The following is a 72,089-nucleotide window of genomic DNA, read 5'->3' as shown; positions in this document are numbered from 1 at the left end:
AATAAACAGTCCATATTTTGAATATTTTTCATGAGAGTTTTGATTATTCTTGGCTGGCTTTGATCTGAATAGAACATCATTGTTTTTAACCTTGTGACAAGCTAGCTGTTCAAGAGATGGGGAGAGTCAACGCAATTGTTTTCTTGTGCTTCCTCTATCAGTATTTTCTTGAGTCTGTGGTTTTGTTATGGCAGGGGATGGGGGTAGTGGTTTAAGCCATGTGCCTGCTTAGTGATGGTTAGCCTCACTAACCCTAGATAATGTATCTGCATATCTCCTTTGGGGGGGCACATAGCTGTAATATGGGCAACATACCCCACCGATGGTGCCACTGCCAGTCACTGTTCTTGGTCTGAGCTTTCTGATTGTCACTGTCTGACGCAGGCATTTCAAGTGAGGGTGCCAGCATCCATACATATATTGCGTTGATTCCCCACTTTGACGACTAAAGACGATACGCAGGAGTTCTCGGATTTCCTGTCCCTATGCCGAATCATTTTATGTGGTCTGTAGAGTGAGTGGACTCTACTTTGAAGACTGCTTTTCCAGGATATGGAGGCCTCTTAAGAACTCTCATCTCCATTGCATGCCCTGGGAAGGGCTGCCTTGGGGAAAAGCATCCTTGGCTTTTCAGGAATTTCAGCACTCTGGAGAAGCCCAAGGGATCTGCAGATAGTAGTGCTGACCAAGTTCATGGTAGCTGTCCTGATAACTTACTATGCGAACCTCTTGAAAGCCTGAATAACATGGAATTATGGGTAGAGGGGGGGACTCCTTAGAGAAACTGGTGAAAGCTATGGCTTCTTGCTTGAGAAAAATGCACAAACAAAATTTCCACTCAACTCCCAAGGGGTCCAGGGACCCCCTGAAACTCATGATGAAGAACCTGTTTAGAAGTGAAAAAGGCAAATCAGGTTTGGAGGGCCTGCTTTACCTCAAACATTCCCTTTCTTGCAGCCTCCTTGAGTTTCAGACTCTGCTTACAGCACAGAGTGAGGAAGGAGGCTGAACTCCGATTTCAGAGACAGTCAGTTTTGTATGTCAGTCCCTGCATTGATGTGCCAGGTGAACTTGAACAGTTTTTTAGCTCCATAAAATGGGTAGGTTTTCCTCACCTTAAATGCTCCCTTCCTTATTGGCTATCTTCCAGCTTCATTGGCCTTTTGGCTTATACCTCAACTATCTGAACTCTTTCCTGCCCCAGGGCCTTTGTACTTGCTGTTCCCTCTGCCGGGAAGGTTCTTTCCATCATCTTTACATGACTTACTCCTTCTTACCGTTCAGGGCTCAGCTCAAATGTCAACTCCTCAGGAAAGCTTTTCCTGATCACCTTGTGTGTGTGTGTGTCTCTCAGTTTATTTAGAATTTTAGAAAAGTGTACAATTCATTGATTTTTGGCATATTCACAAAGTTGAGCAACTATCACTACTATCTGATTCCAGAACATTTTCATGGTTGAAAGTTTGTATACATTCCAGAGCCACTCCCCAGTCCTCCCTGTCTCCAGCCCCTGGCCACCACTGGTCTACTTTGTATCTCTGTGGATTAGCCTATTCTGAACACTCGATGGAAATAGAATCACATACCCCGTGGCTTTTGGGTCCTTTGCAGGAGCCTCAAGTTTCCAGGTTCTATCCATGTTGTAGCGGGTATCAATGCTTCCTTCCTTATCATGGCCAAATCATACTCCACTGCATATCACACATTCTGTGTGTCCATTCATTAGCTGATTTGGGTTGTTTCCACTTTTGGGCTGTTGCAAATAAGGCTGCTATGTGCCGGTGTCGCTTGATCATGTTACACTTTTTCAAATTTATTTAATATGCATATATTTTTTTATCTTGTCCCCTAGAATACAAGCTCCAGGAAGACAGTGATCTTGTGCATCTTGCACACTGGCTGTGTTCCCAGAGCTTTGACTAGTGCCTGGCACATAGTAGGCAATGAATGTTTGTTGAGTGAATGAATGAATGATTGGGAGCTGTTGTTATTCTCTTGTGTCTTGGCACACTCCTCTAATTCTTGCGGGACTCTTGCTGTGTTATCTGTATTTCACATCTGACACTTTTCACCAGCTGTGGTTTTTGGGCCGTTGTCTCATTGCCCCCTGAGCAACCACTCAGTCCCCAAGCTTGGGGCTTCTGTGAGCATAGCACAGGCTCAGACTTGAACGTGCACTTGAAAGCACAGGTAGCTAACTCCGGAGTTTCTGAATCAGTAGGTCTGGGTGGATGTGAAAATTTGCTTTTTAACGTGCTCCCAGGTGATGCTATTGCCGTGGGTTGGGAGACATTATTTGAGAATTGGTGCTATTGGGGGGGTAAATTGCAGCAGGCAGGGTGACCTCACTCAGACAGCTCCCCTTCCTTCTCTGTCTCCCTTGATGCGGAGTCAGAGGGTTCTGGTTTGTTAAGAGCATCTGGATGTATCCTAAACCATGGCAGTATCACTTGTGAGTGTGTACCCTGAGAAGCTCTCCCTGGTCCAAGAGGAAGCATGGATGAGGACGCCTATTGCTGTGTTGTGTTCAGAGGCAGGGAGGCGGTGACCATCTAGGTGTCCATAATTGGGGAACTGGATAAGCAGGGCTGATATTCTTCCACCTCACCATGAAACCACTGGGTAAAGGAGATTCACACTTAGAACTTTGGCTAGCTCTCATGTCGTGCAAAGAGGAAGAAACAGAATGAGGTTTGTGGTCAAAACACTACTCGTGTCAAAGATACACACTATGCAATTATACCTACAATAGTATATATCGTTCAAGGATAATCCTGTCTCGGTAAAGACATGGTGGAGCATAGGTGAAGGGAAAGAAATGGGGTGGTGAGGTCTGACCTTAGATGTGATATATGCTTGACACTTACCTGTGTTCTGCTCTCTGTGCAAACACTGAGCTGCTTTACTAAGGTTACATCTAATTGTGAAGGTCACTGTTCTGGGTGAATTGTGTACCCCCGCCCCATAACAAAAATTTTTTTAAAGTCCTGGTCTTTTTTAGTGATCCTCAGAAAGTGGTCCTCAGAATGTGATGTTGTTTAGAAATAGGATTTTGCAGATGTAATGACTTGAGATGAGGTTATCCTGGAGGAGGGTGCAACCCTAACCCAGTATGACTCGTGTCCTTAAAAGCAGGTCTTCATGGGAAGACAGAGCCTCCAGGAGACACATCAGGTGAAGATGGAGGAAGAGCCTGGGGTGAGGCAGCTGTGAGCTACCAAATGCCAGAGATTTCCACCAGAAATCCACCAGAAGCCAGGAAGAGGGGAGGGAGGAGTCCCCTAACATCTTGGTTTTGGACTTCTGGCCTCCGGAACTGTGAGACAGTGCATTTCCATGGTTTGAAGCCACTTAGTTTGGGGTACTTTGTTACAGCAGCTGGGAGAAACTAATACAGTCACTTAACACCTCTCAACTTATTTTCTTGTCAAATAATAGTAAAAAGAATATTGACCCTTGGATGAATGTCAAGGAGATGAAACATGATGATAAAACACAGTTGGTGACTCAGGTTGTAACCTTGCCCTCCATCCCAGCTACTGATTAAGAGGGGCACCAACCTGGGGGGGGGGGGGTGGATGGATCCAAATCCTCCCTAACTACAGGAAACCCAATGCACTCAGTGTACAGAGCTGTGAAAACAGACTCTTGTTCAAAGCCCTGTACAACTGGCTGTGTGACTTTGAGCAGGTTAATTCACCTCTCTGAGCCTTGGTCTGCTCATCTGCAAAGAAGGAGTAATAAACCTCATAAAGTGTTTGTAAACTACTTAGTTGAATTAAGGCTTGTAATGTGATCGGCATGGTGCCCCGCTTATGGTAAGCACTCCATGAATGTTATTTGTGGTTAATGGTGGGCCATTGCTGTACATGGAGTGTGGTATCAGGCGTTAGCTATGAGGGGGGACTGAGTTTATGGGGTGCAGACACATTACGTATATTTGTCATTAAATCTTCTCCACAGCTCTGCAGGGTGGGTGATACTGCTAATTACACATCTATTGTGAGGAAAGTGTGGACTGTTTTGCATGAAGTCCTTATGTAATCTGTAATTGCAGTGATCTTTGGTAACTTCCTGCTGTCTTTTTCTCCCTCCCACCTCTAACAAGCATGCAACTCCGTGGAGTAAGGGGCCTTGTCCTCATAAGCACAGTGCTTAGAACACAACAGGTACCAGTTATTGTGTTTGGAATGAACAGATTTAAATTCTTTCTCCTTTCAGGGCTCTTGCAGATGAAATGAGGCCACAGGGGCCACTGCAACACTGATCCCATGGAGAGGGACCTCAACGTTGTGGTTCATGTCCAGCCTTATGAAAACATGGATACCAGAACTCCCATAAATAATCTTCGTAAGTATAGCAGTGCAGTCCGTTTCCAGCCCCACTTGGTGACCCAGGCAGTGGTCACGTGTCCAGATTTCATGGGGTGTGTTTGGGTTCATTAAGAGCTTTTCTGTTTGTTGACTAGTTAGAAGTTTTCTTTCATCTCTCCGGGATGTTTGGCATCATCAGATTTCACTTGGTTGGTGTCTCTGTTAAAGATTGATCCATTTGGTTGGCTTCTTATGGTTGGTTCTTCTGTTAACTAATGGCCCTCTTGGTTGGTTCATCATGGGTACTTAGTTAACCAATGGGTTACTTGGTCGTTTCATTTCACGTAGTTAATCTATTTGGCAATAACCCATTTTGTTGGTTCATCTTAATCGGGAAATTGGTTAACCAACGGTCCATTTGCTTATTTGTCTGCTTCCTGAGGTGGACCAGTTATGACCTTTGATCTTCATGCTGTTGTCAATGAACAGATAGTAGTTCAGAAGAATTTGATCTCTTTTTCATAAAAATAGAGTTTCATAAAAATAATCCCAAACTACTCTGTGTGAGTATGCACGCATGCACATACACATGCGTTTGTGTGTGGGGTGTTGAGTTGTGGTTATGATGGTTTGGGGTGCTTATTCCTTGCTATTATGTTTTCAGGTTACCCCCACATTAAAGTAATGTGGAGGGCTTCATTTAAAATAACACAAGCCAGACAGTTTAAAGGATGCATTTAGTTGTGGCTGGAGGTTCTTAAAAACATGGTACATTTTATAATCTGGGTGCCCTTTGCTGAAGCCCCATTACAAGAGCTGCATTGGTATCTTATTTGCTGAATCATCGTTTTGGACTGTTTGGCTGCAAATTTTTATGCTTGCTGGGTAGAGGAATAAATAGGCAGTATTAGACACAGGTGATGTGGATTCTCCGATTCTGCACTGTGATAATTTTTCATAGCCTTGGAAATGTTGCCACATAAGTATCAAGTCAATGTTTACATGGTTTGGAAATGGGCTACTAAATAGAATGTCCTAAGTTTCATTGTATTCAGTGATTTGGCATTATTTATTTATGAATCGGGCCATAGAACGGCATGAGGAATGGCCACATCTTAGAGCAAAATACGTCAGCAATTGGAAGTTTTATGACCAAATCTCATAGCCCTGAAAGATACAGTAAATTGCACCAATTCACAAATGGCAATCACTGAGTCCCATTCTGGCTCTGATAGAAATGAGCACATTCCATTTCAGATGTCACTGGGAAGTAAGCAGAACCTAGTTGTATGTGGGTCCCAGGCTCACACATGAGAGAATATGATTGTGAAATAGACAAAGGTGAAATGGTGTGGAGTCTGTGGCTATCCAGGGGGACTGTTAACAAGTTTCTCATGTGAAGTTATAAGCTTTAAGATGGTTTTTGAGTCAACACTCAAAGGAAATAACAAACTCATTGAACTCATTTTTATCAGGCCAAGGGGCAAGGCACATTAATGAATCTTGTTTAAGTAAGGGACTTCTGTTTAAAGTTGTACTGAAAACAAATTACTCCTCAGAGATGAGTGTCTAGGCACTGAGGAATTCAGAAGTCTCTTGTGACAGAGTAACTTGATTTATTTATGATTCTTGCTTTTGGTCTATGTCTGAGTCTCAGTAATCAGAGATATTTATACCAATTAAAAAATGTCTTGTAATATTCTACTGGGTAGGTGTATGCCAGAGCATTGCTGGTGGACTACAGAAGAGAATGCCAAGTGTACACAAACATTTACTGCATTCTTACAAGATGTTAATTTCCTACACTGCTGCTGGGTTAATCCAGTTCTTATTTCCTAGAATTTTTGGGAAGATCTGGAAAGATAAGAAGCATATAGCTCTTCCACCGATTTACATTAATCAGTTTAATTTTATTCAAAAACTTTTAAAATTAATTTATTTATTTTTGAGAGAGAGACCGAGTGAGCAGGGGAGGGGCAGAGAGAGAGAGATAGAGAATCCCAAGCAGGCTTCACATCGTCAGTACAGAGCCTGATGGGGGGCTTGAACTCACAAACTGTGAGATCATGACTTGAGCCGAAACCAATAGTCAGACGCTTAACCAATTGAGCTACTGAGGGGCCCCTTAATCAATTTAATTTTTACAATTAATTTAGTAGTTGGTAGTAAAGATAGCCTTCCTTGGAGTGATTTTATCTTTTTATTGATTGACAAGAGCTATTTACATATTGTAGACACAGGGAAAATTTACATGTTCAGAAGAGGGAATGATTTTGGGAGTTCATTGAGAGGATAGGCCTAAATGACTGATATTTGTCAATTATTAGGGGTTCAAGAGGCCAGGCAGTCACCAGAGCCATTTTGACCTATAGAGAACTAGGAGAGAAGGAATTCATTCCAAGTGAGAAGTTAGACCAGCTCTTGGTGCCAGAATTAGAGTGCACCTATTGAATTGAACTCTTCTCTGGACACTGTGAGCAACGAAGATTTACCATTACCAAAAATGGAAAGAAAGATGCATCCATTTGTGATATACCAAGAGGGGGCACATCATGCCATTGTTGCTGTATTCTTCACTAAACATTCAAGTTATCAGATCTGACTGGGAATTCGATAACCCAGACTTGAATGTCATTTTCATCTCTATTCAGTGACCCATTCAACATAGCTTTCAGAGGATACTCATCTCCATCTATTTCTCTTTCCTCATCGTTTTTTTTAGTATTTATTTTTGAGAGAGACAGAGTGCGAGCGAGGGAGGGGCAGAGAGAGAGGGAGATACAGAATCTGAAGCAGGCTGCAGGTTCTGAGCTGTCAGCACAGAGCCTGACGCGGGGCTCAAACCCACAAACCATGAACCTGAGCTGAAGTCAGACACTTAACCGACTGAGCCACCCAGGCGCCCCTCTTTTCTCATCTTAATACTAATGCCAGACTCCTTTCTGATCTTTCCATTATGCCTTAATCAAGCTAAGAGAATCAAAAGTCTGCAGAAATCTGGATATTTGGAAGGAAGGAAGTAGAGGACTAAGGTAAAGGCAAATTGGGGTGGGGGGGTGGAGAAAGCTTCATTGTAGGGAAATGTGGTCAACTTCCCTTTATAAATTTCCTAGGGTTGATTTTTCCTGTGATATGCAAGACTTGCCTTTTTATCTGAAGATGAATTTTTCTTCAGCTGATAGTGTTCATGTTCTTTCCAAGCATTCAGTGATATTGCCTAAAAATATTTAGTCTGATAATCAAAAGGGCCTCGACCTCTATCAAAGAGGTAGAGGAGGGTCAGAGAGAGAGGGAGACAGAATCTGAAGCAGGCTCCAGTGAGCTGTCCACGCAGAGGCCGACGCGGGGTTCACTCTCACGGACTGCAAGATCATCATCTGAGCTGAAGTCGGATGCTCAACTGACTGACTGAGCCACCCAGGCGCCCCTAACAGCACACTTTTTAAAACATATATATAATTTTAATTTTATATTTACGGAGAAGTTGCAGAGGTAATACCCACAGTTGTATATACTCCTCACCCATACTTCCCCCTAATGTTAACATCTTTCATTACTGTGGTATACCTGTCAAAACTAAGACATCAACATTAGTACATTATTTTTAGCTAAACTGTGGATAGTGTTTGGATTTCACTAGTTCCCTTTCTTAAGTCCCTTTTCTGTTCCAGGATCCACTCCAGCATACTACATTGCATTTCGTACAGGCAGCTTGATAATAGAATTTTGGCTGTGTGGTATTGTTTAGTGATGTGGAAAAGACTGAAAACGACACCAAATAAGTCAGCGGCAATTACAGAGCCTTTATAGCCACGGTATAAAAAGTGTCTCCCAGTGTCTATAAAAGCATCCACATAAAATTATTCACCTGGTCAGTGTTGGAATAGAATCAGTTCATGTTTTGACTATGCTCTCATATAGGCTCATGGGACAGAGTCCCCCTGAGTGTTCTACCTAAACATGCAACCCCTCTTTTGAATTGGGTTGATGTTACAATGTTACTTAGCAGGTGAGATCTCACACCAAACTGAGGAGAAATACTGGCTTGATATTTCCTGACACAGAAACCATCTGAAAGACCAGGCTCCCGTTCCAGCCTCAGCTCTCCCCTGACCACTCCCCTGTTCACCTCCAGAACCATTTCCCAGTGGGTTTACAAAGAACCAGATGAAAAGCAGATTCATGATTTAGCTTCTGAAGATGTTGTGCACCTCATATCTAGGGCCAGATGGATTTCCATTCATTTCCCATATTTACCAAGACACCCAAATGTCCTATACTTGACTTTTGGAGACACTGGCAGGGATATTGCCAAATATCTTTTAAAAATTGGGGGAATTTCCTAATCAGGGGAGGTGTATAAAATTAAAAAAAAATATGTAAGATAGTGAAATATTAACAGTAACTTATATAGGCAGTATTATAACCCCTCCCTCCACATTGAATGTTCAAAACCTTATTAGGTTGGTTCTGTTATTTCCACCATCATAAAGGTGGGGAAACTGGAGCTCAGAGAGGTTAAATGACTTATCCAAAGTTCATACAACTACTAAATGGTGGAGCTGGGATTTAAACCAGGCCAGTCAGACCCCAAGGTCTATGTTTTAACCACTATACTACGTGACCTCTCCTTTGGGTACAGGTGTTTGCAAAAGGGGGAAGTCTTCCCCCCTAGGAGTTGAAAGTGGTTGAAGGATATGTGAAGTGAACCAAAAGATCCATTGGCATTGTAGGAAAGAGCTATTTCCAAAACACATTCCAGTGTAGGTCTTGTGATGAGTCCTTCTTTAGGAGGAACAGGAACTAACATTTACTGAGCACTTGCTGTGTGCCAGGCATTGTGTTAAAGCTCTGGATGCATTAGCTCATTTTGTACTGAAAACAACCCTCGAACAGCCTTGCTCATCCCTGCCCCAAGGATCTTTGCACTTGCTGTGCTCCCTGCCTACAGGACCCTGCTCCCAGGCCTCTACCCTTTTACATCGTATGCACAAAGCTGCCTCATTGGAGAGGACTTCCTTGTCTCCCTTGGGCCCCCAAGTTATCTACTGTTCCTCTTTCCCCCATGATTTTCTTCATGACTTTTGTTCTTTCTGAAATTGTCTTCCTCCTTATTTATGCCTCTTCCACTACAATGTAAACTTCATGAGAGCACATACTTTGTATTGTCACAGCGGCATCCCATACCATGGGAACCGGGCTGGCTCATGGCAGCAGCCCCATCCATTTCTGTCCAGTGAATGAAAAAGACTATGGAAGGGGTATCATTATTCCTGTCTCATGGAGGAGAAAACAGATTCATAGAAACTAAGGAACTCACCTAACATGATGACTGAGATTTACTTTAAAAATTGCCAGGAAAATATAAAATTGTGGGGGCAGGTGCAACAGAAGGGGGGAAATATCATTGCATACTACTACTAACAAATATTTTTATTATTATTATCTGGTGGCCAAATGCATGGGAGTCCATTCTATCTTTGTGTGTATTTGAAGATATCCACAATAAAATTAATAGCGAAAAAACTTTTCCACGGTGTCATAGTTAATAGCAGAACAAGGATTTGTCCCCAGGTCTGTCTGACTACATAGCCTGAACTTCATTGGATACACATGGGGTATCTTCTGGTGACTATCCAGGCTCAGGAAGGGTAGGAATCAGGGCTACCTTCAGGACTTTAGTAGGTGGAGTGAGTAAAGCATCAGTTTTGTCTTTAATGCACTTAACTGCTGTGTCTTTTAGTTCATATTCTGCAGAGAGAGAAAATATGATGAGCTTTTTTTTTTTTAATTTTTTTTCCAACGTTTTTATTTATTTTTGGGACAGAGAGAGACAGAGAATGAACGGGGGAGGGGCAGAGAGAGAGGGAGACACAGAATTGGAAACAGGCTCCAGGCTCCCAGAGCCTGACGCGGGGCTCGAACTCACGACCGCGAGATCGTGACCTGGCTGAAGCCGGACGCTTAACCGACTGCGCCACCCAGGCGCCCCAGAAAGTATGATGAGCTTTTGACCAGCCAGTGGTCTGGCTTCCCCTGGATCAGCTGTCTGACCCTGGTTCAGTCAGTTGAGTCGGGTGGAGAGTATCTCAGCCTCTCTCATGGCTGTGGTGGAGCCGGTTCTCCAAGAAGGCCAGGCTTGAGAAGTGGGGAGGAGATTGCTGATTTAAGCTTTGTTGGGGAGGGGGCAAGGGTTGTGTTTGTTTTATTCACCCCTGTATCTCCAGTGAAATGGCGCAGTGTTCAATAGGTGTTTGTTGAATGAACGAACAACTACACGGGTGAATGAATCTCTAGCCAATGGAACCCGTTAGCAGGACCCTTAGGATTTTGACTTTTGAGGGAACATGGCCAATTCCAACTCTTGTGAGGCTCTCTTTTGAACGAAGCCATAGCTACCAACACTCTTGTTTCTGAAATGTGAGCATTCTTTTCCCCATTCGGGCAGACTAAAATTGCTCCATCTGAAGATCTATGACTGTTATGGTTTTGGCACATGGGTCAGTAAGTGATGACGTTAGTAAGAGTTAGGGGTTGGATCTGTAGTGGATTACCAAACACATTTGTAGGTTCAGTGCAATGGCTTGAATCACTTTTGTATGCTTTTAAATCAAAAGTTCTGTTTTTCTCTTGAACTATTCAGTGTTATGGAAGGGTCTCTCACATGTGGTTGATGCCCACTAAATATGTCCAGTATGTCTTTGAGATAGTGCAGCGAGGCAGTGGGGCATATGGACTTGGGAGGTAGATATAACTGGGTATCTGCTCTGTCACCTATTGGGTATGCAATCTTGGGAAAATTAATTTCATTTTCTGAACCTCAGTTTCCCATTCTACAAAAGGAGCAAAATACAAGACTGATTGGGAGGATTAAATATATTAACACATATAGTGAACCTAGCATAGTGGCTGGTAACCTAAATGTTGGCCTTTACTCTTATCATTTGTGGAAAGAGTGAACATTCATGCTAATGTGGTCCATTAATGAGGGGGCAATGATGCACAACACACAAATTCATTGTGCAGTTGATATTTCAAGTGAAAATGTTTGCCCTCTGATGTGTCAGTTGGTGACACAGTCTGTGTGTGTGTGTGTGAGTGTTACTACTAATGTGTTTGATGCCAATGAGAACTAAAGGGTCTGTCAATTTCTTCCCAAGGAAATAGTTCTGATGGAGAAGCTGTCCTATTCTTAACCATTTGTTCCTGTCTTATGTTTTTTTTCTATTCCCATTGAAACACATGATCTTTTGTTCTGTTAGGAATATTGGTTTTAATATTTTATTTACAATGGCAGACCAGGCCCATAGGAATCTGTATGGTCTCAAAAACGTCTTGTATTTTCACCCAGAAAAATGAGATTGTGTATTCATGAGTGTGTGTGTGTGTGTGTGTGTGTGTGTGCGTGTGCATGCGTGTGCATGTGCGAGCAACACAGAAACAGAGCACTTAACAGGGAAAAAAAAGCCCTACCACTTTCTTTCTTTTTTTTTTTAATATGAAATTTATTGTCAAATTGGTTTCCAAACAACACCCAGTGCTCATCCCAACAGGTGCCCTCCTCAATACCCATCATCCACCTTCCACTCCCTCCCACCCCCCATCACCCTCAGTTTATTCTCAGTTTTTAAGAGTCTCTTATGGTTTGCCTCCTTCCCTTCCCTCTCCAACTTTTTTTTCCCCTTCCCCTCCCCCATGGTCTTCTGTTAAGTTGCTCAGGATCCACATAAGAGTGAAAACATACGGTATCTGTCTTTCTCTGTATGACTTATTTCACTTAGCATAACACTCTCCAGTTCCCTCCATGTTGCTACAAAAGGCCATACTTCATTCTTTCTCATTGCCAAGTAGTATTCCATTGTGTATATAAACCACAGTTTCTTTTCAACGTTTATTTATTTTTGGGACAGAGAGAGACAGAGCATGAACGGGGGAGGGGCAGAGAGAGAGGGAGACACAGAATCAGAAACAGGTTCCAGGCTCTGAGCCATCAGCCCAGAGCCTGACGTGGGGCTCGAACTCCCGGACCGAGAGATTGTGACCTGGCTGAAGTCGGACGCTCAACCGACTGCGCCACCCAGGCGCCCCATAAACCACAGTTTCTTTATCCATTCATCAGTTGATGGACATTTAGGTTGTTTCCATAATTTGGCTATTATTGAAAGTGCTGCTGTAAACATTGGGTTACTAGGATCATAGCAAAAGGACTCAAGAGTCAACTTTAACCAGGCTCCACTGGTCAAAGATGAAACAATTTGAGGATAAAATAAGGACATTAACTTGAATGGATGGATATTCATCACATATAAATAAATCCATGAATTCAAAATGACATCAGAGGGGGAAAGAACCCTAACTGCTCACCATTGAAGGATGCTAGGGAACCAACTCATAATTATGAACACTAAAGAAAGAATCAAATACTAAATTTGTCTTTCCTATACAAACTGTACCACAGAGTAACCAAATAGTAGATAATGGGAAATGTATATTTAGAGAAGTATCCAGTTATTAAGTGAAGATAACATTGATGTCTTGGATATCCAGTTATTAAGTGAAGATAACAATGATAACATTGGAATGACACCATGATAGAACCACTAATCAATGAGTGGATCTTGACATTGAACGTGAGTGGCTGCTAATATCACAAAAAAAGAAGAAACCACGCATGATGTGCCTCCTGACCAAAGAATACATCTCCACCTTTGAGGTAGTTTTGCCAATGGATGAAACTTGCATCTCAACAAACCTCTAGAAGCAGCCGCCAATTTATAGGAAATGCAGAAGACAGAGGATCACATCAGGAGACATCACGGAATGAAGATGGCAAATCCAGACTGGGAAGCTCAAGATAAATGAGCTTGTTTCTTCAACACATAAATGATAAGAACGAGAAGAAGATGAAGAGAGGAAACTATGAATTGAAAGAAAGTTTAGAAATGTTCAACCAGCCATAATGTATGGATCTTGTCTTCATTTTGAGTCCATAAACAAACCATATGTTTCAATTAGAAATTTGAACACTGACTAAATATTTGATATTAAAGAATTATTTTTTTATTTTTTTTTCAATATATGAAGTTTATTGTCAAATTGGTTTCCATACAACACCCAGTGCTCATCCCAAAAGGTGCCCTCCTCAGTACCCATCACCAACCCTCCCCTCCCTCCCACCCCCCATCAACCCTCAGTTTGTTCTCAGTTTTTAAGAGTCTCTTATGCTTTGGCTCTCTTCCACTCTACCCTCTTTTCTTTTTTTCCTTCCCCTCCCCCTTGGGTTTCTATTAAGTTTCTCAGGATCCACATAAGAGTTAAAACATATGGTACCTGTCTTTGTCTGTATGGCTTATTTCACTCAGCATAACACTCTCCAGTTCCATCCATGTTGCTACAAACGGCCATATTTCATTCTTTCTCATTGCCATGTAGTACTCCATTGTGTATATAAACCACAATTTCTTTATCCATTCATCAGTTGATGGACATTTAGGCTCTTTTCATAATTTGGCTATTGTTGAGAGTGCTGCTATGAACATTGGGGTACAAGTGCCCCTATGCATCCGTACTCCTGTATCCTTTGGGTAAATTCCTAGCAGTGCTATTGCTGGATAGGGTAGGTCTATTTTTAATTTTTTGAGGAACCTCCACACTGTTTTCCAGAGTGGCTGCACCAATTTGCATTCCCACCAACAGTGCAAGAGGGTTCCCGTTTCTCCACATCCTCGCTAACATCTATAGTCTCCTGATTTGTTCATTTTGGCCACTCTGACTGGTGTGAGGTGATATCTGAGTGTGGTTTTGATTTGTATTTCCCTGATGAGGAGCGATGTTGAGCATCTTTTCATGTGCCTGTTGGCCATCTGGATGTCTTCTTTAGAGAAGTGTCTATTCATGTTTTCTGCCCATTTCTTCACTGGGTTATTTGTTTTTCGGGTGTGGAGTTAGGTGAGCTCTTTATAGATTTTGGATACTAGCCCTTTGTCCGATATGTCATTTGCAAATATCTTTTCCCATTCCGTTGGTTGGTTTTTAGTTTTGTTGGTTGTTTCATTTGCTGTGCAGAAGCTTCTTATCTTCATAAGGTCCCAGTAGTTCATTTTTGCTTTTAATTCCCTTGCCTTTGGGGATGTGTCAAGTAAGAAATTGCTACGGCTGAGGTCAGAGAGGTCTTTTCCTGCTTTCTCCTCTAGGGTTTTGATGGTTTCCTGTCTCACATTCAGGTCCTTTATCCATTTTGAGTTTATTTTTGTGAATGGTGTGAGAAAGTGGTCTAGTTTCAGTCTTCTGCATGTTGCTGTCCAGTTCTCCCAGCACCATTTGTTAAAGAGACTGTCTTTTTTCCATTGGATGTTCTTTCCTGCCTTGTCAAAGATGAGTTGGCCATACGTTTGTGGGTCTAGTTCTGGGGTTTCTATTCTATTCCATTGGTCTGTGTGTCTGTTTTTGTGCCAATACCATGCTGTCTTGATGATTACAGCTTTGTAGTAGAGGCTAAAGTATGGGATTGTGATGCCTCCTGCTTTTGTCTTCTTCTTCAGAATTACTTTGGCTTTTCGGGGCCTTTTGTGGTTCCATATGAATTTTAGGATTGCTTGTTCTAGTTTCGAGAAGAATGCTGGTGCAATTTTGATTGGGATTGCATTGAATGTGTAGATAGCTTTGGGTAGTATTGACATTTTGACAATATTTATTCTTCCAATCCATGAGCATGGAATGTTTTTCCATTTCCTTATATCTTCTTCAGTTTCCTTCATAAGCTTTCTATAGTTTTCAGCATACAGATCTTTTATATCTTTGGTTAGATTTATGAGAACTATTAAGTTTTTAGGTGTGATTTGATACTATATTTTAAAAAATCCTTTAGAGACACTTACTGAAATATTTATAGACGATATGATGTCTGAGATTTGTTTTAAAGTGATGCAGGGCAGAGAGTTAGCTGAGGATAGAGATGTAATAGGGCTAGTTCTGAGTCAAACATTGTTGAATAATGAGTTCATGTGGTTTATTATACTGTTCTCTCTCTACTTTTTTAGACTTTGTATGACTGATGTCCATTATAAAACAAAATTAAAAATGACTATCTTGGTAAAAAGAACAGTGGTTGCTCAAGTAGTTCTTGCAATGGCAGATAGAGGTGACTTATAACTATATCATTCATTGCAAAACTTGTTTTTGTGAACCTATACCTATATATAAATAAATAATATTTCCCCCTGCTTTATCCTGTAGGGTTTTGATGGTTTCCTGTCTCACATTCAGGTCCTTTATCCATGTTGAGTTTATTTTTGTGAATGGTGTAAGAAAGTGGTCTAGTTTCATTCTTCTGCATGTTGCTGTCCATCTCCAAGTACCGTTTATTAAAGAGACTGTCTTGTTTCCATCGGATATTCTTTCCTACTTTGTCAAAGATTAGTTGGACATACTTTTGTGGGTCCAATTCTGGAGTCTCTATTCTATTCCATTGGTCTGTGTGTCTGTTTTTGTGCCAATACCATGCTGCCTTGATGATTACAGCTCTGTAGTAGATGCTGAAGTCGGATTGTGATGCCTCCCGCTTTGGCCTTCTTCTTCAACATTACTTTGGCTACTCGGGGTCTTTTGTGGTTCCATACAAATTTTAGGATTGCTTGTTCTAGATTCAAGAAGAAAGCTGGTGCAATTTTGATTGGGATTGCATTGAATGTGTAGATTGCTTTGGGTAGTATTGACATTATAACAATATTTATTCTTTCAATCCATGAACACAGAATGTTTTTCCATTTCTTTGTATCTTCTTCAATTTCCTTCATAAGCTTTCTATAGTTTTCAGCATACAGATCTTTTAAATCTTTGTTTAGGTTTATTCCTAGGTATTTTATGATTCTTGGTGCAGTTGTTAATGGGATCAGTTTCGTTATTTGTCTTTATGTTGTTTCATTATTAGTGTATAAGAATGCAACTGATTTCTGTACATTAATTTTGTGTCCTGCGACTTTGCTTAATTCATGTATCAGTTCTAGCAGACTTTTGGTGGAGTCTTTCGGGTTTTCCATGTGTAATATCATGTCATCTGCAAAAAGTGAAAGCTTAACTTCGTCATTGCCATTTTGATGCCTTTGATTTCCTTTTGTTGTCTGATTGCTGATGTTAGAACTTCCAAGACTATGTTAAACAACAGCAGTGAGAGTGGACATCCCTGTTGTGTTCCTGATCTCAGGGGGAAAGCTCTCAGTTTTTCCCCATTGATGATATTAGCTGTGGACTTTTCATAAATGGCTTTTATGATGTTTAAGTATGTTCCTTCTATCCTGACTTTCTTGAGGGTTTTTATTAAGAAAGATGCTGAATTTTGTCAAATGCTTTTTCTGCATCGATTGACAGGATCATATGGTTCTTTTCTTTTATTAATGTGATGTATCACATTGATTGATTTGAGAATGTTGAACCAGGCCTGCAGCCCAGGAATGAATCCCACTTGATCATGGTAAATAATTCTTTTTATATGCTGTTGAATTCGATTTGCTAGTATCTTGTTGAGAATTTTTGCATCCAGATTCATCAGTTCCATTCATCAGGCCAAATTGGCATTTGTATCCGTATTCATCAGGCCATATTGGCCTGTGGTTCTCTTTTTTTTTTGCTGGGTCTCTGTCTGGTTTGGGAATCAAAGTAATGCTGGCTTCATTGAATGAGTCTGGAAGTTTTCCTTCCCTTTCTATTTTTTGGAACAGCTTGAGAAGGATAGGTATTATCTCTGCTTTAAATGTCTGGTATAATTCCCCAGGGAAGACATGTGGTCCTGGACTCTTATTTGTTGGGAGATTTTTGATAACTGATTCAATTTCTTTGCTGGTTATGGGAGTGTTCAAGTTTTCTATTTCTTCCTGTTTGAGTTTTGGAAGTGTGTGGTGCTTAGGAATTTGTCCATTTCTTCCAGATTGTCCAGTTTGTTGGCATATAATTTTTCATAGTATTCCCTGATAATCGCTTGTATTTCTGAGGGATTAGTTGTAATAATTCCATTTTCATTCCTGATTTTATCTGTTTGGGTCATCTCCCTTTCCTTTTTGAGAAGACTGGCTAGAGGTTTATCAATTTTGTTTATTTAAAAAAAAAAAAAACAACTCTTGGTTTCATTGATCTGCTCTACAGTTTTTTTAGATTCTATAGTGTTTATTTCTGCTCTGATCTTTATTATTTCTCTTCTTCTGCTGGGTTTGGGGTGTCTGTGCTGTTCTGCTTCTATTTCCTTTAGGTGTGCTGTTAGATTTTGTATTTGGGATCTTTCTTGTTTCTTGAGATAGGCCTGGATTGCAATGTATTTTCCTCTGAGGACTGCCTTCGCTGCATCCCAAAGCATTTGGATTGTTGTATTTTCATTTTCATTTGTTTCCGTATACATTTAATTTCTTCTCTAATTGCCTTGTTGACCCATTCATTCTTTAGTAGGGTGTTCTTTAACCTCCATGCTTTTGGAGGTTTTCCAGACTTTTTCCTGTGGTTGATTTCAAGTTTCATAGCACTGTGGTCTGAAAGTGTGCATGGTATGATCTCAATTCTTTTATACTTATGGAGGGCTGTTTTGTGACCCAGTATGTGATCTGTCTTGGAGAATGTCCCATGTGCACTCAAGAAGAAAGTATATTCTGTTGATTTGGGATGCAGAGTTCTAAATATATCTGTCAAGTCCATCTGATCCCATGTATCATTCAGGGCCCTTGTTTCTTTATTGATACTGTGTCTAGATGATCTATCCATTGCTATAAGTGGGGTATTAAAGTCCCCTGCAATTATCACATTCTTATCAGTAAGGTTGCGTATGTTTGTGATTAATTGCTTTATATCTTTGGGGGCTCCCATATTAGGTGAGTAGACATTTATAATTGTTAGCTCTTCCTGATGGATAGACCCTGTAATTATTATATAATGTCCTTCTTCATCTCTTGTTACAGCCTTTAATTTAAAGTCTAGTTTGCGGGGCGCCTGGGTGGCGCAGTCGGTTAAGCGTCCGACTTCAGCCAGGTCACGATCTCGCGGTCTGCGAGTTCGAGCCCCGCGTCGGACTCTGGGCTGATGATGGCTCAGAGCCTGGAGCCTGTTTCCGATTCTGTGTCTCCCTCTCTCTCTGCCCCTCCCCCGTTCATGCTCTGTCTCTCTCTGTCCCAAAAATAAATAAACGTTGGAATAAAAAATAAAATAAAGTCTAGTTTGTCTGATATAAGTATGGGTACTCCAGCTTTCTTTTGACTTCCAGTAGCATGATAGATAGTTGTCTATCCCCTCACTTTCAGTCTGAAGGTGCCCTCAGGTCTAAAATGAGTCTCTTGTAGACAGCCAATAGTGAAAGAAATCAGAAAATCTTCATGTACTGATTTTCCTCACCTTTTATTGAGGGAAGATCTATCAGTCTTAGAATATAGGTCTTTCTTGCAGGGTTGATTAGTTTTATACAGATTATCTAATGGAGAAGGGGATTTTCTTTGGTTAGGGTCACACTCCTTTTGGTAGAAAATGAAAATGCCACATCTGACATGGAAGGACTGAAATTTCAGGATTAGCTGTCAGGAGTTGAGTACAGATCCTTTTCAAAGTACTGTTTTCAGTTCAATCAGCTCACTGTTCTTCAAGATTCGTGTTGAATTTTTTTCTTCTTTTAAAAATAACAGCCAATATAAAATTGAGCAACATAGTTTAATATCATAATACATATATTAAAATAATTTATAATAAGGTTTTAGGAAGCTTCCTGAAAACCCCGATAAGAATTCTCAGTAAAGTTAATTACAAGTTGAAAGGGAAACCCCATCACATCATTCTGAGAATGCAGTTGATGAAACTAAATGTAATCATATTCTGAATATTTTATTCAATGGAGACTTAAACTCATTAATTTAGGTATTAGGCCTGGAGTTGTGTGCTCACATGAAGACTGCCATGCTCAAAGCAGAGCCTGCACTGTCTTCTACTAATTTAAATCCAGCCCATTGGTTCCCCAAGATGGGCCCCACATCTGGAGATCTGTCCATGGTGCTGAATCACTCACCGATGCTGTTATATAGTTCAAAGTACCCAGCAAGAAAAGTTTATCTCCTAGAATGCTGGAGCTTGAGAGAACGTCAGGAATCATTCTTGCCTTTGGTTCACCACACTACTTGTTTCAGAGATGATTAAAAATTTTAAAGAAACTTATGAACTGGGGGATCAACATAGTGTGCTAACTTCCAATTTTGCCAAGAAAGGAAATTTTATAAAAAGTAGTTATAAAATACTATCACCATCATTTCACAAATGATATGGGCATTTTAACAGTAGATGTGTATTTTCTCAAAACAAAATACAATTCCTAAATCAAATGCAGTGTTAGTTTTGTGAAAAATTCATTCCACTGTCCTCATTCTCTGTCTCTGTCTCTGTCTCTGTCTCTTTCTCTTTCTCTCTGCCTCCAATAAGTTGAGAATGAGAACATGGATTTGCAGTTTGAGGAATAATTGATTATTCCTTAAATGCTTTGTTCACTGAATGAGTCTTTATTGACTTTATTGGGGCTTGGTGCTAGGGATACAGAGATTGGCTCTGTGTGTGTATATGTGTGTGTGTATGTAGGTATATATGCATATATCCCTTCCTAGACATTATACTCAGTCCATTCTTTGCATTTTACGAATAATGAAACTGACAACCAGGGAAATGTGTGGGTTTTCTTAAAGTTACACAACAATGAAACTCATGAGATTAATATTGTCTTAAAAATATTATTGAATATTTAGGACATAATAACTGATCACAAATACACATTTACTTGACAGTTCTCTGAAATGGACTTAAAGATGTTAAGGGTAGGAGTAGACTATGGCTATTGGTACAGTACTAGTTTAGTTTGATGCCTTACCTCTAATCCAAAAGACCTCTTTGAAATATTCAGATATTCTTAACATTTTTAACAAAATATTGACTTGTCAAAAGCCCACTAATTGGAAGTTGTATAAGGGCAGCATGTGGTATTTGTCTTTGTTTATTGAGTAGTAACAAGGAACGGAGAAAGCACCTCATTCTTCAGAGGCATTACTTAAAAATTTTTAGCACATGTATTCAAAGTCAAAGAAGGTCATCAAACAATTCTTTGGTAATAGCCAACAAAGACATTGCACAAACATGTTTTTAAAAATTGTTCCTTGTGAACATTTTTCTTCTCTAATCAGCTTAGAGGTGGCTAGATTCAGATTCTGGTATGTTTCTTTAAAACATGTATTTATTGTTTTCTTGTTTTGTTTTGTTTTACTTACGACTGTTACATACATACATATAATTATAGAAATTTTCATCTAATGTGGTACTGAAAATTCTTGCTTCTGTCCTTAATAGCTCCTTTATAACAGGATCTTGGGGCACCCTGGTGGCTCAGTTAGGCGACTGACTTCAGCTCAGGTCATGATCTCGCAGTTTGTGGGTTCGAGCTCCATGTCAGGCTCTATGCTGACAGCTCAGAGCCTGGAGCCTGCTTCGGATTCTGTGTCTCCCTTTCCTCCTCATGCTCTGTCTCTCTCTCTCTCTCAAAAGTAAATAAACGTTAAAAAAAATTAAAAACAAAACAAAACAGGATCTTAAGCCATATAATTATCAATTCTATGTAAACTAGAATATTCATTTTATTTCAACATGTAACTACCATGTATGATGTACATTCTTAAATTTCATCTACTTTGTTCAGTGTTCTGTCTTCAGTGCCTGTAATAAGGTCTGCCACATAGTATGTGCTCAATGAGTAATGCTAGATGAGTGAATGAATTTATAGAATTTTGGTACTAGAAGTAAATTCAGAGATTAGTTACCTGGTCACCTCAATTTAATTACAGTACTGAATAATCACCTATAATTTTACCTGCTTAAAATTGCCTCATTTTTGGGCAACAACAGCAACCTGATTTTTCTGTTGGGTGAACCATTTCTCATCTGCATTTTGGGTGGAGCTCATCTCATCCTACTATTCCAAGGATGAGGTGTTGACTCTGTCATAAGCCAACAAATGTATTCTTTTCCCACCGTGTACTCTAAATTTTGGAATAATGTAATGTTGGTCATACAACTTTGTTATTTTTCATCATAGTTGTTTTGAGCACAGCGATGGATGTCAAGACTGGGCAGTTGACCCAGTAAGAACTGGGTTCACAACTTTGTTTCTGTACTGGAGAGAAAAATAACTTACTGATAGGGTTGTAAGGAAGATAGGATGTACTCCTGGAGTTGATGGAAGCCATCTTGTCACCGCAAGGCAGAAAACCTTCCATGAAATAAAGCTATTGTGTAGGAAGGCAGAATGGAGAGAGTGAGTTTAGTTCTGATGATATTGGTTGAGTTCCTGGATCCAGCCACCCCCGAAGTAAGATTTTTAGTGACCTAAGAGAATGAATTTCTTTCAAACTTAATCAGCTTGAGCTTGATTTCTGTCTCTTTCAATGGAAAGAGTGCTGATTTCTGTAAGCAAAAGCTACCTTTTATTAATTAGTCACAGTTTTCAAAGCATATATCTCATTTAACTCTTACAAGAATCACCTGGGACTACAGCCTACTAGCCAGGAATATCCAAATATATGCATAAATGTGCTAATTCTGTTGTGATTTTATCCTACTAGACTGTGAGCTCTTTGAGGTCTGGGATTAGGTCCCAGCATTTGGACCTGAACACACAGTAGGCAATTAGTAAATGTTTGGTAAAGAAACTATTGAAGCCCTGCCACTTAACTTGTCATGACTGGTCGAAGCTAAGGGACAGAACAAGGACTCAAACTCCAGTCTGGCGCTTTGATTGCCCACCTTGCCTTTGAGGCCTGGCCACTTTTGGGGTATAGTGATATGTGGGTTTTCACCTTAACTTCATTACATCACGAATTCCATTACCTGCTTAACACTAACCAGTTGAGCTTTCCATTGCTTGTTTCCATTGCAGTAAAAACAAAATATCAAACTCCTCACATGCCCACAAGGTCCTAAGTAACCTACTTGAGCTCTTGCCCTTCTACTCTTCATCTTACTCGACCAGGGCAAGCTCTCTTTTTTCTACTTTGAACATGTCAGGATTGCTGCCATCTTAGGAGCTTCACTTTTGCTCGTCCGTCTGCCTGTGACACTTTTCCCCAGATCTTTGCAAGTGGATGCTCTTTCCTGCCATTCAGGGCTTGGCTAAACTGCTATCTCTTTGGGGAAGCCTTCCTTATAGAAGGTAGCCCACCCTATATAAAGAATCCTACCACCATCCCTCTCTATTAGGTCACCATTTTCTTTTCTTTTTTAGTGTTTATTTATTTGAGAGAGAGAGCATGTGCACACATGTGTGCAGGCAAACAGGGGAGATGGCAGAAGAGAGAGGGAGAGAGAGAATCCCAAGCAGGCTCCATACCATCAGTGCAGAGCTTGACACGGATCTCGATCCCACGAACTGTGAGATCATGACCTGAGCCAAAATCAACAGTTGGATGCTTAACCAACTGAGCCACCCAGGTGCCCAGCCATTTTATTATCATCATAGCACATTCATTACCTAAAATTATCTTGTTTACTTGTTTTCTTTGCTTCTTCCCCACCAAAGTGTCAGGTCCGTGATATCAGGGACCCTGTCTGTCTTGCTCCCCACTTGTATCCCCACTTGTATGCCTAGCGTAGCACCTGGCACATGGTGAGTGCTCTACAAAAACTACTCAAATGAATGCTGTCAAAATACAAGACTGGGCACATTTTCAAGTACTTGCTAATCTTACTTCTTTGTCAGTTCATTGGGGTTTTATTTCTTGTGGACTAAATCTTTAGTGTTGTTATCAGTTTAGCTTAGCAGATGCCAACTTACATGCCAAGAGAGGTTGCATCATTTAAAAGATCGTGGATAAAATATTCCAGCATTGCCTGGAAATTATGAAATGTCACACAGAGACAGTGCTTTCAGAATCCAGTCCACCAATTTAATCACAATTGATTTTTGTCATTAGCATTTCCCCCAGTTTGTTTCTTTCAGCCTCTTTGGGTCATAGATGGCCATGTAATGTCCTATCCATGCTGACTCTCAATTTCATCAGCCCAAAAGCAAACTAAGGAAGGAGTTGGGTGTGTTTAATTGTTATACAATTGCTATGGTGTGTTGATATGGATAATAAAAAAAAGACTGGTGGTGCAGAGTAACCTTAATCATATCCTGCTTAGGATCACAATATTAATTTAAATGTATTGCCAAGCAGAGTATTATATCTCCAGCAGCTATGTTCCACATTTAATTATTATATTTAAAAGGAAGTCTTGGGGTGCCTGGGTGGCTCAGTCAGTTAAGCATCCGACTTCAGCTCAGGTCATGATCTTACAGTCCGTGAGTTCAAGCCCCACATCGGGCTGTGTGCTGACAGGTCAGAGCCTGGAGCCTGCTTCAGATTCTGTGTCTCCCTCTCTCTCTGCCCCTCCCCTGCTCATGCTCTGTCTCTCTGTCTCAAAAATAAATAAAAACATTAAAAAAATTGTAAAGGAAGTCTTAACAACCCAGAGGGAGGAAGTAGTGGGTATGAGAGGGGAGAAAAGGTCACCACAGATCCACAGATTCATTTCATATCCTGTAATTGGGCACTCATCCAATGGCAGGCCCTAAGCCCTGGCTTATCCATGGGTTCGATCAAGTATTTACCCACCATTTGACTCTGAGTCCCCAAATGCCCCAAATATGCCACCAGATCTTATAATCCTCCCCTCTGGAGCAAAATCAGGTCAAGCTAAGAAAAGCACTTAAGAACAAAAGATGCAGCCTTAGGATTTTCAATCACGAACTCTCTGAGCATCTCCTATCACCCAGGATACTTGTTAGTAAATGTCTGGAAAGAAAATAAGATAGAATGTGTTGTATGGAGAGAGGAAGTTTTTTTTTTTTTTTTTTTTTTTTTGGTTCCCTTTTCTTGGTTTTCATTCTTTGTGACCCATTGTGCTTGCTTCAGGAAGGTTTCTGTTCATGCCAGCCCATCTTATTAAGCCATCACTGTATGTGAAACACTTATGAGGCTTACTTGGGGGAAAACTAATAGCACCGAAAGCATTTATTGGATACCTGTTGTGTGCCAGATATTTCAAATATATTATTTAATTCTCTTACCAAAGAGAAAGTGGGTAGGATTATCTATATCTGACAGAGTAACCAGGTACAGATTATCCTTCTGATAGATGGATTCAAATGCAGTGTGGTCTGGGACACCTGGGTGGCTCAGTCTGTTGAGCATCCGACTTTGGCTCGGGTCATGATCTCGCTGTCCGTGAGTTCAAGCCCCACATTGGGCTCTGTGCTGACAGCTCGGAGCCTGGAGCCTGTTTCAGATTCTGTGTGTCCCTCTCTCTCTGTCCCTCCCTCACTCATGCTTGTGCTCTCTCTCTCTCTCTGTCTCTCTCTTTCTCTCTCTCTCTCTGTCAAAAATAAACATTAAAAACAAAAACAAATGCAATGTAGTCTGACTGCAAAGCCGGGGCTCTTTCTTCCACCCAGAATAAGCAGCCCTAGGGTTCTTTTTGGGTGCTATCACTCATGACCTCCAGTGTCTGCCTGAAGTGGAGTGTTACAAGGGTCTTTGAGGCTGTATTCAAGCTTGGTGGGCATGAGTGGTGAGATTGAGTAGCTGGGTTTGCTGTTTGTGTGCTGTTTATGTTTATCCCTGTTTCTGCAACACATATGATAAAAGCCCCTTAAAAGACTTACGATTTTATAAGTGAGGGAAGATAAATATAAAATGAGGGAATGTAAACCAGATTGATGGATTGGAAAGGCCTCAAGTGTGTGTTGCCTAACATGTGGCATTTGAATGTGTAACACATTTGAGTATAAGCATATCTCTGTTGAATGAATAAATGAATACATGAATGGATAGTTTGAGGCATTTGATAACTTTCTGTTCTCTTAGGTTCTCAACATATTTACAGGTAGCAAGTCTTACCACCATAAAACTACATATCAGAACTCTATTACTTATAGTTTCCTATAGGCATGCCAATCCAGGACTGTATTCATAGTATATCCTTGTGTTTGTTTTCATTTTTTTAATCATGCTTGATGTAACAAAGGGCAATATGAAGAATGCATATGGATTCTTGTAAATATTCTGTTGAAAATGGGGCCAAGTCTATTGTGCAATTCTTTCTATAGAGAATGACTTCTGTATTACACATTCATTCAACAGACCTTTGTCTTGCATTATCTTGTTTAAACACTGTGCTAATGGAGCAAAAACAAGCTACATCTCTGACCTCTGGAGCCTACAAAGTGAGTGATGGAAAACTTTTTATATTTAATAGATAAAAGTAAGAATTATTATTTGTGATGTGTATAGGGCGAAACAAGGAAGGTGATGGGATAAGGAATAACAAAGGTAGCATCACTGAGGAGGTGGCAATTCAAGTAAAGCCTAAGGATGAATGAGAAGGAATCGTCCAAATGAAGGGTGGGGAAAAATGCTATTCTCAGCAGAAAAAAAACAGAATGTGCAAAGGCCCTGAGGCAGGAAAATACGTCACCATGCCTGCGGAACTAAAGGAAGCCCAATACGGCAAGAGTCTGGTGAGGGAAGGGGAGGGGTTATAGTAGTAAATGTGGAGAAAGGCTATTCAGAAATGAGAAGGAGCAAAGTGAGATACTAAGTATAAACTGTCTCTACAGTTTTTTAATTAAAAATTTGTTTGAATGTTTATTTTTGAGAGAGAGAGAGAGAGAGAGAGAGAGAGAGAGAGAGACAGTCAGTGAGGGGTGGAGAGAGAGAAGGAGGCACAGAATCTGAAGCGGGCTCCAGGCTCTGAGCTGTCAGCACAGAGCCCGACATGGGGCTTAAACTCACGAACTATGAGATCATGACCTGAGCTGAAGTCAGATGCTTAACTGACTGAGGCACCCAGGTGCCCCATAAACTGTCTCTACAATTTTTGAGAGCCGTCTGTAACTAGGCATTGTGTTAAATGCTTTACATCTATTATAGTGTGTCTCAATTGTTCATCTGACTTTTTTTATTTAAAAAATTTTTCTTTAATATTTATTCATTTTTGAAAGAGAGAGAGAAAGAGCACAAGTGGGGTAGGGGCAGAGAGAGAGAGAGGAAGACACAGAATCTCACTGAAGCAGGCTCTAGGCTCTGAGCCATCAGCACAGAGCCCAATGTGGGGCTCGAACCCATGAACTGTGAGATCATGACCTGAGGTGGAATTGAAGGCTTAACTGACCGAGCCACCCAAACACCCTTGATCTGTCCTTCTACTAATGCTTCCTAGTGGGTGTTCCACTGAACACTAGTCCTCTGAGATGTTCTACAAAACCAAAGTTTCTTGGCTAAATAAATTTGGGGATACCTTCATGCTCTCTTGCCTCTTGGAGATTTTCAGAAACATGGTAACACGTTAAAGACTCAGAGAATACACACAATAAAGCCATTTATGATGCCATTCATGTCAATGTTTTCAAACCAATAGATCTAGGGGAAACATCTTTTTGTCTGATAATTCTAGATATATAGAGGAAATAACATCTGGAGAACTAACTTTGAAGAATGCTGCTGGATGAATGTTACCTTAGCCCTACTTAATCACCTTCTTTGGTGGTAAGCTCATTATGTGCCAAGGTGATCCATTTTGCTTTCAGAGGCAGGCCTCCTTGATGGGAGCTATCACTGCAGCCGGGGAGTCCTTGTTCCAATTCTACACCAAAACGTTTGGATGGTTTCTAGGAAATGGGATGCTTGAGCAGCTGAGATCTGAATATAACAATTCTGTAAGTTTCCATGGTTGGAGGAGAGTCAGGCCAGTCCATTGCCACGTTTTCTTACCTTACTATGGAAGAGTCATGCATAAGTGCCTCTGAGCTGTGTGGTTTCAATTCTGTGATCTCAGGTCAGGGATGGGGAGAAGTGAATGGGAGAGGGGAGCCAAGAGAGAGAGAGAGAGAGAACGAGAGAGAGGGCAGCATAATATATAAAATACTGAACATGTATCCTTTTGTTGGAATTTTAACTTTATTTTTCTAACCGTGTGATGTGTAAATTTACCTGTTTCACGTGGTTGATATTCTTCATCCTAATTCCCACCCATGTCTGCAAACATAGAAAAGAGTAAACAATGACTGCTTTGGGTTGTTTATAGATTAATTCAAGTTCTAGAAACTCAGGATTAGTGATTTTGATTTGACGATACTGGCATATAATAAATTTACTCAACATTAGAACAAAAATACTTGTAACAAATCATGAGACTTCCAATGCTGTCATTAGCTTCCTACTCCCTTTAATATGAACAAATTCTTTACAGTAATGTCTGGTTAGATATAGGTTTGGTTGCTTCAACAAAGACACACAATAATTTATTCCTTCCTTCCTGAATTGTCTGGGCATATGCAGTCCATAGCTGGCTTAGCAGCTCCACCCTGTCAGGGACTCAGGTTCCTTCCGTGAAGGTGCTCCACCACCTCTAGGGTAGAACTGAGAGGACTCAGCATCATTGGTAGAACTGAGAGGATTCTGCATCATGTCCACATCCAGGAAGTGCAAAGTGAAAGTGGGAAAGGAAGGACATGTCTCTAGCTTCAGTGAACAACCAGAAAGTTTCACATATCACCTCTGCTGACATATCATTGGTCTGAACTTAGTCACCTGGCTGTACGTAGCTTCATGAGAGGCTGGGAAATGTGGTCTTTCTTTTTGTGTGGTTATGTGTTCAGCCAGAAATAGGGGTTTCCATTTCTATGAGAGAGCTGAGGCATGACTATTGAGTGACCGCTACCAGTTTCTGTCAGGGTCTACCCCTTTGATTAAACAACTGTCCATGAATACACACAGAGCATTATCCCCATACATAGAATATTGTCATCTTCAAGAAATATAACCTCAAAGTCTCATAGAATGGCTACCTCTGAGTCAAAATTTAGTATCTCTTGTTATTGTTTGGTACTCTCCATTCAATAGGGATAGAGCTCCCTATCTGACAAACTATAAACTAAAGCATGAGTTATCTCTACTCTCCAGACCAACCAACATATATCCCTGGAGTAGGATATTGCTTTAAAATATCCTACGCCTGGGTGGCTCAGTCGGTTGAGTGTCTGGCTTCGACTCAGGTCATGATCTTGTGGTCTGTGAGTTCGAGCCCCACATCTGCCTCTGTGCTGACAGCTCAGAGCCTGGAACCTGCTTCAGATTCTGCATCTCCCTCTCTCTCTGTCCCTCCCCCACTCATGCTCTGTTTCTCTCTGTCTCAGAAATAAATAAATATTAAAAAATTAAAAAACAAACAAACTCCAATACTGGAAAGAGAAGAATGAATAATGAGGTAGCATAGGTCCATGACAATGATCCAACTCCCCTGGGCAGGAATTATGAAAGCACCCTGTCCCGGCACTGTTTGAGGTCTCAGTTCATTCAGCAGGTCCTGATTCTGCCCTCTGGGAGGTATTCCTTCCTCTGCTGTCATCTTTAGCTTTTGTCTTTTCCTCTAGAAAATTATTTCATGTTCATCATCCTCTGTGGACAAATCTGAAGTGGCCATTTTGAAGAACATACCCTTCTTGAGGATAGCATGCTTTTTGCAGCCCACTTCCTGCTAGTACAGAAAGGGGATCATGGGAATTGTATTAGAGGTCAAACTAGTCTATGCCTTATGGGCAATGGCGTTAAAAGAAAGGATATGCTCTCTCCCCATTTTCCTAGGCTTATCGTTGCATTTGCAAAAAAAAAAAAATATCCTTCAAACATTTAGGCATCTGGTCTACTTTTATGTCTGTCAAATTCCATATATAAATAATCATACTGAAATATTTTGTTCAGGTATAGTTTTGGGGACTGAAAACTCTGGTCTTCTATATAGTTTCTTCTGGGATTTACCAAGACTTCCTAGCAAATTAATGACAGCTATTTTGCCCTTAACCAGTTTGCTTTGAGTTATCTGTATTGGGGACGTGACTGAGAAAGGCTTGGGTGTCCCTATCTCTTGAAAGCTACTTATAATTGCTTCTGTTTGGGGTGCAGAAGTTTATGCCTCTTTCAGTCCTTGGAGGCACCAGTCACTGTACTCTCCACCAAATTGGATTGTCATCTGCAGGCAGAAAGAGCTTCCTTAGAAGGGCTGTATACCCTTGCATTGGTGCTGGCAGTCTGGCTGACCTGAGATCTATTTGTGGAAGGTTCCTGGTGAATGTGGCAAAATGCATCCAACACACAACAGCATTCCAAATATTTCTGTTAATTTCTCCTTGAGTTTCAGGTTCTGATGGCATATGATCTGCCATGAAAATGATAATAGACAACAGCTTAGTGTTTTGTCCCAACATAAAAAGAGTCACCAAAGTTTCAGCCTGTAATATCTGTGCCTCCCCACTTACTGCCTGCCCACCAAACATATGCCATTTATTTTGGGTTCTAAACTATCAGCCACTCACTTCTTGCACCAAATTCTGTAATAGTTTGGATATAGATTGGGCTGCTCTAACAGGGGCTATAAGTAATGGTGGCTTCAACGAAATATGTATTTTTTTTCTTTCGTGTAACACTCTAGGCATACATTCAAACCTGGAATGATTACCCTATGGCATCAAGTACCCAGGATTCTGTATTGTTGCTCTCTTCTTCCTTACCTACAAGGTCAAAGATGACTCAGCACATCAGGTCCTCTTGCAGCCAGCAGGGAGGGAAAATGGGGAGGGGAGAGCATATCCTTTCTTTTAACACATTGCCCATAGCACACATCACCCCCATTTGCATTCTGTTGACCATAACTTACAAATTCATGGTAATTTAAAGTCTTATTCTACAAAGCCATGTACCCAACTAAAAATCAGGAATCTCTGACTATGAGAGCAAAGGTGGGAATGGATGTTAAATGGCAACAAGCAATACTGTTGACAACAAGTCAATAATCTTGACTCCACTCTTCTCTTCCCACCCTGTCCTCAACATGGGGTCATCTTGGTCCTGGCCTTCACCTCTCAGTTGTATCATTCCCACCAAGGTCACCCTGTCATAGCTTAATGCAAGTACTTTCTTGCCCTACTCGATCCTACTGTATCAACTGATGCATTAAACCTCTCCCTCTCCCCCAACCTAGATCTCCAGTCAGCAAGACCTCTCAGTTCTATGTCTGGAAACAATTGCTGAATCTTCCCACTACTTCCAGTCTCATGCAACTAACATAGACCAGGCCACCATCATCTCATGCACAGCCTTAAAATTGACCTGTTTACTGTAACTCCCACTTCCATTTCATGTAAATCCATTCCCCACCTCCAATTAGAGTGATCTTTTAAAAATGAAAGCTCACACCAACAATGAAGTGACAGAAAGAGAAATCAAGGAACTGATCCCATTTGCAGTTGCACAAAGAAACCATAAAATACCTAGGAATAAATCTAACCAAAGAGGTGAAAAATCCATACACTGAAAACTATAGAAAGCTTATGAAAGAAATTGAAGAAGACACACAAAAAAAGGAAAAATATCCCATGCTCCTTGATAGGAAGAACAAATACTGTTAAAATGTCAATACTACCCAAAGCAATCTACATATTCAATGCAATCCCTATCAAAGTAACACGAGCATTCTTCACAGAGCTAGAACAAATAATCCTAAAATTTGTATGGAACCAGAAAAGACTCCAAATAGCCAAAGTGATCTTGAAAAAAAAAAAAAAAACCAAAGCAGGAGACATCACAATCCTCGACTTCAAGCTATACTACAAAGCTGTAATCATTAAGACAATAAGGTACTGGCACAAGAACAGACACTCAGATCAATGGAATAGAATAGAGAACCCAGAAATGTACCCACAAACATATGGCCAACTAATCTTTGACAAAGCAGGAAAGAATATCCAATAGAATAAAGACAGTCTTTTCAGCAAGTGGTGCTGGGAAAACTGGACAGCGACATGCAGAAAAATGAACCCGGACCACTTTCTTACACTATACACAAAAATAAACTCAAAATGGATGAAAGACCTCAATGTAAGACAGGAAGCCATTAATATCCTTGAGGAGAAAGAAGGCAAAAACCTCTTTGATCTTGGCTGCAGCAACTTCTTACTCAACATGTCTCTGGAGGTAAGGGAAACAAAAGCAAAACTGAACTCTGGGGACCTCATCAAAATAAAAAGCTTCTGCACAGCGAAGGAAACAATCAGCAAAATTAAAAGACAACTGACAGGATGGGAGAAGATATTTGCAAATGACATATCAGATAAAGGGTTAGTATCCAAAATATGTAAAGAACTTATACAACTCAACACCCAAAAAACAAATAATCCAGTGAAGAAATGGGCAAAAGACATGAATAGACACTTCTCCAAGGAAGACATCCAGATGGCCAACCGACACATGAAAAAATGCTCAACATCACTCATCATCAGGGAAATACAAATCAAAACCACAGTGAGATACCACCTTACACCTGTCAGAATGGCTAACATTAACAACTCAGGCAACAACAGATGTTGTGAGGGTTCGGAGAAGGAGGATCTTTTTTGCATTGTTGATGGGAATGCAAGCTGGTGCAGCCACTCTGGAAAACAGTGTGGAGGTTCCTCAAAAAACTAAAAATAGAACTACCCTATGACCCAGCAATTGCACTACTAGGCATTTGTCCATGGGATACAGGTGTGCTGTTTTGAAGGGCACGTGCACCCCCATGTTTATAGCGGCACTATCAACAATAGCCAAAGTATGGAAAGAGCCCAAATGTCCATCGATGGGATGAATGGATAAAGAAGATGTGGTACATATATACAATGGAGTATTACTCGGCAATCAAAAAGAATGAAATCTTGCCATTTGCAAATATGTGGATGGAACTGGAGGTTATTATGCTAAGTGAAATTAGTCAGAGAAAGACAAAAATCTATGACTTCACTTGTATGAGGATTTTAAGGGACAAAACAGATGAACATAAGGGAAGGGAAACAAAAACAATATAAAAACGGGGAGGGGGACAAAACCGAAGAGACTCATAAATCTGGAAAACAAACTGAGGTTACTGAAGGGGTTGTGGGAGGGGGGAATGGGCTAAATGGGTAAGGGGCATTAAGGAATCTACTCCTGAAATCATTGCTTCACTATATGCTAACTATTTTGGATGTAAATTAAAAAAAATAAAATATACAATTAAAAAAAAAATGAAAGCTCAGCAATAGCCAGTGAATGATTAAAATTCTTCAATGGCTTCTCAGTACTTTCAGGAAAAAGCACAAAGTTCTTAACTGGTTTGCAAGGTCCTGCAGAAACAGCCTTTAGTTACTTCCCCAGCTTCATCTCTTAAAAGAAGCCTGTTTTCTCTCCTCACCTTTTTGCTCCAAGCATACATGAGTACCATTTGCATATCTATGTCCCAGGTCTTCTTGCATCTCTGGTTGCTGTTACTGTGTTTCAGGCATTATGCAAAGTCATTTCCACACATTGGAATTTTAGTTATGTGTCTCTTTACTTTGGTATTTATTTATTTATTTATTTATTTATTTATTTATTTATTTTTGATGAATAAAGATTTTATGTATTTAAGATGTACAATGTGATGTGTTGATATACGCATATTGTACAATGATAACACAATCAAACTGGTTAAAATATCCATCACCACCCATAGCTACTTTGTTTTTGTGGTGTGGTTAGAACACTTGAGGTCTGCTCTCTTAGTAAATTTCAAGTATCCAATATGGTATTATTAACTGTAGTCACCGTGCTGTACATTAGGCCTTTAGAACATGTGCATCTTACAATGGAAGGTTTGTACATTGATCAACATCTCCCCCTTTTGCCCATCCCCCAGCCTCTGGTAACTACCCTTCAATTCTCTGTCTTTTCAGGTTTACCTTTCTTTAAATGAAGATTTCACATGTGCGTGAGATCATACAATATCTGTCTTTTGTGTCTAATTTCGCTTAGAATAACCTCCTCCAGGTTCACCCATGTTGTCAGAAATGGTAGAATTTCTTCGTTTTGTATGGCTGGATAATATTCCACTGAATGCATAGGCCATTTTTCTTTATGTGTTGGACACTTAAGTTGTTTCCATATCTTGGCTACTGAATAATATTGCAGTGAGCGTGGGAGTACAGATGTCTCATTGAGATAGTGATATATACCCAGAAGTGGGATTGGTGGATCATATGGTATTTCTATTTTTAATTTTTTGAGAACCTCCAAACTGTTTTCCATAATGGCTATCCCAACTTACATTCCCAACAATAGTGCTTAAGGGTTTGCTTTTTCTCCACATCCTTGCCCACATTTGTTACCTTTTGACTTTTGGGAAATAGTCATCCTAATAAACAGGTGTGAGGTGATAGCTCATTGTGGTTTTGGTTTGCATTTTCCTGATAATTAGTGATGTTGAGCATCTTTTCATATACCTGTTAGCCTTTTGTGCGTCTTCTTTGAGAAAATGTCTATTCGGGTCCTTGCTCACTTTTTCTACCATGTTATATGGTTTCTTTGCTATTGAGTTTGTGAAAATTACAAAAGGAAACTTTATTTAAAATGGAAGTGTTGAATTACTATATTGCATACTTGAAATGAATGCAACACTGTATGCTCATGAACTGGAAAGAAAATAAAAACTTAAAGAAAAAATACTATAAAATGGAGTCAGGGGGCCAGAAGGGGGAAGCTCACAGGCTCTATCACGTGTCATTTGTTGCAGACCCAGTGGAAGGAGACATACCTTGTAAGCTGATACTCCTTCAGCTACTGCTGTACTACCCCAGCAAGAGGAAGAAAGGTCTTTCTTCTTCCCTGATGACAGCCCAGCCAATGAGAGACTGTCACAACTTAAGCAATGAAAACCCTCTCTACTTGGATCTCCCAGTTTACCTCTTTTAATATAGCCCTCCCAACTTCCCCCTTTCCTCTATAAAAGTATTCCTCTCCTTTGTTCTCCAGACTTGCTATAGCTTACTTGTCCCAAGTGGCAGTTCTCTGCTATTCTTGAATAAGCCAATTTTTTTTTCTGGTAACATAACTGGCAGTTTTATTTTTAAGGTCCACTATTCGCATGAGCTCCTTTTATAGTTTGGATATTAATCCTTTCTTGGATATGGTCTGCAAATGTATTCTCCCATTCTGTAGGTTGCTTTTTCATTTTGGTGATGGATTCCTTCCCTGTGTAGGAGCTTTTTAGTTTGATGTGGTCCCAGTTGTTCATTTTTGCTTTTGTTGCTTATGCTTTTGGTGCCAATCCCAAAAACTTGTTGCCTAGACCAAAGTTAAGGACATTTCCTCCTTGATTCTTTCTGGAAGTGTGATGGTTTCAGGTGTTACATTTAAGTTTTTAAGCCATTTAAAGTAGATTTTTGTGTGTTTTATAAGGAAAGGTTCACTTTCATTCTTTTGCACGTGGATATACAGTTTTCCCAACATATCTAATGAAGAGATAGATGGTCTTGTATTCACCCATCGCTGGGGGTCACCTTTGGGGAGTCCCCTTTGCTGCAGCTCATTTCTGAGGTTCATAGACACCCATACTCACAGAGAAATAAAAAGACACCATAAGCCCAGAATCACACCTAGTCTCACCTGGAAACTCAGGTATGGGGCTTACGGACAGACTCACACACAGACCCACACTACAGACATGGCCAGTGACACCCTGAGGAGAACGAACACACACACACACACACACACACACACACACACACACACACACAGATGCACACAGTCAGAGCCATGAGACATACCCTACACACAGTGGAGACATACACAAAATACACACACGCACACACACACACAATCAGGAAGACCCAAAGGGGCAACAAATTCACACCTATAACTAATATACATGCGTACAAAACCCAGACATACATAGACACTCCCTAGGGATACACATTCCACCAGATACAAGGGACTTTTGAAATATGCAGTCACGCGGGGTGTCAGTTGTGATCTATCAGGGGCAAAGGCGGCTGATTGGTGGGGAGAAAGTATAGAGCATCCGGATTGCTACGGCAATGCTTAAACAGGTGAAGACTTGGATGAAGAGGGATCTTCCTCTGCTCCACCTGCTCCTGAGAGTCCACTTAACCTGCTGTTTGTGTCCTGCTCATCTAGTAATTTACTGACCTGCTGGCCTACTAACCTGTCTGAACCCTCCTCCCTCCCCTCTTTTACTTGATCTAATCCTGGTACTGTCCCTGACCCCCTTCTTCTCCTGACACACCCCCTCCCCAATCTCACCCCTATTTAAACCCCTCCAACCCCAATTACCACCCCATTTTCCACCCCCTCCCTTCCCTGCCCACCTCCACCTCCTCTCCACCCCCATCTGCACTTCCTCTCTGGCCCCTTAAAGGACCAGGACATTGAAGGTTCAGAAGCTATTTTTCTGTATGCTCTTACTTGGGCATCCCGGTGACCCAAACACGAATGTGAGTACACATCCGACATCTGTGGATTTTTCCCTTTTTTATTGTTTTTTTTTTTTTCAGACTGTAGTTAAAAAATGGTTTTTTCATGGGGTCCGTGATGAGAGGTCGGTTGTTTGTGAAGACCGAGAAGGTTTCTTGACCAGCTTGTGGGGGTTCTGGCCACAACTGTCCACATCAAGTTGTGGATCCTGTCAGGGCCACTTGGTCCAAAAAGAGTACCATTGACAGGATGGAAACCAGAGCTTCATAGTGTCAAGAAAGAAGGACCTGTGAAGATACTAAAAGCCACTGAGATCTTTGTCTTAAATAACAGGCTCGTATGATGTTTGGATTATATCTCACTAAAATCGTTTTTAGAAATGTCAGGAACTCTTATTTAATAGGAGCCATTTAATACTATTAATAGTATTTCATAGTATTAGACTGACTGGCTCCTGGAAGCCCTGTAAAGATCCTGCTTCAATCTTTGTAAGTTTAGGGTCCCTCTTATATGTAGTTAGTTTTCCTATCAGCACATCTTTCATATTTGTGAAGTTTGGTAGCCCTGGGAACAGTGGTATCTGAAGCTTTGGTGTTGGTACTAGAGGGTTAAAAAGTGAAATGTCCTTTGTGCTCTGTGCTTCCTGGTTTGTTTGTTTTTAGGGGCTTGTGAAGCAGCTCTCTCCCTCTGGTCTTGGAGGCTGCCCCCAAGAACTCTGTATCCAACCAGGTTGATGAGAAGCTCAGCATAAATGAAGTGGCCTTGCCCTGCTTGGACACTTATAATAGGAAAATCACTAGGAGTGGTGTGATCAGAAAGTGAATGAATTCTTGTCCTTTCTTTAGCCAAGTAGGTACAGGGTGTTGATTTACCCAAAGCAAAAAGGGTCTTGAATGTCCTTAGGATTGTCCGGCTATAAAGAAATACGTGGTTCCCAGTGTGAATGATTTATTCTATCATTAAAAAGCAAAACCTGTACTCCTAGGAGCCTGAGACAGAGAGACAGGGAACACCCATAGAAAGAAGTAGATTTCTTTAGATTGGCATGCACCAGATTCTTAGGGATCTGCAAAGTCCCAAGTCAGGACAAGCTAAATGGAGGCAGAATCCTCCTGCATGAGTACCTCCAGGCAAAAAAGAGTCTATTCTGTTTGTTTTGAGTCTAGGAAGGAGGAAATTTCTTGGTTCTGTTTACTGGAATTTCCCCCCTCTACCTAGACTGTGTATCATAGATGAGTTCAGCTCTCCCTCTCCCGCCTCCCCACCTGAATTCTTGGATAAACTAACTTGTCACATTTCCCACCTCCATCTGGTCGTGGCCATTGTCTGTGAGAACCTAGCGTTATTGGTCCCATTGGATCTAATCTAGTTAACAGTAACTACTGATATCAGCATCCAGATAGCTGCCAGGGGTATCAAGAGTGCTCAGGACTGAGGATGTTTACCATTCATGTCAAGATCTCTCTGTCTTTGGTGCATTTGATCCCCATGATCATTGTGCGGACAGCTCCTGCTCTCTTTCAGCCAGTCAGTGTTCATTTCCCACCAGCACACATTTTAGTGACCTCAGTTCTGAGAGCTGAAGATACATATGGTACACATTTTGGAGACTACTTTCTAGAGAGGCTTATTGGCACACAATTAAAGTTTGGTATGTGAATTAGAATGAATTGCATTGTGAGTGTTGTGAGTGTATGTTCTCCTAAAATACTGGTAAGTCTAGTTTTAGTAAAATGATATGTGTTCTGTTGTTTTGGTGACCATATCCAGGACTTTTGTATTCTTTTAGAAAGTAATTGTAGTAATTGCTATTGACTGATTTAGGTGCAACACTCTGAAGTAGGAACTTGAATTTATTGTATTGGCTATTTGGAGATGTGCGTTCAAGTAACTTAAAATCTCATAGATTTCATCAAAATAGACAAGATCACCTGATTATGCAAATCTTTATTAACTTCAGAAATCTGACAATTTGGGCTGTGATTCAGATTCAGAGTAAACCTTGAATAAAACCTCATGGAATGCCTGGGTGGCTCAGTCAGTTAAGCATCTGACTCTTGATTTTGGCTCAGGTCATGATCTCACGGTTTGTGAGTTTGAGCCCAGCATCAGGCTGTGTGCTAACAGCGTGGAGCCTGCTTTGGATTCTCTGTCTCCCCTCTCTCTCTTTTCCTCCCCCACTCTCTCTCTCTTTTAAAAATAAATAAACTTTGGGGTGCCTGGGTGGCTCAGTCGATTAAGCGTCCGACTTTGGCTCAGGTCATGATCTCGCGGTCCGTGAGTTTGAGCCCTGTGTCGGGCTCTGTGCTGACAGCCCAGAGCCTGGAGCCTGTTTCAGATTCTGTGTCTCCCTTTCTCTCTGCCCCTCCCATGTTCATGCTCTGTCTCTCTCTGTCTCAAAAATAAAAAAAAGTTAAAAAAATTTTTTAAATAAAAATAAACTTTAGAAAAAAAGGAAATCTCAGTGTTTGTAGAAACTAAACAATAATGTAGAACTTATTTTTGCTGGAATAATCCTATATTATTATAATAGGAGCTGCCCATCTCTCTCAGTTATATCCATATGTGTAAACATCTGTCTCTATAACAATCTCATTTGAATCTCTAGTACATTTGTATTGTTACTTTCTCCCATCCTTCCATAAATTTTGGTGTATTTTTGGAAATGTTCCAAAGTATTTTATCCAGGTACTTCATGAATGTACCACAGAAGTCATTTATTTCTTGTCTACTAAAAGTTTACCTTTACTTTTTTCTTTTTTGTCTCTTTTTAAATTTTTAATGTTTATTTCTGAGAGAAACAGAGATAGAACATGAGCAGGGGAGGGGCAGAGAGAGAGAGAGAGAGAGAGAGAGAGAGAGAGAGAGAATCTGAAACAGGCTCCAGGCTCTGAGCAGTCAGCACAGAGCCGACGCGGGGCTTGAACTCACCAACCGTGAGATCATGACCTGAACGGAAGTCGGACGCTTAACCGACTGAGCCATCCAGGTGCCCGTAAAGTTGGCTTATAAATTCTTAAGTTCTCCTAACTATTTAAAAATAGTTCCAATGTGTTTGTCAGCAAAGTAAAATCTCCAAGAGTGGCCTATTAGATTTTCCCAGCAGCTTCAGTGTGGTATAATTTATGTATAATAACAATACCTTTTTAAAGAATACACTTTGTTGACATGTGACATAGGTAAGCAGCAATGAAGCCATCACCACAGTAAGATGGTAAACACAGTCATCATTCCTAAAGGTTTGCCCCTGCTCCTTTGTAAGCCTTCTCTCCTCCCTCTCCTTCATGAGGAGGCATTTGAGAGGTATGCTTAATAACCTCCTGGAGGCTGTTTGAAGATTGTTAATAAAGATGATTCTTTGTGACAGATATTATAAATGTCTTTGATACTCTTCATTATCTCAAATATTATTTCAGCTTGTCCATATTTTGGCTGACCATTTCCCTGTTGGCTCTCGTGTGATCGGAATTTCGTGGAAGCTTACTGTTATTACTGCCACCCTTGCAATTTGCACATATCTGATTTACCTCTGGAGAGTTGTCCTTGCTGTGAGTATACTAAAGTACCTTATAGATAGCCTTGTAATCCTAAGTAAGCAGAATTTTTTTTTTTTTTTTTGGTAAGCACAAATTTTTAACTAGACCTCTATATGCATTCAGTACTTCAAATTTCCCTTTCAGCACTGTGTTCACTGCATCCCACAAATTTTAATAATTCCAATATTCATTATCATTTAGATGAAAATGTTTTTAAAATTCTCTGAAATGTCTTCTTTGACCCACTTCTTTTAGAAGTGTTGTTTTATCACTAATATTTTTTGTAGTTTTCCAGCTGTCTTTCTATTATTGATGTCTAGCTTGCATTTGTGGTCTGAGAACGTATTTTCTATGATTTTGTTTACTTTAAGTTAAGCTGTATTTTATCACCCTGAATATGGTCCATGTCAGTGAATGTTCTATGTGACTTGAGAAGAATGCGTATTTTTCTACTGTTGAAGTGTTCTATAGATGGTAAGAATACAAGTGACTGATGAGACAGTTCAGTCCAACTGTGTTCTTAAATTTGAATTTCTGTATCCTCAATCCGTCAATGACTGATAAATGTTATTGAATTCTTTCAGCTATCATAATATATATGTCTATTTGTCCTAGCACTTGTGTCAGTTTTTGCCTCATGTATTTTGACACTCTGTTGTTATACATGTACATTAAGGATTATGTTTTCCTGGAGAATTAAGCCTTTACTGTTGACCCCTGGAGAATTAAGCCTTTACTGTTGACCTCAGTATCTCTGATAATTTTCCTTACTTTGTAGTATGTTTTGAAGGATAATTTCACTGGTCACAGAATTCTAGGTGGATGGGTTCTTTTCTTTTAACACTACAAACACTTCAGTCTTCTTGATTGCATGGTTTCTGAATTCTGAGTATTTTTTGTCCTGGTTCCTCTTAGGTACGGTGTTACTTTTCCCCACCTCCTGCAACTCCAGCCCCCAACTCTACCCCTTAGCTTCTTCCATAACTCTTTGTTTTCAGTTTTCTGTTGATTGAATAGTATATGTCTAGGGGTAGTTTTGTTGTTTTGTTTTGTTTTGGCGGGGGGGGGGGGGGGGTGGTATTTATCCTGCTTGGAATTCTTTGAGTTTCCTGGATCTGTGTTTTGTGACTGTCATTAATTTTGGAAAATTCTCATTTTCACTTCAAATGTATCTTCTTTTCAGTTCTTCTCCAGGTATTCCCATTTGTGTATGTTACACCTTTCGTAATTGTTCCACTGGTCTTGGATTTTCTGTGTTGTGGCTTTAATTTTTTTCTTTGTGTTTCTGTTTTGGATATTTCTACTTGACACTTCCTTCTGCTTGTTGAGTCTTTCCTCAGCTATGTTGTGTGTGTTAATAAATCCACCAAAGACATTCCTTATTACTATTAATGGTGCTTTCATTTCTAGAAGTCCTTTTGGATCCTAGAGTTAGCACCTCTGTGCTCACATCCACCACCTCTTCTTGCATACTGACCACTTTTTCCATTAGAGTCATTCTCCTATTAATCAGAGAGATTTTAAATTCCCAGCCTGATTATCCCACCGTCTCTGCCATAGGAAGTGTGATTCTAATGCTTGCATTCTGTGTTCAAAATATGTGGTTTTGGGGGCATCTGGGTGGCTCAGTCGGGTGAGTGTCCGACTTTGGCTCAGGTCATTATCTTGCTGTACATGAGTTTGAGCCCCGTGTCTGGCTCTGCACTGACAGCTCAGAGCCTGGAGCCTGCTTTGGATTCTGTGTTTCCCTCTCTGCCCCTCCCCAACTCGTGCTCTGTCTCTCTCTCTCTGTCCAAAATAAATAAACATTAAAAAAATTTTAAACACAGAATTAAAAAAAACAAAATATGTGGTTTTTCCTTTTAGGGTACCTTGTAAGTTCCTTTGAAACACCCCCTTTGGGGTCACATTCTTGTTTAAAGAAACTGAGGTGAATAGGCCTTTAGTGTGAAGTTTTGTCTTTACCGGGCTAGGTTTTAGGCTGAGTTTACTCCCCTGTGAGACAGGAAGGAGGAAGAGCACTGTAGTTGAGTATTTCCCTTCATCTGCATTGCTTATCTTTAGGAAAACCCATATTAGGCTTTGGAGAAAAAGTTTCTCTTGAGGACAGACCTTCTAAGGAAGAACAGAATACCATGAGTTTATTTCTAAATGGCTGTTTTTCCTCTTTTTTTTTTTTTTGCCAATTTAGAAATCTTTCCCTTCAAAAAGAAAATATGAATATTAAGTATTTGTAAGGCCATCTCTCCCTGCTTAGGAAAGGAAACATGTGACCTTAATGGACTATCCATGCTTTTTTGTTTGCCCTCCATAGATACACTTTCTTATAACAACATTATGACTAGCTTTTTGATACCCTGATGATATTCCAATATCCTGGCAAGATGCTGGGGCTCGCTTCAACATCACATCATCATTTAAAACTTTCGAATAGGGATATACGTTCTAGGGGTCAGGACAATGTGTCTACCTTTTGTTAAAGTAGAGTCTTGCCTGGATTTCACTGAGCTATAATTCATCAGGGGATGACTTGGGTCTGGGTGTTACTGAACCACCAAGACCAGGTTTTTAAGTCTCAGTGTCTTAGTAATGAACACTGAATGCAAGGGAAACAAAGCAGGCGGAGTTTATTAGAGATAGCTCGTATACAATGGAGCCAACAAGAAAGAGGAATATCGATCCCTGAAGGGGTGGTGTGCCAGGCTTATAAAGGCACTTTTCCAAAGGGTGAGGGGCTGGGAGTGGGGAAGCATCCTTCAGTCCCACAGTCATTATTTTGTGGTTGTTATTTTTCAGTGGACACAAGACAATCACAGGATGTCTTTTTCCATGGTTGACATTCTTATTTAGGGCTCCTAGAAAATGAAATACTTGTGCAGTCAGGCTTTAAATTGTTACTTCTGATTTTGCCCAGACAACCATTAGTCTCTGATACCTGTTATCTCTCTTTTGTTCACTTTTCCAAAAAGAGGTATAGAAACTTCTGATCCTTGCCTCAGACCAGTGCCCTTTTAGGAGTTCAGTTCCTCTTGCTTTTCTTATACCCTCTCACAGGGAGCTCTTTTTTTTTTTTTTTTTTTTTTTGAAATGTTAGCCATCATTTCTTTTGTTGCCTATGCTTTTTCTCTAGCCATGTTTCACTCTCTTTCTTTCTCATTTGATGACTTTTTTTTTTGGAAGACCCTCTGTTTTTAGTGATCTAGGAAAATCATAGCACCTGACATGTTTTAATTGTTTATTGATTCAGAAAGCAGCCAACCCTGTGTAAGATTTCAGAAAGCCTTCTGGAAAATGAAAGGGGCATATCTTAGTACAAAGGTTTTCCTTTTCTTTCCTCTCCCCTCCCTTCCTCCTTGCCTTGCCTTCCCTTCCCTCCCCAGCCCTCCCCTCCCTTCCCTGTCCCCTCCACCTCTCTCTCTCTCTCTTTCTCTCTCCTTTTCTCTCTCTCTCTCTCTCTCTCTCTCTCTTTCTTTTGTCCTTTCATATGATCCCAGGTTCTGGACTTCAGTGTGGATATTGGGTTTGACTACAAGAGAAAAAAAATCAGGCAAATATCTTAATTATATATTTTTAAAACTCTCTGCATTATGCACTGACAAAATTGAATATGTTGATGTTTATTTAATAGAATGTAAATCTATCTTTTGGTCAAAATAAGCCATGAATCTTTATGCTTTTATCAGAAATAGTTTATAAAGAATCATGAACTAAATATAAAATTCTAATTTTTTCTTATATTTAATTTATGAATTCATTATGCTGAACAAAATGATGATTGTAATTTCATTGGATTACATTTAATATTTTATCAGGAGTATAAGTTTTTACTAATAATATGTTTTGTTTTGTTTTTAATTTTTTTTAACGCTTATTTATTTTTGAGACACAGAGAGACAGAGCATGAATGGGGGAGGGTCAGAGAGAGAGGGAGACACAGAATCTGAAATAGGCCCCAGGCTCTGAGCTGTCAGCACAGAGTCCGACGCGGGGCTCAAACTCACAGACTGTGAGATCATGACCCGAGCTGAAGTCAGATGCTCAACCGACTGAGCCACCTAGGCGCCCCACTAATAATATGTTTTGACCTCAAACTTAATTTTGTTTCTTCCTCTCTCAGGTACAGCCTCAAGTATATCAAGGTAAGATTTTAGGTTTTAGTATTCTTTGTAATTTTTTTTCAGTACTCGTGTTTGATGTGGATTTTAATTTTTTAACTAGGGATAAATATGGTGACTTCTGATGTCTAATTAATTGACTGTTAGGAGGCTAAGTGACAATGTGGAGGGATTTGGTCTCTTAAGATAAGAGACCAGGGGAGGAAAACATCACAGGAGGAAGAAGAACAGAATGAGTGTAATTCTGCACAGAAATGGTTAGGAAACAAGTGATGATATATGATCCTGAGGTTTGGAGTGAGTACTTTGCCATGACCTGGCTCTTGATGAAATATGAAGATGAGAAAACCTTCTTTGAGTCTATCAAGAAGCCTAAGCTTAGAGAAGAAGCCAGATATTGCCAGGAAGGGTGTGTGTCACAAGAGAGGTTTAAACCAAGGTTTTGAGTCTGAGGTGGAGGGAGCCAATCATGCCAGGGGAGAATGAGAAGTGAATGTGATACAAATGGGGGTAATGTATTCTGCATGGGCCCCATTAGACTGTGGTGATTCTGTGGTGCTGTCTTGAGAGGGTGGCTGTCTGACCCATAACAAGCCCGCAAAGGCTGGTTGGTATTCATCACTGTGAATGCAGCGGTGGTGGCAGTGAGAAGAGTGATCTCAGGACATGAGAGCTCTCACACTGGGTCAACAGAAGAGAAGTTTGTACTTTGTGGTCAGATGAGAGAATTAATTCCTGTTAGAGGAGTCTGTCTAGAGCTTACATGTGTTATCCACCTGTAATTGGGTGCTTCGTGTGTGTTGTTTTCCTCTAAGGTGGGAGGTAACATTCTCTTTTTGGGATGTAAATCTTCTCTTTTAGGGGCTGTGAGTTATCCAGATCCTCCAGCAAGTGTGTTTTTTTCCAAAGACCTTGTCCTCCACAGCCCCAAGCTAGGATTCATGAAAGGCAATCTGTGAGCAGCAGGAAGTCATTGAAGACTTTTGGGTAGTCAATCAATCAACATTTGGAGCTTTCCTTGTGTGGAATTCAAATAGCACCTATAAGTGGAAGTGGCACAAACCAGGACTAAATGATGGATTTGATTATTTGTTTGTTGGCAGGGACCTATTTATGTACTTTTATGATTAGAGGAGAGAAACATAAGTTGATAGGATTTGATTTTTCTCTTTCATCTCTGGTGGTGACATAAGTACTTGGAGTGATTGAATTTTCCAAGAAGGGTGCTTCCAGATGGGAGAGAAATTAGGAGAAGACATTTTATTGCATTTCTCCATTTTGGACGATATTTTAACTAGGAATCTCATTGAAATAAGGTTTTCTTAGGTTTAAAATGCTGCTAAAACTTGATTTCTTCAGGCACAATGGAAAGCTAAAAAGTTACTTACACCCCCCGTCAGATAATGTGTCTGTACTAATGCACTGAGATTATTCGATGTTACTGGGTTTGCTAATAATCTTAGAAATTGTTTTCTCTCCTTTTAGTTAGTTTATAGCTAATAACTGAGAAGATAAATACATTTAAAAAGAAAACAGAACTTGCTGATGAAGTATCCATTTGGGAGCAGAAGGGATCATTACCCTTTCAAAGATTTTTTCTGATTTCATTTTGGTTATTTGTACCTCTGGTAGTGTATCCTACTGACCTATTTCATGTGTTCTATAAACAGTTCTAGTTCAAGACAAGCTTCACAAATGTCAAGCACTGTCTGTTTATTTGTGGAAGGAACCACACATTAAAAGATAGTTTTGTCTATCACTATGCTATTTGTGAATTCTAATCCTTTGTCATATGTTTTATAGATCAATGAATCAAAGGAATGTCTTTAAGAAACTAAGAGAAATTAAGTTTCTTTCTGATGAAGCTCTTAAATTAAAGGTAAGAATCTCTTCTTTGCCTGGATTGCTTTCTCAAAACAGAAGTGAAAATAGTTATTATTACTGATCCATTGCATTTTGTTGAAGGAGGACATCAAAACAGTTGAATATTTTAATGAAATTTTAAGTGACAGTCTTCAAAGTGCACGTGCTACCTTGCAATCTGAGAGAGAGAAGAATGTCAAGAATAAGGACTTGGTAAGAGTTGACTGCTGAGTTTTACTGTAATTTGGCTTTGGAGGCTTTTTGTTCATTGGGTGAGGTGAGCACAGTATGTTCACTTGCTGTTTACCACAGTAGAGATTGGGCCTCTGGGAGCCAAATCTCCATCTGCAATGTGAGCTGGAATTTCACTAGGACCACCATGAGGAGTTTTGCTATTTCAAGGACTAAGAAGGACCTTGTGTTTTCACAACTAGGTAATTATCACATCATTTCAGCTCTGCCCTCCAAGATATGAAGAAAATTCTAGAAGATATTTGAGAGATGAAGGGTGATTACTAGCCAAATTGTATAGTCCCTTCCTGTCTTAATGCTGAACAGATAATTTTCAATGTGAATAGGGAAGGAGATATCTATTATCTATCTATCTATTGATATATATTCCACTAAGAAAGCCATTTGTGAGCTCTTTGATTTAAACTATTTTCTACCAAGTTGGCTTTCTCCTTGTTATATATATGCCTCAGGATCTTTCTTTGTTGCAGTGTACAATCATGTTGTGTTAGGTGCATTCACATTGTTGTGTGATCATTATTTCTTGAATGTCTTTTCTCATATCTGTCTTAAAGTCACAAGATGGAAATGGTGAATTCGAGGATTGAGAGCTGAGAACCTTGAGGTCCAATAACTGTGAACTGGAAGGTATGCTGCCTGTTGGGGAGAAATCCCCATATGAGTACATGACTTTGCATTGGGAAGGGAAAGAATGCCTTCTTGCCTTCATGGTTCTTGCCCTTTTCCTGTCACACCAAAGCCAACTCTCAGGTCATGTGCACACTTATAAAGAAAATCCATTTTTTACAGAAAATAAAAAGGTCTTAGAAGACAAGTGTAATGCATTGAGGTCTGTGAAAGCAGTCAAGGAAGCAAAAGTCAAACAGCTGAAGGAGAAAGCACATATCCTTGAAGAATGCTATAAACAAAGAAGAGTGGCTGCAGAAGAGTAAGATGTTCAAATATTAATTGTCACAAATCCTGTTGTATGAATGAATGTTGTGGCCGGTATAGAGAATTTTTGCCAAATGCATTCCGTAGAATTGTGCCTGACCTTCCTACCTTGCTTTCTGGAACCTGCATTTTCCTTTCTGTCCTTAGTGCTTGTCACACATTATTGTGTCATGTATTTAGGGTGAAAGAGGGAAGGTACCAGCATTAAGAACACTGATCCCTGATGCCCTCTGGATCCATTTACATTGTCCCATGGATTTCAATCCTATCATATTGTCTTCTCAGCCGGGAATTAGGTCATTTTTGTTCAGCACCAGACATGGGTCAAAAATATGTAGGGGGGAACGCCTGGGTGGTTCAATTGGTTGAGCATCTGACACTTAATTTTGGCTCAGGTCATGATCTCATGGTTTGTGAGTTCGAGCCCCACATTGGGTTCTGCGCTGAAAATGCTGCAGCTGCTGGGGATTCTTTCTCTCCCTCTCTCTCTACCCCTCCTTCCCTGTCTCTCTCTCTCAAAATAAATAAGTAAACATTTTTTTTAATTGGATAAAGAGAAATTGAGTTATATTGCTGCAGAAACAATGGGAATTTCTTTCTGGAAAATGGGTTGGGGCACCAGCAGTACTGGACCCCTTCATGCAGTCTGCCAGTGAGGTTGTTCACTGCAGGTCCAATCCCTAAGAAGGCCTGGGTATTTCCTGTCCCCCTGCATTTCTTATGTGTAACAATCTTTGGTTCCAACCAAAACTTGCAGCTTCACTAGGGCTCATCTTTGCTGACTCACCCTCAACTACACTTGTTTACTTCTACATCTATGTGCATAAAGTTATTTAGCTGCTTTGCAGTTCAGTTTTCTGTCCTCGAATGTATTGATGAGTCCTGGGGAGACTGGCTCCAACTGCCAGGTTGGCTTTGTCCTGGGCTTCCTTCTTCTCCATCTTGGTCTCATATGTCTTCATGGGGTCGTTAGAAATTTGGTGCATTCACTCACTTGTTTCCTCCTTTGTGCAGTATTTCCTTTTGTTCTCAGAATATCGGGGCCTTTAGAGTCCCTCATTCACATTGAAAAGTAAACTCTTCCTTCCCTTCCCTGGGGACTCAGTTTCATGATAGTCCTTCCCACACCTGGGATGGGGGCTGCTGTGTCTCATTGGCATCTTATTTTTGGTAATTTGTAAGCTCTTTTTGGGAGTGGGTACAGAGCCCTGACTACCTTTCTATCTTCAGCCTCTTACAACAGAGCCACTACATTACAGCCACTCCAGAAAGCATTTGCTGAAGGACTGCCTGAGAAGCCAGAAGGAAATGCACGTGCCTTTCTCTGTCTAGAGCTTTTTTGTCAGTTTCTAAAAGTCAGGGCTCCCCATGGAGGTGTAAGACTAATGATGATCTGTTGCTCCATCCTAATGGGTATAGTTGATCAGACATGGTTTTTCACATTGAACTGAAATGAGTCTTCACCATCCCAAACAAAAGACCAACTCTGGGAAGGCACAAAGTGCAATGTTATTTGATGACTTCGTGATGAAGGAGTAGAAGCAGAAAACTAGAAAGACACCTCCAATTGCAGAGACGTGGCAGCAGACAGAGGTTGATTTTAACTTAAATGAGGTGTTCAGTTCATTTCTCTGATTGTGGTGTCAGTCTGCATTTATGGGAGAGGTGAGGGAAGGGATATTTGAATCTAGGCCTTCAAAAGTGCTGGGAGGTAAAAAAGGAAGAATTTCTGGACCTTGGCTCCTGGATTAGGGATATATCTTTCTCATCTTAGGAAACTGAAAATGGCACAATGTGAACTGGTGGCAATTGAGAATCAACTTGAAGCTACAGAGGAAAATTTGAAAATAGCTAACGAGGAAATATACAAGTACAAGTGAGTTCAGATACTAATTAGCAGTGGTTCATGAAACCCCTGTCCATTTCTTGTTTTTCACATTTGTACAAATTTAGACTAAATTAACAAGTAATATAAATACATATTCAGAGGACATATCCATAGAGAATGAACAGATAGAAGAAGATAAGGTTTAGAAAGAACAAAAAACAGTCAAGTTACTAAACATTTCCAGAACTCCAGTATTGGCCTGACCATGTGGAAACTTCATCCATGCCAACATTCCTCAGGGGTGGTGTCAACTCTCATAATCTATAGGAAAGCAGTGTGTGGTAGGATGAATTATACCCATCAACATGGTAGTGCCATTTGATGGCCCTGGTTTTTGGGAAATATGGTGAAGATATATGTTAAGGGACAAAGAGCTTTATGATGAAAGACACTTGTCACATGATGAATTAGGGAAAGATTAAAAATGGGAAGGAATTCTATGAACTCTGAACCCTATAGGCATGGAATAATGAGTAAGGAAAGGATGTAACAATAGCTTTGATCCTACTGTACATTTATAGTCATGTAAGAATAAATTGTATCAGGGGACAGATATAAGGTTGATGGGAACATGGGCAGATTATTTAAAATTATACTCAATATTGGGCCTTATCTGACAAAAGCAATTGTAACTCACAGGCAGCAAATTGAACAAACACAAGAACAGCTGCAGCAGGCAGAGCTCACCTTCAGACACCAGGTAATCTTGAGTTCTGCCTGACATACTGAACCCTTAGCACCTCATGCAGGTGAGTGTAGTGGCCCTTGGAATCCCTAAACACGGGCTTTTCATTGTTGGCTTTTTCAGATTACAGTTCATGAGAAGAATGCTCAGCACAACTGGGTAAGTGTTTTCTTGTTTCCTCCTCTTTCTTTGGTGCACAGTCTGGCAAGACTGAAGGTGGATGTGTTTTTTCTCCCCCAGATCAAGACTCAGATCTGGGACAGGGAGATGGCAGAACAGAGCAGGGAGGTCGCCCACTTGAAACAGGTGTGGGAGCTTGATGTGTGGTTGTTTTTTTTTTTTTTAATTTTCTTTTTTTTTTTCAACGTTTATTTCTGGGATAGAGAGAGACAGAGCATGAACGGGGGAGGGGCAGAGAGAGAGGAAGACACAGAATCGGAAACAGCTCCAGGCTCTGAGCCATCAGCCCAGAGCCTGATGCGGGGCTCGAACTCACGGACCGCGAGATCGTGACCTGGCTGAAGTCGGACGCTTAACCGACTGCGCCACCCAGGCGCCCCTTGACGTGTGGTTTTATGGGTGTTTCAAGGGATGACAGCTGTGCTGTTTAGTATCTAGTAGAGGATGTGGTGTTGTAACTCTTCAGAAGTCCATTCTTTTTCTGTATCCAAGACTGGATGTTATGGAAGGAAAGAGGCTGCCTGAGGGACACATGAGACAGAAACCAATGCCTGGAAGACCAAAGATGCAGAACCCTCCAAGGAGAGGTAAGGAGCACATTGTGACATGCACTGGCCTAATTTCTACTGCAAAGCCTGTTCCTGTCAGTGATCATTGTGTGGCCTGGACAGAACCACAAGCACTACCTAAGGATAGCAGGTGGTCTGAAGGGGTGACAGGAGGGTGTTCTCCTCTGGTGCCCTAGCAGCACTGCTAAATTTCTGTAGTTTTCCTTTTCTCATTAGTATAAGATTAGTCTAAGTACATTTCTATTCAGACATAGTTATAAAATAACTGCTCACATGTGGAAGGCAGCTTACATATAAGCTGAAGGATTGAACAATCCACCTGGAGCCAGAAGAAACACACACATTCTCTTCCGTTGAGGGTTCTTTGATGTTATCCGCCAATCGATACTCTCCTTTGTATTCTTTTTTTTAGTTAAATTTTTAATGTTTATTTACTTTGTAGAGAGAGAGAGAGAGAGAGTATGAGTGGGGGAGGGGCAGAGAGAGAAGGAGACACAGAATCTGAAGCAAGCTCCAGGCTCTGAGCTGTCAGCACAGCGGGGCTCGAACCCACGGACTGTGAGATCATGACCTGAGCCAAAATCAGATGCTTAACGGACTGAGCCACCCAGGCATCCTCATTTTTGTTCTTAATCGGTAATGAAATGGTGATTTCCCATGATGTACACTGAGAAATCTCTGTCTTAGTGATGACTTCTAGATTGCTAGTTGAGCCTGACCTGTCCACAGTTATTTGATTAATTACAAAACAACATGAACTAAGGCAACATGAGGTCTTTATCAAGGTGAGGGGATGGTTCTCCCCCTTATCCTTGGGGGTCACCTGAGGCATGTGGGATACCCTCTGCCTCTTGTCAGGGACCTGTGTGTAGGGAAAAATTTAAGATATTTGAGGAATGAGAGGAGAGATTGTTTTCATTTAGCACAGTCCTCTAAAAGCAGAATAAACCTCTATCCCTTCTAGCGCCATTAGCAGATCCAGAAACTGGTGTGACCTCTGTGAGTTACAGCAGCTCTGACTGTACCAAGAAAGCAGACAAGGACAAGGTAAATGCTGGGGCCATTCTCAGTTAGAAGTCTTTTGGGAAAACCTCCTCTTTCTGTACAGCACACTCTCCTGGCCTTGTCTCATTTTGCATGTTGTGTGGTATGTCTGTTCAATTCTTTGTTTTCCAAATGCACACTCATAACCCAGGAGCCCACAGGCTTCTCTGTTTTCATTCAGCTTATCGTCTTTCTGTGGTAATTTTAGAATCTTAAAGAACTTACAGGTTGAAGACCTTAGGGCTTTTCCTGCGTGTTTCTGTAAATAACACAAGGAGGATGACCCCACACTCCACACTCCACACTCCAGTCTCCTGGCCTGGCCGACTCCTTCCATGCCTCAACTTTGTGGGATCAATGTTATTGTCATTATTTTCCTCTTTTTGGTCAGGCAATTAATGTGTTCAGACAGTCCCCTTTTCACCAGAAGCATGCACTTCCTGGGTGTTTCATATGCATGTTACATGCAACTTATGGTCGTGGCTGAGCGATGTTTGCTTTCAGCCCAGTCAGCTGCAATGGTCCACTTTGCCTGTTCCGAGCAGGGTTTGGTCCCTGTTACGGTAAGATTCCAGTCTGCTGCTGCCTTGGGCTTGTAGTTGGGTCTGACCAGATGTATCCATTTGTTGGGACTATGGTCACCCCTAACTCCAGGGTGCTCTTCCTGCCCCTGAGAGACTCTCATTAGTCAGTAGAGCCTTCAGTCAGCCCAGATATTTGCCACCAGCCTGTTGGGGTTGTAGTGACCCCCAAAGTGCAACACTATCTCCTTCTGCAGCCCCTGTGAAGTTTTTATTGGTGGCCGAGGCCAGCATTCACATCAGATGTCTGCCTCCAGCCCACTGCGGGGGCTGCAGCCCACTGGTGTACATGGTTATCTTCCCCTCTCCCTGCGCCAGGACAGGCTGTCAGAGATGTTTGCGGAAAGAGTCATGTCAAGAATAGCCTTGCAGGGACTCTAGCTGGGTTGGGTGGGACTGGATGGCACAGTCCCCGGGAGAATGCAGGACAGGGCTCCAGGTGTAGCAAGGGAGGTGAAGAGCGTTCACACTGGTTCCAGCAAGTGTCTGCATATATATCTAGGCTTGGGCAGGGTCAAGAAATGGCACCCACCTGGTCTTTCATTCTTGGAGAAGTTGGCTGGAGACCCCTGCCCCTGCTGGGCATGTTCTGAGATTAGTAAATAAATCTTCTATTGTGTTGCTGCCTTTCAAAGGGCTGCCTCTGTGTTTGCTGGCCTGGATGTTTGCTATGCTGGCTTATTAAGAGAGGGGATTCCTATGGCTCTCCAGCTCTCCCAGAGCTAAGCCCTCTGATTTTTAAAGTTCATGGACTTAAGGCCCACTGATTGTATAAACTCGTGAATTTAAGCCCCATGATTTTCAAAGCCGAATATTATGGGGATTCATCTTCTCAGTGGAGGTTCCCCGTATCTGGGATGCATGGTGAGGGGTCTCTTCCTCTCCCATCTCTGCCTTTGTGGTCTCCCTCCCATTTGTGTTTGGTCTCCTTGGGAGTTCGGTACCAGCCTGCTCTTCTGCTTCCCTACCCTTTCCAGTGTAGCTCCTCTGAGCGATTAAGTGTGGACAGTCACTTCTGCCAGGTTTGGGGTTGTTTTCTAGGTTAGTTCTCCTGATATGACTGTTTTCTAGGTGCATCCATGAGATGAGGTAAGCTTAGGACCCTCCTACACTGCCATCTTCCCAGCATCCTTCATGACAGTATTCTTTTTCCAAATAGATTGCCCAGTTTTATTTGCTTATTAATTTTTAAGTTTATATTTTTATTTAAAAACTTTTTAATCAAAATATTTTTTTTCAGGAATAGAATAGTGATTCATCACACCTTTAACACCCAAGGATAGTGCTCATCCCAACCAGTGTCCTCCTTAATGCCCCTCACCTCTTTAGCCTTTCCCCCCATCCAACACCCTACCAGCAACCCTCAGTTTGTTCTCTGTATTTAAGAGTCTCTTTTGGTTGGTCTCCGTTTCTGTTTTTATATTATTTTTGCTTCCCTTCCCTTATGTTCTACTGTTTTGTATCTCAAATTCCACATATGAGTGAAGTCATAATGATATTTGTCTTTCTCTGACTGACTTATTTTGCTTAGCATAATAACTCTAGTTCTATCCACGTTGCAAATGGTAAGATTTCGTTCTTTTTGATCACCAAGTGGTATTCCATTGAATATATATCCCACTTCTTCTTTATCCATTTATCAGCATGACAGTATTCTTATTATGACGTCCTCTTGTAATGGAAGCATTTTGTCATGATTGGTTGCATCTGCTTTGAAATCAATATCTAGGGGAAGTATTTTTCTTCTTATATTCTCAATAGTGTTTCAGGTGTAACATAATTTCCTAGTAGCATTATAATTCCTTTGAATTTAATTACAAAATATGACCAAATCTCACCCATCACTAGCTATATGATTAGATAGATCTTCATTAGAGCAATCTCTAATTACTTTAAATTTGGAAACATCCTAGTATTTGGGCTTCAAATATGTTCTTGTGATCTTCTAAACTGTAAGTTATTTATTGCACAAAATGTAACATCTCAATCACTCCCAAAGCATTCTTTCATTTTATTTTTTTTTATTTTTTTTCAACGTTTTTTAATTTATTTTTGGGACAGAGAGAGACAGAGCATGAACGGGGGAGGGGCAGAGAGAGAGGGGGACACAGAATTGGAAACAGGCTCCAGGCTCCGAGCCATCAGCCCAGAGCCTGACGCCGGGCTTGAACTCACGGACCGCGAGATCGTGACCTGGCTGAAGTCGGACGCTTAACCGACTGCACCACCCAGGCGCCCCAAGCATTCTTTCATTTTAAAAATGATCTTTTCCCTTGCAACCATCATCTAGTAAACTGTGATTTTAAGTGATTTTCTTAAACACTTCTGTTTGAAAAACATACTGATGAAGCATCATATCTTCATGTTAACTCTTCTTCCATTCTGTAATATAAATGAATTAAAAATGGCTGCTGTATATTGGCAGGCTGGTCCCATTTGCTCAATATGCTGTTGGTGCCAAGCTCAAATGTTTATACATCCAGTTTTTTTTTTGTTGTTGTTGTTGTTGTTTTTAAGTAGCCCTAGGGGCGCCTGGGTGGCTCAGTTGGTTAATCCTCCAACTTCAGCTCAGGTCATGATCTTGCGGTTCATGGGTTTGAGCGCTGTGTTGGGCTCTGTGCTGACAGCTCAGAGCCTGGAGCCTGCTTCGGATTCTGTGTCTCCCTTTCTTTTGGCTCCTCCCCTTCTCTCTCTCTCTCTGTCTCTCTCTGTCTCTCTCAAAAATAAACATTAAAACAATTTTTTTTAAGTAGCCATAAATTGGTTTTTTTGTTTTGTTTTTTGTTTTGTTTTTTTGCCATTTCACTGTCTGCCTGATCTTCATGCCTGTGAAATTACGACAAACATCTGCTAATCAGAGATTAAGATCACCTCTGGCTGTCAAAGACCCTAAGCTGCTGGTGACTTCTGAACTCTAGTCCCTCAGCCAGGCTGCTGAGAGACAACACATAGGCATGTAAGTACCCTCTCCACATTACCTCTTCCGAAGACGATACCTTGCCCTCTTCTACTTCAGGGTGGTAGCCACTGGAAGGTCAGATGCTGTGAAGGACCTCCCCTCATGCAGACCTGTCAGGGTGGCCCAAATAATGCTGCCTGCATGCTGCTGCCACCTCATGGTCACATCTTTCTCCTTCAGCCTGAAAACTCTTGAACTCAACCGTACATTCTTCCCAACGTTGAATGTTTTTCTGAATTGGAATTATTTTATTCTGTTATATTGCCGCTAAAAAGATGCATGGAAACAAATTAAAAACAAGGATTCTTTAGAATAAGTGAGCTAGTCACAATGAAACACCTGGCCATTTGTACATTTTTGGAAAATGTTAAGCCATGATGTGAAAAACATCATCCAGAATCTAAATAGGTCCATGCTGTAGGATCACCAACTTTATAGTGAGCCCACCAGTGACACACTCTTTGAAAATCAGAAAAACACATAATTCCATACTATAGAATACAATGTGGCATATATGTTATCATCTTAGTGTAAAATATGTAAAATGGCTACTTTTGTCGATTATATTTATTGTGTATTCAATTTTTTATAACATACATGCTATTATTTAAATAAGACAGCAGTAAGATCATGAAAATGAATAAGTGTCAACTGTTAGTAAATAACAGAACTCATTATGCAGTTACATGTGTTAAAACAATGATTATTCATATTCTTTTAATATTATTACAGTTTTAATTTTTTTTTAATTTGACGTTTATTTATTTTTGAGACATAGAGAGACAGAGCATGAACAGGGGAGGGTGAGAGAGAGAGGGAGACACAGAATCGGAAACAGGCTCCAGGCTCTGAGCTGTCAGCACAGAGCCCAATGCGGGGCTCGAACTCACGGAATGTGAGATCATGACCTGAGCCGAAGTCCGTCGCCCAACCGACTGAGCCACCCAGGCGCCCCTGATATTATTACAGTTTTAGATTTATTTTAAAAAGAGTCCATATGGTACCAAGTAAATGAGTATTTTCAAAGCTGAAAGCATTTGCATTATGTAGATACCCAGTCCTCCAAGAGGTGACATGTAACTTCCCACTTCTTGAGATGTGCACTTATTTCTCTAGAGAGAACATACATCATGGACAGGGGAGAAACCTGAAAAGCACTACCTCAGCCGTGTGATGAAACATAAAATTAACAGTGGCAATCCATCTTGAGAGTAAACATTCTTGATATGAATTGATAAGGATGGCATGTTGCCTCTGTGATCTTGTGCCACCAAGCACATAACTCCAGTATAGTCATTTGAAAAAACATTAGAGCGGCGCCTGGTTGGCTCAGTCGGTTAAGCATCGGACTTTGGCTCAGGTCATGGTCTCACAGTTCATGGGTCTGAGCCCCACATCGGGCTCTGTGCTGACAGCTCGGAGCCTGAAGCCTGCTTTGGATTCCATGTCTCTCTCTCTCTCTCTGCCCCTTCTTCACTCACACTCTGTCTTTCTCTGTGTCTCAAAAATGAATAAACGTTAAAAAAAAAAAATTAGACGTATACCAACTGAGGATCATCCCACAAAATACACTCTACAAAAGTACCCCTCAAAACTTTGCAGATCATGAAAAATATGGAAAGTCTGAGAATTGTTATAGGCAGGTAGAGCCTAAGGAGACAGGATGACTGGATTAATGTGCCAGCTGGGATGAGTCTGGAACAGGAAAAGTTAAAACCTCAGCAAATCTGAGTAAAATAGACATTGGTCGATTGTATCAATTTTTGATTACTATACCAACTCATGTGACATTAATAATCAACAAACTGAGTCTTAGGTATGTGAAAACTCTCAGTACTATCCCCACAATTTTTATTCAGTAAATCAAACCTATTGTAAAATTAAAAGTTTATTAGTCATCTTGGTTTATGTTTTTAACACATAATATGGCATAATTAGTCCTGCCCTGAGTGACTAGTATCTACTCTTATAGTTCTTACTATTATTTAAATAATAACATTTATGTTATAGCTGAATGATACACAGTATTATGTAATTCACAGAAACAGAAACATCTAGTTTCTATAGTTTATGTTAAGATAATAAAACATATACAACATATGATATATAATTATTTCTGATCTAGAATGGGTGTGTCACTGATGCACTTTCTATAAAGTTTGTGCCTACCATGACATTGGCTAATTAGTATTCATAAAGAGAAAAACAACAATAAAAGAATAGTACCAACATGGGCGATATAGATTACTGTGGGGGATAATATGAAGTTGATGTTAAGACACTGTATTCCTAGGGTGTTGGCTGTTATTTCACCTCTTTCTTTTCTAATTTATTTTTGTCCTCTCTTCTTTTGTTAATGAGTCTGGATAACAGTTTGTCAATTTGGTTTATCTTTTCAAACAACCAGCTCTGGTTTTCATGATGTGTTCTATTTTTTCTGTGTGTTTTTATTTCCTTTATTTCTGCTTTAGTTTTTATTATTTCCTCCCTTCTGTATTTGGGCTTTGTTCTTCTAGGCTTAAGGTTAGTTGGTTTTTTTTGTTGTTGTTGTTTGTTTTTTTTTTTTTTGAGTTTTTTCTTACTTCTTGAGGTAGGCCTGATTGCTATAACCTACCCTCTTATATCAGCTTTTGCTATATCCAAGACTTAAAGTTTTCATTCAAATTCCAGTTAGTTAACATCCAGTGTAATATTAACCCCAGGTATACAATATAGTGATTCAACACTTGCATATGACACCTGGTGGTGCTCATCACCAGAAATGCAATCCTTAATCCCCATCACTTATTTTACCCATCTCCCACCCACCTCCCTTCTGGTAACCATTTGTTTCTCTATAGTTTCTAGTCTGTTTCTTGGTTTCTCTCTCTTTCCTCCCCACCCCATCTCCTCCCTGTGTTCATTTGTTTTGTTTCTTAAATTCCACCTGTGAGTGAAATCATATGGTATTTGTCATTCTCTAACTTATTTCACTTAGTATAATACTCTGTAGGTCTATCTGTGTTGATGCAAATGGCAAGATTTCATTCTTTTTATGGCTGATACTATTCCATCGCATATATCTATATATACCACACCTTCTTTATCCATTCAGCAATAATGAACACTTGAACTGCTTCCATAATATGACTGTTGTAAATAATGTTGCTAAAAACATAAGGGTATGTGTATCCCTTTGAGTTAGTGTTCTTGTATTATTTGGGTAAATACCCAGTAATGTGATTGCTGGATCATAAGGTAGTTCTATTTTTAAGCTTTTGAGGAACTTCCATACTCTTTTCCACAGTGGTTGCACCACATTTGCATTCCCACCAATCAGTGCACAGGGGTTCCTCTTTCCTCATATCCTTGCCAACACCTGTTGTTTCTGTGTTGTTCATTTTACCCATTCTGACAGGTGGGAGATGATATCTCATTGTAGCTTTGATTTGTATTTCCCTGATGATAAGTGAAGATGAGCATCTTTTCATGTATCTGTTGGCCATCTGGATGCCTTCTTTGGAGAAGATGTTGCCCAATGTCTGTTGCTCTTTAGTTTTATTGATTGTTTTCTTCGCTGTGCAGAAGGTTTTTATTTTGGTGTAGTCTCAGTAATTTATTTTTCCTTTAATTTCCTTTGCCTAAGGAGGCGTATCTAGAAAGAAGTTGGTACGTCCAATGTCAAAGAAGTTACTACCTATATTCTTTGCTAGGATTTCTATGGTTTCAGGTCTCACATTTAGGGTTTTAATTCATTTTGAATTTATTTATGTGTATGATGTAAGAAAGTGTCCAGTTTCATTCTTTCGCATGTTGTTGTTAAGTTTTCCCAACACCATTTGTTGAAGAGACTTTCTCCCACTGGATCATCTTTCCTGCTTTGTTGAAGATTAACTGATCCTATCATTGTGGGATTATTCCTGTGTTTTCTATTCTGTTCCATTGATCTCTGTGTCTGTTTTTGCTTCAGTATCATACTGTTTTGGAGCCACAGGAAGGATCCATTTCTGATTGATATAACAATCTCTTAGTCAGTTAGAGGTACTTGACTGAGAAATCATTGTATCATTCAGATATGGATGGATCCTTCCTCTGTCTCTTTGTTTCCATGCCTGAACTTCTGGCTGTGCCCAAGAATAAGGTTATCTTCAACAGTAGATGGGACATATGAAAAAGACACAGGAACCATCTGAAAGGATTGCCACTGATCAGATCAAGACAACCTGAACATCAAAATGAATCATGGCAAGAATGGTTTCCCAAAACTGAATGATAAACAATCCATGAGTCTACAGTGATACCTAAAAAAACATTTTTTAAATGGGGATTGGAGAAAAGAGAAATACCTTTATAAAAGATTATACACAAATAAAGGTAGAAATAGAAAATGGAGATAAGAAATCACCTTTTAAAAACCATCATTCTAACAATTTGGCCACCAATTATCAGTAGATGCTAAAGTTGTTGGGTGAAATAATGTTGGGGCATAGGAAATGGACGTGGGAACCACAGTGAACTTAATAACTAACATACAAAGAAACAAGGCTGTGTTATGTGGCTCATGATGCAGGGTCAGTGTGAAGGGCATAATATCAGACAGTAAAAGATTTTGAAAAGAGAAGAAAAAACAGAAAAGTATAGACAAATAGAATGCACATATTGGTGGTGAATGTAAAGTCCAAGAGAACAAGGTCACATTGAATTCACTGGATAAAAAGATCCTGTTAAAAATCAACAACTAGCTAAACCAACCAACAACCAACAACCATAAGCTGGTGACATGATACTCATCTAAAATGCAAGGTCATAGACATTTTGAAAATAAGACACTGGAAAAAACTAAAGTATGCAAACACCAATCAAAGAAAAGCTGCTCTGGGTATAGTAATATCAGATAAAATATACAGAAGGCAAAAAGCATTGCTAGATATAAAGAAAATTGGTGCAAAGTAATAAAAGGTATAGTTCACCAAGAAAGGAAAAGTTGTGCATCCCCAGTTACATGGCTGCCAACCATATAAAGGGAAGTATGCCAGAAACTGCAAGAAGAATCAAATCCTCAAGCAGAGTGGGAGATTTTTTCACAGCCGTCTCTCAGCAACTGATAATGGGCAGACCCCAAATCAGTAAGGATGCAGAAGATTTGAACAGGAAGCCATCTTAATATAGATTATATACATAGACATATATAGCAATATATGTAGATAGTATATATAAACATATGTTAAATAGTTAAAATAGATATAATAAAATATGCTTTAATATATTTTCCTATTAGATATTAGGGAATATAAAATATAAACTTTAATAGTATATATAATTAAATGTAAATAATACAAATATTACAAATACTATAAATAAATTTTAAAATCTAATGCATAATATATTAACATACAGAATTGTTATTTATAAAAATTAATACTTTATAATAACACTTATATTAATACTTATTAATATAATTGTGTATTATGTATTTTGTGTATGTGATTTATCACAAATATATATTATTTTAATATGGTATATTATAATCAATATAATAATTATAAGAAATATAATTAATTATAAATATTAATATATACAGAAATACTCTATCAATTTCTATGTGTATATAAGATATATAATATCTATATATATTATATAGATAGATATTATATATCTATATAAGATATATGTATAATTATAGATTTCTGCACATTTGCAATTATGTTCCAAGAACATCCTCTGTGGGTTTCATTCTTTTCAAATATATTTAGACTTGCTTTATGGCCAAACTATGGGAAAGAGGAGAGAGGGAAACAAACCACAAGAGACTCTTAATAATAGAGAATAAACTGAGGGTTGATGGAGGGAGGTGGGTGGGAGATGCACTGGATGAGTGATGGGTATTAAGGGGGGGCATTTGTGATGAGCACTGGGTGTTGTGTGTAAGTGGTGAATCACTGAATTCTATTCCTGAAAACAATATTGCACCCTTATGTTAACTGAAATTTAAATGAAAAAAAAAAAAAACTTTTGTAAACATATGACATGTGCTTAAAAATAATGTATCCCCAGCTGCCTGGGTGGCTAGGTCTGTTGAGCATCGACTTTGGCTCAGGTGACTGTCGCCCTGTGAGTTCGAAGCCGGCATTGGGATCTGTGCTGACAGCTCAGAGCCTGGAGCCTGCTTCAGATTCTGTGTCTCCTTCTCTCTCTGCCCCTCCCCTACTTGTGTGTGCGCGCTCTCGCTATCAAAAATAAATGTATAAAAAAAATTTTTTTTAAAGTATTGCTTTAAACTTCAGCACTTTTTAAAATTAAGACTTGTTATAGTTTTTTGGGTATTGAGCTGTGGAAGTTCTTTATATATTTTGGATATGATTGCTTTATCAGAGTTGTCATTGGCAAATGTCTTCTCCCATTCAGTAGATTGTCTTCTAGTGTGAATGGGTAAAGAAGTGATTGATATATATATCTATATATATCTATATATATATAGATAGATAGATAGATATATACATATATTGGTTGATATCTATATATCTATATATAGATATATAGATATATCACACAGCAATATTATTCAGCCATGAAAAAGAATGAAATCTTGCCATTTTCAACAACATGGATGGAACTAGAGAGTATAAGGCTAAGTGAAATAAGCCAGTCAGAGAAAGATAAATACAGTATGGTTTTATTCACGTGTGGAATTTAAGAAACAAAGGGTGGAACAAAAGGAGAGAGAAACAAACCAAGAAACAGACTTTTTTACTATAGAGAATAAGCTGATGGTTACCAAAGGGGAGTTGCTTGGGGGATGGGTAAATTAGGTGATGGGGATTAAAAGGTGCACTTATCATGATAAGCACAGAGTAATGTATAGCATTGTTGATTCACTCTATTGGACAACTGAAATTAACAAAACATTGCATGTTAACTATACTGGAATTAAAACTAAAAACTTAAAGTATATATAATTTGCATACAATAAATAAAATCAGAGAATTTATTTTAAATGTAAAGTTTGGATCACTGATATAAAGGCAAATAAAAAACCATTAAAAAGCATCAAAAAAAACCCCAAAAAACAAAAACAAAAAAACCCTAAGCTAAAATGGAACCAAAACAGGGAAGGGAACAATGATATTCAATTGTATTTAGATGAAATTGCCTGCCTGAAAAGTCCCTTGAATGGGCTTTAGCTCATTGCAGTTTGAAAAAGGACAGTAGCAAGTATAAGACAAGCTCAAAAATGAATGGAGGGGTCAGGTCCCAGTGTACTCTGTCCCCTTGTGGGAATTGCTAAGGGAAACACTTTGGTGTTTTGATTCCATACAGATTAAAACTAATTAAGATGTCATTTTCACCTCTTAGGTATACAGAAAATGCACAAGTTTGATCACACTGTCAGCAAGACTTAGGGGAAACAGGCATTCTTAGACATTGCTGGTGGGAGTGTGAATATAAATTGGTAAAACAACAATTTATTAACTAGAGGGTATAATTCTAAGTGAAATAAGTCAGAGAAAGACAAATACCATATGACTTCACTGACATGTGCAATTGGAGAAACACAGCAAATGTACAAGCCAAAAAGAGACAAAAAAACAGACTCTGAAATACAGAGAACAAAATGGTGGTTGCCAGAGGGGAGGTGGGTGAGGGACATGTGAAACAGATACAGGGGATTGAGAGTATACTTATCTTGAGGACCACTGAGAAATATATAGAATTTTTGAATCATTATACTGTACATCTGAAAACAACACTGTATGTTGATTATACTTCAAAAATGAATAAACTGTACATGGGGTGCCTGGGTGGCTCAGTCGGTTGAGCCACCAGCTTTGGCTGGTCATGATCCCACCATTCTGAGTTCAAGCTCTGTGTCAGGCTCTGTGCTGATAGCTCAGAGCCTGGAGCCTGCTTCAGATTCTGTGTCTCCCTCGCTGTCTGTCCTTCCCCTGCTCACACTGTCTCTGTCTCTCAAAAAAGGAATAAATGTTAAAAAAATTCTTAAAAATGAATAAACTGTACAAACAAGTAAACAATTTAGGTATGGAAGGCAGTCTAATAAAATTAAAGATGCATCTACCATATCCCCACAATTTCACCTTGTTTTAAGGTGCAAATTAGCGTACAGATTGGCTACCTTTGCATAACAGGGGATACAGATATTTATTTGCTTGATTGTGCATAAAGAACATGGGAAGACACAAATGGAATTAAGAACAGAGATTTCCAAGAAGTAGAAGTCTGAGGATACTTTTTTTTCTTTTAATAGCAGTTTTAGGTTTACAGCAACATTGAGCAGAAGGTACAGAAGTTTCCCATATGCTTCCTGCCCTCTACATGCATAGGTTCCCCTCTATCCGTGTCTCCCACCAGAGATGTACATTTATTACAATAGATAAATGAACCTACATTGACACATCATTACCAGCCAAAGTCCACAGATTTCATTAGGGTTGATTCTTGGGTTGTTCATTCTGTGGGATTTGACAAATTTTTGATAACATGTATCCACCATTATAGTTTCATACCCACTAGTTTCACTGCTCTAAAAATCCTCTGTGCTGCACCTATTCATCCCTCCCCCTCCTTCCCTAAGCCCTGATAGTCACTGACCTTTTTACTGTCTCCATCATCATGCCTTTTCTAGAATGTCATATAATTGGAATCCTAGTGTATGCAGCCTTTTCAGATTGGCTTCTTCCACCTAATAACATCTCTTTAGGTTTTCTTCTATGTCTTTTCAGAACTTGATAGCTTCTTTCTTTTTTTAAATTTTTTTTAACATTTATTTATTTTTTAGACAGCATGAACAGGGGAGGGTCAGAGAAAGAGGGAGACACAGAATCTGAAACAGTTTCCAGGCTCTGAGCTGTCAGCACAGAGCCCGACGTGGGGCTCGAACCCACAGACCGCGAGATCATGACCTGAGCCGAAGTCGGACGCTTAACCAACTGAGCCACCCAGGCGCCCCGATAGCTTATTTCTTTACAGTACTTTACAGGAATAATATTCTTTACAGGAATAATATTCCATTGTTAGCTATACCACAGTTTGCTTAACCATTCACCTATCGACAGACATCTTGGTTAAATCCCACTGTTGGAAATTATGAATAAAACTGTTCTAAACATCCATGTGTTGGTGTCTGTGTGGATAAAAGTTTTCAGCTGTTTGGATAAATACTAAGGAGCACAATCAATTGTTGGACTGTAGGGGAAGAGTTTTGTAAGAACAACTGAACTGTCTGCAAAGTGGCCATACCATTTTGCATTGCCGCTATTCTAACAGATGTGTAGTGGTATCTCACTGTTGTCTTATTTTATCATTTTTTAAATGTTTATTTGTGAGAGAGAGACCAGGAGAGGTGTGGGGTGGGTGGTGGGGACAGAGATTCCAAAGCAGGCTCTGTACTCACAGCAGCAATGTGGGGATTGAACTCATGAACCATGAGATCATGACCTGAGCCAAAGTCAGATGCTCAAGCAAATGAGCCACCCAGGTGCTCCCTCTCTATTGTTTTAATTTGCATTTCCCTTGTGACATATGATGTAGGGCACATTTTCATATGCTTATTTGCCACCCAGGTGCTCCCTCTCTAGGTGCAAATGAGCCACCCAGGTGCTCCCTCTCTATTGTTTTAATTTGCATTTCCCTTGTGACATATGATGTAGGGCACATTTTCATATGCTTATTTGTCTTTCTGGTGTGGTGTCTTTGAAAATCATTGCCCCATTTTTCAATTAGGTTGTTTTCTTACTGTTGAGTTTAAAGAGTTCTTTGTGTATTTTGATAACAGTCCTTTACAGATGTGTCTTTTGCAAATATTTTCTCCCAGTCTGTGGCTTCTAATTTTGTTCTTTTGATGAGAATGACTTCTTATTTTACTCTTTAATATTTGGTTTGAATCATTGGACTCCAAAACTTAACAGTATGGTTTGAGGAAAAAAACCCTAAACTTGTTTGAGAATTTGCCCTGGAAAAATCTGGTGTACTTAAGCTTACTTTGTATTTCATAACATTGAAGCTAGAGTTGCAACTATGTGCTCATTCCTGGCATAAACACATACTGAATCAAGTGTTGTTTTTCCATTTATTTAATAAACATTTACTTTTAAAATTTTTTTCAACGGTTTTTTGTTTATTTTTGGGACAGAGAGAGACAGAGCATGAACGGGGGAGGGGCAGAGAGAGAGGGAGGCACAGAATCGGAAACAGGCTCCAGGCTCTGAGCCATCAGCCCAGAGCCTGACGCGGGGCTCGAACTCACAGACCTTGAGATCGTGACCTGGCTGAAGTCGGACGCTTAACCGACTGTGCCACCCAGGCGCCCCAACATTTACTTTTTAAACTATACAATTGGTTGCCACTCACCCTGAGACTCCACTCTGGTTCTGCACTGCGAGTGGTGAAGGCATTTATTGTCCTGACCCCGGAATTCCTCTCCCATGACCAGGACCAGCTCACCCAGGAGCTGCAGCAGCATGTGAAGTCAGTGACAGCCCCATGTAAGTACCCGAGGAAGGTGATTGAGGGCAGATGGATGGGATCTGGTCCCCGCCAGTGGTTCCTGGGGCTCTGCTGCCCCAAATCCCCTAGCGTGGCCATGGAAAAGCTTATGTAGCCAACAGATTGAGCATTTTTCTCTACAGAAAAAGCATTTAACTTAGTGGTTTGGGGGAACCAACTTAATCAGATCTTTATCTTTTGTCAGAAAACCAAAAGGAATCCATGGCTGGCAGGTCAACCTAAAAGAAAAAAATCACACAAGTGCCTAGAAATATCCAAGTAGGTTATTTGTAATCTTTAAAAACTGAAAAAGAAATTCCAGATGACTTCCACATGTTTTAAAAACATTATTTGTATTAAGAAATACATTGTAAATTGCAGCACAGTACACATATAGATACATAACAGATAAAAGCTAATGAACTAATATTTATTCTAACATACAATACATTCTGATAGTTTTTATTCTGCTTCATTTGTTTTCAGTGCCCTGTTCAACCTATGGAAATGTCTAGCTGTTGAGAAATGATTAAATTATTCATGGTATTTGATGTTCTTATAATTTAAAAAGATGATGCAGATCTCTAGTTTGAAACATCAATATCACAGCAATATCTTACTAAGAGAAAAACAGCAGGCTGTAAATGAATGTACATAAGATCCTATTCATTGAAACACAGTTTGAAAGGATACATATGCCAAAATTTTAACATTTCCTTCTTTTGTAATCATACATTGCTGCATTTTCTGAATGTTTACAATCAGGACATAAAGCCATTCAGCTAACATTTATTGAGCATTCACTATAGGTGCCAGGCTGTGGACTCAAAGATTTACAAGTTTTATAATTTCATTTAATTCCCTTCAAACTTAAGATGGTGTAACCATCCATTTTATGGAGTGAAAATGGAGGCTCAGAGACTCCCAAGTAAATTGCCTGCAGTTGGGGTTAATAAAACGATGGAGGTGTATCTCATGTTCATGAAATACAGCCAGACCAACACTAAACCATCCTACACACCTAGAAAACTGATTGGACGATTAACACAATAATCTGCACAACCTGAACCACAGAATTCAGGTACATGGCACGGAGAGCTGATCTTGGGGAGCGAGAAGCGGCAAAAGGTAGGGAACCACTTTTGCGGGCAGAGAGAGGATGGAGACTGGGGAGAGGGGGAGAATATGGGGAAAGCACCCCTCCCCAAAAGGAGCTGGAGAGAAAGTGGAAAATTGGAAACAGCCACAGGGACTAAACTAAAAAGGGAGAAAAGAGAAAGGAGAGGGTTTAAATTCCATTAAGACTGTAAACAAGGGGAGCGCAAAAGCTGCAATTACGCAGCTCGATACCTGGCGGTGCTCTGGTGGGAAGGGGAGAATCCCCAGGAAAAGAGTGGGGTCTGGGAGGTTCTCGGGCCACACAGGGAAAAGCAGTGCCACTGCTGGTCCCAGCAGACCCCGGAAGGCAGCCACATTTGCTGGTGCTGGGGCAAGGTTGTTGAGGGTGAAGCCTGGTGCCAGATGTGTGTTGTGATTTTCCCTGGTCCCTGAAACACTGAGGCTATACTATTTTGCAATCTTTTTGGGGGGCGGGATGGCACCTGGCCACAGTCTGGGGGCACCAGCAACAGCAGGGTCCAGCAATATCGCAGCCGATATTCAGCCATTGCTGATTTGGCCACTGCTCGGTGAGACCCTCCCGCAGAGGGGTGGAGCAGGTCAAAGCCACAGTCCTTCAGAAGTAAGGGGCTGGGGAAAACAGCCACATCTGAGACAAAACTTGGGAGAGAGGTACTGCCTGGGGCCTGGTCACGGAGAGTGGAAAAGCAGGGAGTGGATGAGAGCTGAAGACAGAGGACGGGTGTGCAATTGCTGATCTGGGAGAACCGACTGGGTGGCTGGGTGGCACCATTTTTCACCACTCCCACCGATGCGCACCACAACAATCCACCCCAGTAGGCTAGCAGCGCCATCTAGTGGAGAGCAGAGCTGTTACACTGAGCCCAGCCCAACTGGGCCAACTTCGACCTTCAAGAACACAAGTTTCACTATCGGCTTAGTTTAGGAACTATAAAGCGCTACATAGACTGACTTTAACAAAGTAATTTCAGTCCTACTTCAATCTGTTAGGTCCACCTATTCAATTTTCTTTCATTTTTTTTCTCTTTTACACTTTTCCTTGAATACAGAAAGAGAAAAAATTCACTTTTATTTTCAATTTTTATTAAAAATATCTTTCTTTAATTTTTATTACTATATTTTTTATTTTGTGTAATTTTTTTCAAATTCTACTTTGCTTCCATCATTTTATTTTAGTCTACTTCAGTGTACTCACCTTTTCAAATTTGCAATTTCCTTTTTTTCCTTTCTTTTTTCTCTTTTTTGTTTCTTTTCTTTTTCTTGAATGCAGAAAGAGAAAAACTTCATTTTTACTTTCAATTTCCATTAAAAATATTCTTATTTAATTTTCATTACTATATATTTTTGCTTTTATGTAAATTTTTTCAAATTCTATTTTGCTTCCATCATTTTATTTTAGTCTACTACAGTGTATTCACTTTTTTCAAATTTCCACTGATTTCTTTCTTTTTTGTTCTTTTTTCTCTTTTTCATTGCTTTTCTTTTTTCTTAAATACAGAAAATGAAAAAAATCATACTTTTAATTTTTATTACAAATATTTTTCTTTAAATTTTTTTCTACTATATTCTTTACTTTTGTGTATATTTTTTCAAATTCTATTTTACCCCCATCATCTCATTTTGGTCGACTTCAGTGTATTCATTTTTTCAAATTCTCAAATGATTTCTTTTTTTTTCCTCCCCCCCATTTTTTTCTCTAACCTGTCAAACCACTTTCAACACCCAGACCAAAACACACCTAGGATCTAGCATCATCTATTCAATTTTGTGTGTGTGTGTGTGAGTTTTTAATTTTTAATTTTAATGCTTTTTTATTTTAATTTTTTTAATTTCAATTTTTCTACCTCATTAATTCCTTTTCTCCCTTAAAAATGACAAAACGAAGGAATTCACCCCAAAAGAAAGAGCAGGAAGAAACGACAGCCAGGGATTTGACCAACAAAGATACAAGCAAGATGTCTGAACCAGAATTTAGAATCACAATAATAAGAATACTAGCTGGAGTCCAAAATAGGTTAGAATTCCATTCTGCAGAGATAAAAGAAGTAAAAAATAATGAGAATGAAATTAAAAATGCTATAACTGAGCTGTAATCATGGATGGATGCTGCAGTGGCAAGGATGGACGAGGCAGAACAGAGAATCAGCGATATAGAGGACAAACTTATAGAGAATAACAAAGAAGAAAAAAAGAGGGAGATCAAGGCAAAAGAGCACGATTTAAGAATTAGAGAAATCAGTGACTCATTAAAAAGGAACAACATCAGAATCATAGGGGTCCTAGAAGAGGAAGAGAGAGAAATAGTGGTAGAAGGGTTATGTGAGCAAATCAAGGTGGAAAACATGCCTAACCTGGGGAAAGACACAGACATCAAAATCTAGGAAGCACACTGGGGCGCCTGGGTGGCGCAGTCGGTTGGGCGTCCGACTTCAGCCAGGTCACGATCTCGCGGTCCGGGAGTTCGAGCCCCACGTCAGGCTCTGGACTGATGGCTCAGAGCCTGGAGCCTGTTTCCGATTCTGTGTCTCCCTCTCTCTCTGCCCCTCCCCATTCATGCTCTGTCTCTCTCTGTCCCAAAAAAATTAAAAAAAAAAAAAAAATCTAGGAAGCACAGAGGACCCCAATTAGATTCAACAAAAGCCTACCATCAACAAGGCATATCATAGTCAAATTCACAAAATACTCAGGAAAGGAGAGAATCATGAAAGCAGCAAGGGAAAAAAGTCCTTAACATACAAGGGAAGGCAGGACAGGTTTGCAGCAGACCTATCCACAGAAACTTGGCAGGCCAGAAAGGAGTGGTGGGATTTATTCAGTGTGCTGAATCAGAAAAATATGCAGCCAAGAATTCTTTATCCAGCAAGGCTGTCATTCAAAATAGACGAAGAGATAAAAAGTTTCCCAGACAAAAATTAAAGGAGTTTGTGACCACTAAACTAACCCTGCAAGAAATTTTAAGGGGGACTTTCTGAGGGGAGAAAAGATGGAAATATGTGTGTGTGTGTGTGTACCAAAAGCAGTAAAAGATTAGAAAGGACCAGAGAACACCATCAGAAACTCCACCTCTATAAGCATCATAATGGCAATAAATTCATATCTTTCAGTATTCACTCTAAACGTCAATGGACTCAATGCTCCAATGAAAAGATATAGGGTAACAGAATGGATAAGAAAACAAGATCCATCTATATGCTGTTTACAAGAGACCCACTTTAGACCTAAAGACACCTTCAGATTGAAAATAAGGAGATGGAGAACCATCTATCATGCTAATGGTCAACAAAAGAAAGCCGGAGAAACCATACTTATATCAGACAATCTAGACTTTAAAATAAAGACTGTATCAAGAGATGCAGAAGGGCATTATATCATAATCAAGGGGTCTATCCACCAAGAAGACCTAACAGTTGTAAATATTTATGCACCAAATGTGGCAGCACCCAAATATTTAAATCAATCACAAACATAAAGAAACTCATCGATAGTAATACCATAATAGTAGGAGACGTCAACACCCCACTCACAGCAATGGACAGATCATCTAATCAAAAAATCAACAAGGAAACAATGGCTTTGAATGACACACTGGACCAGATGGACTTAACAGATACATTCAGAACATTTCATCCTAAAGCAGCAGAATATACATTATCTCCAGTGCACATGGAACATTCTGCAGAATAGATCACATACCGAGACACAAATCAGCCCTAAGTAAGTACAAAAAGATCGAGATAATACCGTGCATATTTTCAGACCACAACACTATGAAACTTGAAATCAACCACAAGAAAAAATTGTAAAGGCAACAAATACTTGGAGACTGAAGAACATCCTACTAAAGAATGAATGTGCTAACCAAGCAGTTAAAGAGGAAATTAAAAAGTATATGGAAGTCAATGAAAATGATAACACCACAACCCAAAACCTCTGGGATGCAGCAAAGGTGGTCATAAGAGGAAAGTATATAGCAATCCAGGTCTTCCGAAAGGAGGAAGAAAGGTCTCAGATACACAACCTAACCTTATGCCTTAAGGAGCTGGAAAAAAGAACAGCAAATAAAACCCAAAAACAGCAGAAGACAGGAAATAATAAAGATTAGAGCAGAAATTAATGCTATTGGAAGCAAAAAAAAAAAAAAACCAAAAAACAGTAGAACAGATCAATGAAACCAGAAGCTGGTTCTTTGAAAGAATTAACAAAATTGATAAACCACTGGCCAGTTTGATCAAAAAGAAAAAGGAAAGGACCCAAATAAATAAAATCAAGAATGAAAGAGGAGAGATCACAACCAACAAAACAGAAATAAAAACAATATTAAGAGAATATTATGAGCAATTATATGCCAATAAAATGGACAATCTGGAAGAAATGGACAAATTCCTAAAAACGTATACACTACCAAAACTGAAACAGGAAGAAATAGAAAATTTGGACAGACCCGTAACCAGTAAGGAAATCGAATTAGTAATCAAAAATCTGCCAAAAACAAGAGTCCAGGGCCAGATGGCTTTCCACACGAATTCTACCAAACATTTAAGGAAGAGTTAACACCTATTCTCTTAAAACTGTTCCAAAAAATAGAAATGGAAGGAAAACTTCCAAACTCTTTCTATGAAGCCAGCATTACCTTGATTCCAAAACCAGACAGAGACCACACTAAAAAGGAGAACTATAGACCAATTTCCCTGATGAACATTGATGCAAAAATCCTCAACAAGATATTAGCCAACCGGATCCAACAATACATCAAAAAACGTATTCACCAAAACCAAGCAGGATTTATACCTGGGATGCAGGGCTGGTTCAATATATGCAAAACAATGGGATTCATCACATCAATAAAAGAAAGGACAAGAACCATATGATCCTCTCAATAGATGCAGAGAAAGCATTTGACAAAATACAGCATCTTTCTTGATAAAAACCCTCAAGAAAGTAGGGATAGAAGGAGCATACCTCGAGATCATAAAAGCCATATATGAATGACCCAACGCTAATATCATCCTCAATGGGGAAAAACTGAGAGCTTTCCCCCTGAGGTCAGGAACAAGACAGGGATGTCCACTCTAACCACTGTTATTCAACACAGTATTGGAAGTCTTAGCCTCTGCAATCAGACAGCACAAAGAGATAAAAGGCATCCAAATCAGCCAGGAGGAGGTCAAACTTTCACTCTTCACAGATGACATGATACTCTATGTGGAAAACCCAAAAGATTCCACCACAAAACTGCTAGAATGGATTCATGAATTCAGCAAAGTCGCATGATATAAAATCAATGCACAGAAATCGGTTGCATTCCTATACACCAAGAATGAAGCAACAGATAGAGAAATCAAGGAATTGATCCCATTTACAGTTGCACCAAAAACCATAACATACCTAGGAATAAATCTAACCAAAGAGGTGAAAAATCTATACACTGAAAACTATAGAAAGCTTATAAAAGAAATTGAAGAAGACACAAAAAATTGAAAAGGATTCCATGCTCCTGGATAGGAAGAACAAATACTGTTAAAATGTCGATACTACCCAAAGCAATCTACATATTCAATGCAATCCCTATCAAAGTAACACGAGCATTCTTCACAGAGCTAGAACAAATAATCCTAAAATTTGTATGGAACCAGAAAAGACCCAAAATAGCCAAAGCGATCTTGAAAAAGAAACCAAAGCAGGAGGCATCACAATCCCCAACTTCAAGCAATACTACAAAGCTGTATTCATCAAGACAGTATGGTATTGGTGCAAGAACAGACACTCAGTTCAATGGAACAGGATAGAGAACCCAGAAATGGACCCACAAACGTATGGCCAACTAATCTTTGACAAAGCAGGAAAGAATATCCAATGGAATAAAGACCGTCTTTTCAGCAAGTGGTGCTGAGAAAACTGGACAGCGACATGCAGAAAAATGAACCCGGACCACTTTCTCATACCATACACAAAAATAAACTCAACGTGGATGAAAGACTTAAGTGTAAGACAGGGAGCCATCAAAATCCTTGAGGAGAAAGCAGGCAAAAACCTCTTTGATCTTGGCTGCAGCAACTTCTTACTCAACATGTCTCTGGAGGTAAGGGAAACAAAAGCAAAAATGAACTACTGGGACCTCATCAAAATAAAAAGCTTCTGCACAGCGAAGGAAACAATCAGCAAAACTAAAAGACAACTGACAGGATGGGAGAAGATATTTGCAA

At 39.9% G+C, this 72,089-nt stretch overlaps 2 long non-coding RNA genes and 1 pseudogene across 2 annotated transcripts; all 3 read left to right on the top strand.

The window, feature by feature from the left end:
- LOC125171649 (protein shisa-9-like) overlaps positions 1-6,764 on the top strand; it is a 15,213-nt pseudogene extending 8,449 nt beyond the window's left edge.
- Positions 6,765-45,942: 39,178 nt separating this feature from the next.
- Positions 45,943-48,231, top strand: LOC125171518 (uncharacterized). Its single transcript, XR_007154373.1, has 3 exons — positions 45,943-46,055; positions 46,218-46,356; positions 48,136-48,231. It is a non-coding gene; the product is annotated as an uncharacterized LOC125171518 (long non-coding RNA).
- An 840-nt stretch (positions 48,232-49,071) lies between these two features.
- LOC125171517 (uncharacterized) lies at positions 49,072-59,492 on the top strand. Its single transcript, XR_007154372.1, has 6 exons — positions 49,072-49,093; positions 49,175-49,240; positions 49,607-49,701; positions 50,648-50,730; positions 54,167-54,264; positions 58,382-59,492. It is a non-coding gene; the product is annotated as an uncharacterized LOC125171517 (long non-coding RNA).
- Positions 59,493-72,089: the final 12,597 nt, after the last annotated feature.

This window comes from Prionailurus viverrinus, chromosome C1, assembly GCF_022837055.1.
Source record: "Prionailurus viverrinus isolate Anna chromosome C1, UM_Priviv_1.0, whole genome shotgun sequence".
NCBI lineage: Eukaryota > Metazoa > Chordata > Mammalia > Carnivora > Felidae > Prionailurus > Prionailurus viverrinus.
Note: the sequence above shows the minus strand (reverse complement) of the source record. Positions and strands in the feature narration are given on the sequence as shown.